Source organism: Rosa rugosa, chromosome 2 (genome assembly GCF_958449725.1).
Source record: "Rosa rugosa chromosome 2, drRosRugo1.1, whole genome shotgun sequence".
NCBI lineage: Eukaryota > Viridiplantae > Streptophyta > Magnoliopsida > Rosales > Rosaceae > Rosa > Rosa rugosa.
This window is the reverse complement of record NC_084821.1, coordinates 9,079,514-9,140,461: the sequence shown is the minus strand read 5'-3', so window position 1 is coordinate 9,140,461 and position 60,948 is coordinate 9,079,514. Positions and strand designations below refer to the sequence as shown.

The 60,948-nt window shown below is 38.9% G+C and overlaps 7 protein-coding genes and 1 long non-coding RNA gene across 16 annotated transcripts; 3 read left to right on the top strand and 5 right to left on the bottom strand.

Moving 5' to 3' along the window:
• Positions 1-7,266: 7,266 nt before the first annotated feature.
• Positions 7,267-8,944, top strand: LOC133732989 (uncharacterized). The gene is made up of 2 exons (XM_062160585.1): positions 7,267-7,668; positions 7,982-8,944. Exons 1-2 carry the CDS (start codon positions 7,345-7,347, stop codon positions 8,900-8,902), a joined length of 1,245 nt encoding a protein of 414 aa, XP_062016569.1. The 5' UTR covers positions 7,267-7,344; the 3' UTR covers positions 8,903-8,944.
• A 276-nt stretch (positions 8,945-9,220) lies between these two features.
• On the bottom strand, positions 9,221-10,558 carry LOC133730291 (uncharacterized). The gene has a single exon (XM_062157913.1). It carries the CDS (start codon positions 10,556-10,558, stop codon positions 9,221-9,223), a length of 1,338 nt encoding a protein of 445 aa, XP_062013897.1.
• Positions 10,559-11,997: 1,439 nt separating this feature from the next.
• LOC133732065 (uncharacterized) lies at positions 11,998-15,534 on the bottom strand. Of its 6 annotated transcripts, none has more exons than XR_009856920.1 (11): positions 15,142-15,534; positions 14,829-15,008; positions 14,671-14,714; positions 14,267-14,437; positions 13,920-14,126; positions 13,709-13,757; positions 13,508-13,604; positions 12,838-12,904; positions 12,663-12,732; positions 12,457-12,555; positions 11,998-12,345 (listed from the first exon to the last, which is right to left on the bottom strand). It is a non-coding gene; the product is annotated as an uncharacterized LOC133732065 (long non-coding RNA). The 6 variants fall into 6 exon arrangements; XR_009856918.1 differs by having other exon boundaries at positions 13,920-14,123; XR_009856919.1 differs by having other exon boundaries at positions 13,508-13,592; positions 13,920-14,123.
• A 3,836-nt stretch (positions 15,535-19,370) lies between these two features.
• Positions 19,371-21,214, bottom strand: LOC133733271 (peroxidase RIP1-like). The gene is made up of 3 exons (XM_062160914.1): positions 20,904-21,214; positions 20,346-20,540; positions 19,371-20,198 (listed from the first exon to the last, which is right to left on the bottom strand). The coding sequence occupies exons 1-3, from the start codon at positions 21,123-21,125 to the stop codon at positions 19,638-19,640; spliced, it is 978 nt and encodes a 325-aa protein (XP_062016898.1). The 5' UTR covers positions 21,126-21,214; the 3' UTR covers positions 19,371-19,637.
• An 18,118-nt stretch (positions 21,215-39,332) lies between these two features.
• On the top strand, positions 39,333-40,752 carry LOC133732670 (peroxidase RIP1-like). The gene is made up of 3 exons (XM_062160250.1): positions 39,333-39,585; positions 39,701-39,895; positions 40,012-40,752. The coding sequence occupies exons 1-3, from the start codon at positions 39,373-39,375 to the stop codon at positions 40,564-40,566; spliced, it is 963 nt and encodes a 320-aa protein (XP_062016234.1). The 5' UTR covers positions 39,333-39,372; the 3' UTR covers positions 40,567-40,752.
• Positions 40,753-42,183: 1,431 nt separating this feature from the next.
• On the bottom strand, positions 42,184-43,006 carry LOC133732694 (biogenesis of lysosome-related organelles complex 1 subunit 1). The gene is made up of 3 exons (XM_062160274.1): positions 42,821-43,006; positions 42,504-42,709; positions 42,184-42,430 (listed from the first exon to the last, which is right to left on the bottom strand). Exons 1-3 carry the CDS (start codon positions 42,972-42,974, stop codon positions 42,341-42,343), a joined length of 450 nt encoding a protein of 149 aa, XP_062016258.1. The 5' UTR covers positions 42,975-43,006; the 3' UTR covers positions 42,184-42,340.
• A 3,407-nt stretch (positions 43,007-46,413) lies between these two features.
• Positions 46,414-49,088, top strand: LOC133733951 (peroxidase 4-like). Its single transcript, XM_062161610.1, has 4 exons — positions 46,414-46,753; positions 47,541-47,732; positions 47,881-48,049; positions 48,459-49,088. The coding sequence occupies exons 1-4, from the start codon at positions 46,451-46,453 to the stop codon at positions 48,848-48,850; spliced, it is 1,056 nt and encodes a 351-aa protein (XP_062017594.1). The 5' UTR covers positions 46,414-46,450; the 3' UTR covers positions 48,851-49,088.
• Positions 49,089-53,808: 4,720 nt separating this feature from the next.
• LOC133732477 (LOB domain-containing protein 15) lies at positions 53,809-55,101 on the bottom strand. 4 transcript variants are annotated; one of them, XM_062160034.1, is made up of 3 exons: positions 54,954-55,101; positions 54,475-54,784; positions 53,809-54,270 (listed from the first exon to the last, which is right to left on the bottom strand). In XM_062160034.1, exons 1-3 carry the CDS (start codon positions 54,965-54,967, stop codon positions 53,836-53,838), a joined length of 759 nt encoding a protein of 252 aa, XP_062016018.1. In that variant the 5' UTR covers positions 54,968-55,101; the 3' UTR covers positions 53,809-53,835. The 4 variants fall into 4 exon arrangements, 3 of the variants coding, with proteins under 3 accessions (XP_062016018.1, XP_062016019.1, XP_062016020.1); XM_062160035.1 differs by having other exon boundaries at positions 54,475-54,775; positions 54,954-55,099; XM_062160036.1 differs by having other exon boundaries at positions 54,475-54,772; positions 54,954-55,071.
• Positions 55,102-60,948: the final 5,847 nt, after the last annotated feature.

Genomic DNA, 60,948 nt, shown 5'->3' with positions numbered 1-60,948 from the left:
TTTTGGGTCCACTGGTTCTACTGGTGCTGGTGGATCCATCGACATCAATTTTGGGCCAGCTGGTGGATCCATTGACATCAATTTTGGGTCCACTAGTTCTACTGATGATGGTAGATCCATTGATCTCAACTTTGGTTCCACCTATTCTACTGGTAATGAAGGATTTCTTGATTTAAATTTTGTTTCATATTCTTCCTCACACTTCAACACTAATACCAGTACAACTCTTTTGGCACAACAGGAGGACAAACATCCCTGCAACAACGAGGAGGAGATCACCAGGAGGTTCAAACTCTTCCTTTGTTCCCCGTGCATGGCGAGGACGTCTTTGGTAACCTGAAGGCTACTTCCGAGGAAGGTAGCGCTTTTGGTTACTATTCTGGTGGCTCAGGCGGTTACCACAGTGGCTCAAACGTTTCTCTTGAGCTCAGCCTCAACCCATCCGGAGCTGCTGACTAGGCTTAGCATAGCATAGTCCTTGTTTTCCTTTTTTTTTTTGTAATATAAAATCAATAAGATGGTGTGCATGTTTTCTTTTCTTTTTGTTTAACCATCAACAACACCAAGGATCGAACCTTGGTCACCCAATACTATTTTCAAAACCATAAACAACTCTACTGCACACATCTTTCATAATTGGCATCCCCCTATGAGGAGCTTAGAGTATTAACTCTATTGCCCCAGCACTAATTAAAGTGGTAAAAGACTCATCCTAAAATTAATAAGATTGAATGTATGTTGATACTTTTCCAAAATCACAACAAACACTCGAAATAATTTCGAACACAACAAGATAGTATTGCACACACAAACAAAGTTGTAAAAGACTTCGCTGTTAAATAACGAAAGATGCATCATGCAACATACCACATAGAACAACACTTTACAAAAAGAATTCACACGCAAAAGTCTACTATAGACATCAAGCACAGCCTGTCACAACACACCAAGAGATTAGGTCCTCTAGTATCACACTTCGCCTTAGTAAGAAAAGTCTTAAGGCTGATAAGGCATCTCTATTCCCTACACCTTGCTAAAGTTAGCATCCATTCGTCTCCTAAACCCATGGTCTTGAGAACTCTATCTCATAACCTCTCACACTCCTATCATCTTTGAGTTGTGAGATCAATTCTCTTTCCAACTACTTCTAAATCCTCAACATTTTTCACCATTTCAACCTAAGAATAGAATTCATCACATCAACCACTAGTGGAACAGACAGCTCAACCTCGGATGCCTACACCTCATCCACAACTGTCTCCATAGAAAGATCCTGTTCCTACATCAGACTAGACCTCTACCTAAGGGTCTACCTCAATCCTTAGTTATGCTTCCCAATTTGTCCATTACTTCGGAAGCATAGCAAAAATTGTTTAAAACTTGTATAACACTCAAACATAGCATCAGTCAATACAAGTACCTAATAACCAATATACTAACACACCAAGGGTATTTCATAACTCCTAATACGACCAAATGTCCTAGATGACTTCTAACACTCTCACATACCAATGACTTGATCAATACTGAAGAGCACACGATGGGGATCCGCTGCAGACGGGCCATCACTCGGAAAGTATTGACAAATCATTAAGTATGCACCTCACGCTCTGATACCAATCTGTCACACCCCGAATTCTGAATTTAAGTAATTCATATTCGAAGCATGAACCTCAAATACCCTGTTTATAATCTCAGAATTTCTTTCTCAAAATCAACTGCACATTACACCTTTGATATTACATAAACCAAATCCTCAAGCTACTTATTACAGCACACTCTCACCAAATCAAATAGTAAAACTCAAATGAGTATAATTCTCCTCACAAAACAATTGCTGTAAATCTAATACTAATACTCTAAACCGCACGATCACTGCCCTGATTCTCCTGACCTGTAAGACTACCCGCTACACAATTTGAATAGTGTACCGGGAGTTGCAACAACACAAAACCCGGTGAGCTTTTGACAGCCCGTATGAGCAAACAAGAAAGAACTGTTGATTTATTCAATTATATTTATTATAACTCAAGTAAACAATCGACGCACTCACAATGTAATTCCAAAAATCAAAGAAACATATATAAGCATATTTATTCTCGATACTTCTTTTAAAACTCAGCATTTGACTGATCACCACCAACGAATATTGCAACATTAATATGTGAAATAACATTAAAGCAAAGCATGCTTGATTCTCTTTCCACTAACACCTTCACATATTAACAACATATCACAAATAGATATTTGATCAAAATAATATAAGTACACTTTTCTTTTTAGTGAATTTTCGGATTAACTGGTAACAATTCATAAATACAAGTGCTAGGGTCCAACGTACTATACCCAAAGCACAAGTAAGCCAGGTTGACTGGTAACAAATCATAAATCCACGTACTAGGGTCCAACGTACTATACCCAAAGTACGGGAAAGCCGCAGCATACTAGGGTCCAACGTACTATACCCAAGTATGTATACTCAAAGTAAGCAACCTTCCTAAGAGTATAATAGTGCACTATCTGTAGGGACTAGGGCCCAAGGCTAACTTCCACATAACACCAAAACACATTTACCAGTAATTCACTTAAGCACGGGGTAGTAGATAACACCCGGCTTCACAATTGTACTTCTCAGACATAATCAAAATCACAAAATACAATCTTTATGATTTATAGATCGTATATATGTATATGTACACCCACATAAAGAGACATATTATTTCAAGACAAATCTTTATTTCTTAAAATAATTTCCACATATTCACAATTGGGCATATAAAATAGCTTTCACACCACATGATCAACATTTCATTATTCAACAATTAAATGCGAGATTAATAGCTTGAATAATATCCAATTCATTCTCAATTATTTCATCACACCAATCACACGTCAACCAATATATATATTCCACGTAAATATATATATATATATATATATGTAATCATCCGCTCAGGGATGACCACTAATACCAACTATAGTTCAAGCATAAAAACCGTGAAATTCATTTGTATAATAAAATCATTTTACTTACCTATGGACCGTAGTTGATCAAGTCCATATGATTTAAAACAAATATTTATTCCACAAATATTTTCACACAATTGCGACAAAAATAAAGTAATTAAATTTATTCAGTTCGTAATATGAACCACGTGAGATTTACTCACCTCTAATCCAGCTGCGTCTTCTTAACAGCTAAAACAACAATTTTCCCGAATTGTCCGCCAAATCAATCCGTCGATAACCTAATCCAATAATGATCTTAACTTAGCCAACAACTCATAAATGTAATTAAACGACGATCCAACGCTCAGATTCAAATTAAACGATGATCCAACGGTCGGATCTGAATTTAATGATGATCCAACGGTCGGATCCTCACGGATCGCCTTTAGGATCATCCTCCAAAATTATCACGAAGATCCAACGGTCAGATCTTCCTGAATCGCCTTTACTTACATCTCCACAAAATTATACGAAAATCCGACGGTCGGATTCTCACGAATCGCCTTCCGAATTACTATTTCTCAATTATACGAAGATCCAACGGTCGGATCTTCGCCCGTGACCTCACAAAGTCACCGGGACAGTCATACGATCAACATATTAAAATTTGAAGTAAAACCGATGGTCTGATCTTCGCAGATCGTAAACCGAAGATAAAACGTAAAAACCGTAAATAGTAACGTAAAAATGTAAATCCACTATTTATCAACTTTTTCTAACATGACCAAGTTATATATCAAAACGCTCGTATGGATGCATAGATCATCGCCTAGATAATGAAAACTCGAAATATGGTCTGATACGCCGCCACAAGCGGTGGTCAGTGGGCGGTCAACGCGGCGGTCAACGCCGGTCAACCACCTCCGATGGCAAAGTGACCAACTACAAACTGGTTCAAAATGAAAGGGTGATCGACTTCCATACCTGGAGCTAAGTCTGGTTTGGCCTAGATCGTCCTAGATCAAGCTTTGAAGTTCGATTAATCCGGAGCGTCTGATCTGATTCCAGATTGAATCAGAGCCGTCGAAAAAGTCAAACCTTGATCAAGCGCTCTACACCCAAAATCGTCATGCAAGGCTTATATGGGGATGATCAGGAGGAAGAGGAGATCACGAAAATGGGGAGGATCGGCCCGTGCAACGCCGGCACGGCCAAGATCCGGTCGGGTCGAATGCTAGGCTCTGGGGGGCTTCGATCCACGTCTGGGGGCAGCGTTGATGCAAGGTGATGGCACCAGGCGACTGGACGGCTCACGGCGAAGCCAGGGATGGCCGGGTCGTGGCCGGAGGACGCCGGAGGAGGGAGATGGGTCCGGGTCGGGTCAGTCGGGTCGGCTGCGTAGGGAGGAGAGAGAACGGAGAGTTTCAGGGACCAAAATGCAATTTTGAGAAACTTTCGTCCTTCCGAAATAAATCAGATTTTCCACCTATTTATAGAAAAATCCCAATTTTTAAATATTCATAACTTATTCATACGAACTCCGAATATTGCGTTCCACATATGCACGCGATCGTATCGATGAGCTCTACAACTTTCATGAAGGAAGTTTTCCCAAATTCCGTACGTATAAAAAGTCAACTTTCTCGGCCCCCCTAAAAAACGTTCGTTTTCGAAAATAAAATCGTTCGAACTAATTCCACAACTTCTCCAAGCTTCGTACTCGCTCCTACTACCGTGAAATCATTTCTAAAAATCCATGGAATTTAATTTGGATTTTCGGGGTATTACAACACTAGTTCCCTGGTCACCGCCCGACCAGCACCTAGCGATTTTTAGAACCTTGTAAGTACCACCTTTAGAACTTAATCACTCAAATGAGAACCTTCTTTACTCTAACGAGAATCTTATTTACCTTAATGAGAACTTTAGTCTAGTTACTTACTCTACTCTAACGAGGACCTTATTTATCTTAGAGAAAAATGCACCAACAGTCCCTCAACTCTTGTGCACCGGTCAGTTTGATACCCAGACTCGCAAAGCTATCAATGTGATACCTGAAGTCTTATATTGCTACCAACGACATACTTCCGTCAAAAATCGGTGACGCCTCCGTTAAAAAACTGACGTGGCAAACACATGTAGAAAAATAAAGAGAGAAATGACTTATCTGCCCTTGAAATTATTTATTTATTTAGATAAATTTTTTTTCTCTCTCTCTCTTTTTTTTTTTTTGAAATGACTATCACGGTATCACCCACTCCTATTCTATCACTTATCGTTTCCTACCTCATTCTCGGAGTCTTTTCATTCTTCAAGGTTCAAGGTAGAGAAAGTGAGTTTATACGAAAGGACGAGGGAATTGGTTTGATTCAGTTCGTAATCATTGTTGTTTATTGGATAATTGACAACTTTGTGGACTTCAACCCCAGATTCAACAATTGAAACCAAACTTGATGTCGAGCACTGCAGCAAGAAAACGCACAGGTAATCATGGAATTGGGATGGCCTTCACCCTCTTCGACAATTGTTGAATCTGCAATTAAGCTTTAGTCAATGTGATTTGTACCTTCGTTGAAGAAAATGTTAACGTGATTCTAAGGTAAGGATCCCAGGAATTGATGTTATCAACTGTCTGATTAAGTACGACTTGCCCAGATTTCCAATCAAGCAAGCTTGATATATACTGGATAACAGAAATGAAATCGATCTGAATGTCTTTGCTGGTCTCTAAATCTGATCTGAAGTTTGCGGCTTCCTTTGGTTTCAAGTGAAATCGGAGATGGGTTTGATTGAATATAGGTGAATCGATCGGGAGCAAGAAGCTTACCCAGAATACCAAGACTTCTCAGTTCTTCCTTTCTTTTGACTTCCCAGAATACCAAGCTTACCCAATCGACTCAACCAACTGACCTGTAAACTAGGTACCAGCGAACTGAGTCCTGGCCATGGAAGCCGAGTCCTCGACCTCCTAGCCCGAGTTAGCCGAAAAGGCTTAGAACCCAGTAATAGCCTTGAGATCTTAGTTCTGGGAGTGGTCTCCAAAGTAGGTAGAGCCCTGGTCGTAGATTTGGATCAGCAACGAGTCCTGGGTCTCCGTTTGGCTATCGCCATAGCGTACCATGGGGTTGCCGAGAAAGTGAATCGGAGTCCTCCGGCAAGCTGGGCACAGATGACGGCGTTTTGTTGAAATGAAGGGCCGATTTCGGTTCTACTTTCGGGTCTCCAAGAAGACTTCAGCCCATTTATTCCTTTTTTATCCTCTATTGATATTTCTATCAATAAAAAATAAAAACAACAAATAAAAAATTTGATTAGTTCTGCCATTTGGGTAAAAAGACATGTTTGTCTTTTTTTTTTCCTTTCACGTGCTTGCCACGGCACCTTTTTAACAGAACCGTCACTGAAATTTGACGGAGGTATGTCGTTGATGGCAATATAAGACTCTAGTTATCACATTGATAGCTTTGTGAGTCTGGGTATCAAACTGGCCGGTGCAAAAGAATTGAGGAACTGTTGGTGCATTTTTCTCTTTATCTTAATAAGGACTACTTTTTAGTTACCATATGAGTCCTCAAAATGGTAATATGGGTTGTCAAAGTAGTAGATATTATATAAAATAGGACATGTATGAGAAATGTTAACGTACCATAGTTTTACCCAGTATAAGGATTTGGATCAAGTCTAACCATTGTCAATTGGTTTTGGTTGTGTGAAGCCCGAATTACTTCACTCTGTTGCTTAATCACTCAAATGAGAACATTATTGTTTACTCTAACAAGAATCTTATTTACCTTAATGAGGACTTTAGTCTAGTTACTTACTCCACTCTAAGGGCAAGTTCACCGGGCATCCTATTGCCCGGGCACCACGTCAAAAGCAGGAAAAAACTTGACCCAGCTCACTATTCACCTTTCCACCGGGCTTGGGGCAAAACAACAGTGGGAGGCCCAGGTCACGAACTCGGGTAGGAGGGTGACCGAGCCCGTGACCCAGGATGCTAGCGTGGCCCAAAAAACTGACGCTCGGGGAGACGCGCCGCGGGGGGAAAGTGAAGCGCCGTTTTTTTGTCGTCTTCTGGCGTGCTGCGGCGACGTGGCGTGTAGCCGTTGGGCTACTTTGCAGATTTGAATGCAATGGTCCACAGATCTGGACCGTTGCTTATGAAACTGAAATGCATCTGACGGCTGACATTCCAAAATCGATTTGCAGGGGTTAAAAAAAAAAAAAAAAATACCGTTAGATTTCAACGGTAACAAAAAAAAATATAACTACAATTTCCTATAAATACCTCACCTCCTATTTTACTTCTCACACCAAAAAAATCATCTTTCTTCCTCAAAATTTTTTGTTCCTTCTCCTCATAGCTTTCATACTCTACAATTTTTTGATTCCAATATGAGTGTACGAGGCAATACGATTGTCCAACCCGTAGGAAATCCAAGTATTGACGGGACACGTTGGCAGACTATTGAAGACATTCAATTGTGCAAGTCTTGGAAGGCTGTTAGCCAAGATCCGGCAATCGGTACGGATCGAAGAAAAGATGATCTATGGATAGAGGTACGCCAACACTATGCCGAACATTGGGATGGATATGTCCGAACATTGCAAGCTTTTCAAGGGAGGTGGAAAACCTTGAAAGTCGAACTTTATGCTTGGCATTGTGCGTTAAGGCAAGCGAAATTGTGGTACAAGAGTGGTGCGAATATGATTGATGAGGTATGAATTTGTAGTGTAACACGAATATTAATTTTATGATTCTTTTAGTGTATATTAAAATTTAATTAGTTGATACATCTTACTTTAAATTATTAGTTGAAATATTTTGTTGATAATTATACTTTAAATTATTAGTTGATATATTAAAATTTAGTTGATAATTATACTTCAAATTAGTACTTCATAATCATACTTTAGACTTCATTTTATTTAAATTATACATTATAGTCACCTTATATTTAAATAGTTGATACATTGTACCTCGTTTATATTTGTACTAATAGATTGATACTTTTTTTTTTAAATTAAATAGGTACGTCAAGCACAAGATTTGTGGAGAGCTGCGATGACCAAATCGAAAGGAAAACCAAAAAAAGGTGATTTCATTAGTTTAGAATGTTACGAGATTGTTAAGGGGTTTCAACAATTTGATGACATTCCAAACCATTCCTCTTCGGCTGGAGGAACCTCCAGGGGAGGAACTGAACCGATGCACACACAACAATCCGTTCCTGATTCTCATGTCCAGTTGGACATAGATGCAGATGAGGTAAACGCCGATGCAACTCCCAATCCTTCGGTGAGGCCTCAAGGAAAGAAGGCTGCCAAAGAAGCTCTTCGGAAAGGAAAGAAAGCATCTAATGATTCCAGTCCTCTGACAGCCGCTGTGGAGACTATAGCAACCAACCAAACATCAATGCTGTCTGCCAAGGAGAAACGTGATGAGGAATATGCTCGACATCTCCGTGACCAACAACAACGAGATTATATACGCTTGCAATTGGATATTCAAGATCAACAATTCAAAAATCAAGAGAGGGAAGAGCGTATTATGGAGATGGACACAAGTAAGATGACGCCAACCAAAAAGAATTACTGGCAAAGAAAACAAAAAAAAATTGCGGAGAAAGAAGCTGAAGATGCAACCCGTGGATCTGGCTTCCCACAACCACCATTCACCGGTGGATATTATCCACAACCTCCTTTCCCCGGTGGCTATCCACAACCTCCTTTCCCCGGTGGCTATCCACAACCTCCTTTCCCCGGTGCATATCCACAACCTCCTTTCCCCGGTGGGTATTATCCACAATCTCCTTTCCCCGGTGGCTTCCCACAACCACCATTCACCGGTGGTGTCCCTTCCCCACCTTTCTCTTCGGGTGAATCCACCAACCCCAACCATATGGATGACCCCACAAACACAAATTGGATTCCTAATGAAGATGAGGATTAGGAAAATTAGGGAGTTATATATTTTAAATAATTGTATTGTTATGATTTCAATGCTTGGTTTTTCACTTATGTAATATTAGATTGATGAAATGAAAATTTATTTGTCCATTGCCAATACAAATGAAAAGCTAAATGAAACCACACAAACATAATTAAAAACATAAAAACTAAAGTAGAAACCACACAAACATAATTAAAAACATAAAAACTAAAGTAGAAACCACACAAACATAATTAAAAACATAAAAACTAAAGTAGAAACCACACAAACATAATTAAAAACATAAAAACTAATAGAAAACACACACAAATAGCAGATCTAGATACTCCTATTGCCTTGAAATTCCCAAAAGTGTTGAATGATGTCTTCCTGAAGGTTGGAGTGACTGTGCTCAGATCTAATTTGTTGGTAGCGGTCCATGAATCCGTTCATATGATGAGCATCTCTACCAACAGGATCAAAGTCTCTACCGGTTGGTCCCTCCCATACCTCAGCAATCCTGGGCCTCATATTGTTATCCTCCTCATCATCGGACTCCAACTCATCATCGCTGTCTTCAGGTCGTTCATTTTCGACAATCATGTTGTGTAATATAATACACGTCAACATAATGTATCGAAGGTCCTCTTTATGCCACCCACGAGCAGCTCCTCTAACAATGCCAAACCGTGACTGTAATATACCAAAACATCTCTCTACATCTTTCCTATACCCCTCTTGAGCCTTTGCAAACTCGATTTCCTTGGGGCGTGTAGGATTTCGAACAGTTTTCAAGAAAGTCGCCCATCGAGGATAAATACCGTCGGCGAGATAGTACCCTAGATTGTGAGCTCTGTTGTTAACTTGGAATTGGATCAGAGGTGCTCTACCGGCGGTAAGCTCATCAAACAACGGAGACTTTGCCAAGACGTTCAGGTCGTTGCATGCCCCGGGCATTCCAAAGAATGCGTGCCAAATCCAGGTGTCGTAAGATGCGACTGCTTCCAGGATGATAGTGGGGATCTGTTTCCTACCACTATATTGTCCAGCCCAACCTGTCGGACAATTCTTCCATTGCCAATGCATACAGTCGATGCTCCCAATCATTCCTGGAAAACCTCTCTTCTCAGCTTTGGCAAGAAGTCGTCTGAGGTCGGCTGCAGTAGGAGCGCGGAGGTATTCTGCTGAGTAAAGATCAACAATTCCTCGTGTAAAGTGCTGAAGGGCTGCGACGGAGGTGGATTTCGCCATCCGACAATACTCAGCACATTGATCTGCCCCTGCACCGTAAGCAAGCATTCGCAAGGCAGCTGTCATCTTCTGCTCCGGAAGCAGTCCGACTTTGCCGGTAGCATCTGACCTTTGAACAAAGTAACGATCATACTGGCAAAGGTCAGTAGATATACGCATGAAGAGATTGAGACTCATCCTGTAACGTGTTCGGAAATCCGGATCTTTGAACACTGGCCGGTCGACAAAGTAGTCGGCCAACATACCTTTGCCCCTTTCTTCTCTAAATCGTTCCTCATTTGGTGCACGACCCGGATGAGAACCGCGCCCTCGGTGTTGGTTTCCAGATTCTTCTGCGACTGCAGCCATGACAATGGCGTTGGTGGCCATCATCTCTTCATCATCTTCATCCTGAGACCGTCGAATTTGATCCCACAAATTGTTCATTGCAACGAGGGAAATTTAGGAAATATGTAATGCTAGAGATATGAAAAGAGTGAAGGTTTGTTAAGCTCGGATGGTGTGTGTATGTAGTGAAAACATCATGTCTATTTATTGAAATTTTTCACACATAAAAGTGTCGGTGGGTTATCACTCACTCATTTCAAAAAATTTGTCGTTGGTGTGCATGTGATGAAAGTGTCGGTGGATTTTTAAATATTTTCACACTTTTCAAAAACTTGTCGGTGGTGTCGGTGGACAAAATTGTCGGTGGAGTTAAAAAAAATTTCACACTTTTCAAAAACCCCAACGGTGGTGTACATGATAAAAGTGTCGGTGGAGTTTTAAATATTTTCACACTTTTCTATAAACTTGTCGGTGGTGTCGGTGGACAAAATTGTCGGTGGAGTTAAAAAAAATTTCACACTTCTCAAAAACCCCAACGGTGGTGTACATGATAAAAGTGTCGGTGGAGTTTTAAATATTTTCACACTTTTCTAAAAACTTGTCGGTGGTGTCGGTGGACAAAATTGTCGGTGGAGTTAAAAAAAATTTCACACTTTTCAAAAACTTTGTCGGTGGTGTACATGATAAAAGTGTCGGTGGAGTTTTAAATATTTTCACACTTTTCAAAAACTTATTCGGTGGTGTATATGGGATAAAAGTGTCGGTGGAGTTAAAAAAAAAAAAAAAAAAAAAGAGTGTCGGTGGACATATAATTTGTCTACCAATAAAAATTTCTTTGATTGCATTTTCAAATTGTTTATCAATACTATTTATTTACATCATACATTTCTCATTTTCCAAAAAAAAATTAATAAAATATTCGATGAACAGTAACTGACTGGTGACCCTGACCCAACGGGTGGAAGCAAAGATCCAGTGGCAGTGAATAGTTTCCTGCCCTGGTGACCTGGTGACCGTGACCTGGTGACCCAACGGGTGAACTTGCTCTAACGAGGACATTATTTATCTTAATAAGGACTATTTTTTAGTTATCACACTAGTACAAAAATTGAATCAGACGACGGCTAAAAACTGTCGTCTGATACGGAGCTGACTGTCGTATATCTCGCTGCCGTCTGATGAAACATGATTTGGAGAACTGTCGTCTGAAGAACTCGGCATCCATGTTGACAGCATGTCGACAAGCTGTCGATAGCTTGTCGACATCATTAACTGTCGTGTGAACGTCACTCAGACGACGTGCAACTTAAGAACCCGTTGTGTGAAGGTGATTCAGAAGTCTTTTTTTTGTTAAAACTGTTGTGTGAAGGTGATTCAGAAGTCATTTTTTTGTTAAAACTGTTGTGTGACTGTTATTCACACAACTAAAACATTGATTGCATCTGTGATCTGTATTACTCTCACACAACAGTTTTTATTGTATGGCTGTTGTGAACATTGTGTACGTACAGCAGAAGATGAAATCAAAAATCACCAAATGAACAGTAATTACCAATATATATCTAATATTGTTATAATCCACATAATTGTACTGAAATGTATTAGACAATATTGCCAAAAAGGAGCACTATACTACTCCAACACCAAAATATGGAGCACATCTATACTAGCTACTCCACTAGCAAAATAAGTGAAGAAATGCACTTTAGATTGTCACTTTGGAGCACAAAAATACATTTCTAGCCTATTTCACTTCACAGCTTCTAGGGCTTGAGCAACTGCATACTTTACAGCTTGAGGATGTTTTTCAACACATAACTCGCAAGCTCATTACGCACTTCATCAATTTCCACTTGACCATAAACATGATTGGCTCTCCTAGCCCACTGTAATAGTTTGAAAATAACAATGAAAGAAATGCCATCTGATAAACTAAAACAAAACTATCTTGAAAAACTAACAGCAAACATCCAAATTAAGAAGTTTCATGCAATTACCTTATCTGCAAATGACAAGTTTGTATCATGGATGATATCCCTCATATATCTCATCACAAAATAGCCGCACTGTTTGTCGTTTGGCTGTTATGGAATACCCTAAAAAATAGACAGCGCGCACCATCAATCAAAACCATACATATACTACTATAATTATTGACTAATTCATTATTCAAAAGGAAATAACTATGTCGAACACTACTTACTGCCATGTTCTTCCATTGAACAGAGCTCCGTCCTTTCTTGTTGCGTTCCCCTTTAAACATTGATATAGCACTGTATAAAAGCATACCAACATAAGAACCAACAATATATAAGCTCTCTGCTGACCAACAATAGAAAGGACTAACAATATATAAACAATCATTAAGCAATACTTACGTGTCAACAATATCTTTCCATTCTTTGCACTTGTTGTCATTTACTTTGCTCTTTGTGCCATGAGAATCTGTAATATCAACACAGAAAAACCAAAGTTAGCTTAATAAGCTAATATCCAGTATGCAAGATAGATAAGAAATTGCACATATAGTCAACAGAACATGCAAGTAGACAACAATAAGGCATTAAACCTCAACCAATAGTAATAGATAGCTAGTCCTCTATCTAAGGTAATACAAAACTGATGCTATATAAAACATGAAGCAGCAATAAACCAAATTTCTTCCAAGTATAAAAGAAATTTATACTATTCTGGTCCTAAGCATATATATACGCAAACACAAACACCTATATTATATAGCAACATAAACTAAACTAGCTTACAGGAAAGAAAATATAAACTAAACTAAAAGAGAGATGCCGCTTCACATCTTCCACTGTGAATGATGATCCTTCCAGTCATCCAGTTATCAGTCAGGCCAAAAACCCCCAACAGTTAGTACCATCCAACCCATTTTCATACAAACCCAGAATGGCCTAGACTGTCAGTACATGAGATAGTGTACGGTGTAAAGAGCACACGGCTCTCAAGGAATAACAAAAGGAAGCAACATATATAACGACATAGTAATAGAGTGAATCTCCTATATGATCAGGTGAATGAGAATACCTTCATCCAACCTCTTCACCAGTTCTAGGTAGGTTTCTCCTAAAGTAGTAATTTGCTGCTCACTAGTCTTTTCTGCATCAGGATACTTTGACAGAATCTTCATAAATCAGGCAATCAGGAAGAGAAGAAATAGAATTATGCATTGTGCACGTGTGGTCATGAATATATGTGACAACCATAAATAATTGAAGACCCACGTACCTGCTTCAGCTGAAAGGATATCATGTTATTTAATTTGTCCCAATCATGCCTGTAAGATGTACATAACAAGAAAGTTAACAACCAAGCAAAAACAAATATTTCTTTTCCATACATCTTAGCTGGAGCAACAAATTAAAGACACATGCATGCACCTAGAATAATGCATCAGTATGACAAACAAAAAGGAGGGAAACTTCACGGAACAACATACCATTCTGCAAAAATGCTTGAGCATTAAAATTAAGCCAATCTCCATGGAAAAGCTCTTTCCAAGGCAAGAATGGTCTGAATTCATACAACATGTAATTCCAATAACAGGGTGTATGGAGCTGAAATCCTAAGGGTGGTCCTGTATTTCCGTACATGGTTAACGTTTCCCCTTTCTGCATGATTTATGAGTGATTGCCTCATACGTCTGCTGTGCACATTCAAAACATGAAGCATTGTAATTTTCATTAGTTAGACTACACATGTTGTTCTCATGAAATCTTTCTCAACTACAATTTTCTGAGGGCAAACAAACAAAATATAGCAAAAGCTGCAAAACAATAAACACACCTTAGCAGGGGAACTGTCAATGAAGCCAAACACAAAAATTAAGGTCCAATTGGCAGAGTCTAGCAAGTCATGGTGGATTCGGGAGGCACCAACCTGTTATCCTTCCACTGCAAGGAGAGGGAGGTACTCGCTGCTCTATGAAACCAACAACGAACGTCAAGGCTAACAAACCTGAAATAAGAGTACTTTCACAGTTCAAAACCACCTAGTCACAAAATCTAATCCAGTCTATTCAAGCATTGCAATCCCAAAACTAAACCCCAATTCCTCAATTATTCCAATAGTTTACAATCCACCAATATCATTAACAAACACAATACAGACATTACAATTTCCATGCTATATATGAATTTAACCTTAGGATCATGATCAACGATCACCAGACCCCGAAATCAACAAATTACCTCTAGTACCATTAGCCATTTCTCTCTTGCTTTCCCGAAAGTCTCTGTAACAAAAATTAAGAATCACATGCACAATTCAGATCCAATTAGCAAACAAAGTGCTTGAAATTCAACTCAAATTCAAAAGAATTAGATTGGGGAAGAGCTAGGGCACTGACCTTTGGCATTGGGTTGGAGAAGATGTTCATGGGGAAGAACAAGTCAAAACTACCAGAATTTAAACTCGAGGAGAGGTCGAACGAAGGGCCTGAACTCGTCGGATCCGCGGCTCGGGAGGCTTATGATGATTGAGGAAACCCAGAAACCCATCCACAAATTTGGGTCCTCATCATAAAACACTAGGCGCAGTTAACCCCATGATAATTACAAGAAAAAGATCAGAACTTGAGAGAACTCAACGGAAAACAGGACGTAATAATCAAAACTCATTTACAGAATCGGAGAGAATCAACAGAAAGAAAGTTTTAATACCTGAAATCGCATTCAATGTGGGAAAAAAATGGAGGCGCGCGAACAATTCGGTCTTGCATATGTGTATTCACTTCACCAACACGCTCGGCCGGCTTTGTCAGCTCCGAGTTCTGAGTTTTCGCTCCTGGTTCTGAGTCTTACCAGATTTCTCCAACAGCTTCGCTCCAAGGGAATCGAGTCGAGCTGAATAAAATCGATCTCAGTTCAACGTCTCAATCCCGTTCGCGGTCTACCATCACACTATTGGTTTGGGAGAGTGACATTTTGGCCAGAGAGTGAGCTAGCTAGGGTTTTGGTTTTGGGTCATCTATTGAGAGAGAGGCGAGTCGAGAAAGGGCTTTGGCCTGTTTCGATCGGGTCTGTCGAGAGAGAGAGAGAAGGTTTCGGTATTTGTGTCAGTCTACTTACTTTAGTTCTTTTTTGTCCTTTTTTTTTTTTGCTTAAGTGTAGGGTTTCAACCGGGTTCAATGAGAGCCTATCAATTTAGACAAGGACTCACACAACAGATTTGTCTAAGAATGTGGTATGAATGCACCCGTCTAAATTTGAGATTAGTCTCCTATTAATTTGGCTTCTCTTTTTGGGGAGCTGGAGGAAACATCATGGTGGGAAATCTCCCTCCTTTCTGTCAATCGTATAAATCATACCACAGTTTTATTGTTTCTTGTTGTATGATTAGCATCTGTTGGGCAAAATTTTTGACTTTAAGATGGGATTTGGCACCACTAACATGGTGGGAAAGTTGCCGCTCAATTTTTTTAAGATCATACAACAGTTCTGTCCTGAAAGGTCGTCTGAATTTGATTCATAATTTCATATCAGACGATAGGTTTTACAAAAACGACGTCCAAAAAAAAAAAATCAATCAGACGGCAGAAAACTGTAATGTGTCGTCTGAGAGGTGTCGTCTGATGCAATTTTTGTAGTAGTGTCATATGAGTCCTCAAAGTGGTAATATAAGTTCTCAAAGTAGTAGATATTACATAAAATAAGACATGTATGAGAAATGTTAACGTACCATAGCTTTACCCAATATAAGGATATGGATCAAGTTTAACCATTGTCAATTGGTTTTGGTTGTGTGAAGCCCGAATTACTTCACTCTGTTGCTTTATTTATTATTATGATTACATACTTGTTACTCCTCAAACTTTTGCCTAAAAAACAGTTTAGTCCCTCGCCTTTTAAATTGAACGGGATAATCCTTATTCTATCTAATTCTCACACAATAGGTCTAAAATGACTATTATATATACTGCTCATTTCATCTTTTTTTAATTTTTCTCTCTTTTTATATTCTCTCTCTCTCTCTCTCTCTCTCTCTCTCTCTCCCTCTCTCTCTCTCTCTCTCCCTCTCTCTCTCTCTCTCTCCCTCTCTCCCCTAAAGCTCCAAGGCAAGTACTACTCCATAATCCTCGGTCGCAACTCCAAGAATCAACGGTGGATGTCGACCTTTTCAGCCTCGGCGGCGACATGAACATCTTCTGCCACCACGCGCGCATCTTCTATGACCTCACCTACTGCCGCTTTGAGCTAGAGGTCCTCGAGAAGCGTTGTTGCCTCTTGGAGGGAGTACTCCACCTCCCTGAAAACCTTCCAGTCAAGCTCGATTCACAGGATCTGCTTCAGATTAGGGATAAAGAGTTTTACTTTTTGTTGCTGGTGAGGAGTACTCTGGGTGGACCAACTGAGCAGAGGCATTATGCGGTGGCGGTCAGGGGCAGTGGTGGTAGTGGAAAGAAGAGGAGGGAAGGGTAACCAAGTCGGGTTTTTCGGCTTTAGGTTAGTGTTTGTTCCTGTCTAGTTTTTTGTAGAGGTGATAATGTGATGGATTGATGTTGGTATAGCAATTGAAATTGGGATACAGTTTGTTTTTTGAATCATATGATGGCTGAGGAGTCGCGGGAGTGGTGGCTGACAAAGGATTGGGAGTGGGGAGGGGAGTCGACGGGGCTGAGGACGGGGGTGGACTAAAAAGATGTGGTGGCCTTCTCGTCATTGTGGGAGTCGCGGGAGGGGCTTTGGACGTAGTAGACTGGGCAACAAGGGAATCAGGGACGATTGTCTGCACTAATGGCGGAGTACGCCTACACCAACACAAAGAGAGAAAGAGAGTAAATATATATAAGGATTAAATTCAGTTTACCCCCCTGAGGTTTAGGGGTAACTTCATGTTAGTCCTTCTGGTCTCAATTTAATCATAAACACCCTTGGACTATTGAATTTCAATCACCCGTGTCCAATTTGTCAAGTTCCGTCCAAATTAGACGTTAACTTTGACGACCGACCCACTTTAAGGGCTAAAAGAGTCATTTCAAGACAAAAAAATCTCACCCAAAACAAAAAAAACCTCCCCCGTCTTCCTTGAATCCTTGATCCTCCTCTCCCTAATCTGATACAGAAGCCCATTTTCCATTTTCCCAGCACCCACATAACAAAATCAAAGAAACCCCATTTTTTCTCTACTTGTGTCACTCTTGTCAATCTCTCTCTTTCTCTTAGTCACTTGGGGTTTATACGAGAGCCTCTGCACATCTAAATCTGATATAAGATCGATGGAGAGTTCTGAACCCGATCGTCATTCGCAAGCGCACGGGTAACAATGTCCAACGCGTCGTTGAGACCTCAGACGGAAATGTCTGTATCTTCGCTCTCGCTTCCTCCTCCTCCAACCACGACCATGACGATGGAGACAACAGCAGCTCTAGAAAACGCATGAGGCAAGACCGTGGCTGCAACGCCGTGAGTGCCCGTCAGGTCTGTTGTGAAATCCTATGACGCTGGGATCTGAATACTGGGGAGTTGGAGAAACACACAAGGGGCATCGGCATGAAATTTTTGATGAAGATGGGCTATAATGGAGGTCGACTTGGCAAAAACGAGAGAGGTATTGTGAGCCCAATTGAAGTCTGGGTCGGGTGCCTGCAGTTAGTTCAGATTTGGAGTCTGGTTCGTTGATGCTGGGATTGATGGTGGATGTAGGAATTTGGTACGGGATCAATCGTAGTGGCCATTTCCAGTACCACAATCCAGTTTGTAGAATTCTGTCATGGAGCAAGATGGGATCTCTCTTGTTAAACCGAGTCTGTAGAATTCTGATTTCCTTATGGATTGTTGTTGGTGGTCTGATGACTCTTATCAACAAGGTCTGACGTTGGTCGTCGCCGATCATGTCTTCCACATTTCGCTGAACCACAACAAGAAGAGGAGCAGACTGTGGTTGGTGTTTGTGTAAACGAAATTACTGGGTTGAAATTAGGGATGTTCTGTGTGTTTGCTGGTGGAGTATACTGAGCTTAAACCCATGCCCCAATTTTCGCTGGAACTGCTAGTGGTGTTTAATTTTTTAAACCCACACCCTATCGCAGAACTGCTAGGCTATTTCTGATTCAGGGGAGTCAAGAGGGCAACAAACCAAAATGACGTCTTACTCCTAAAGTGTACCCCTAAAGGCCTAAAGTGGGTGTTTTTTTTGTTATCTTTTTTTGTGTCGTGAAATAACTATTTTAGCCCTTAAAATGGGTCCCATCATCACAGTTAACGTCTTATTTGGAAGGAGTTTGACAAATTGGACACGGTTGAGTGAAATTTAAAAGCTCAGGGGTGTTTCTGATTAAATTGAGACCAGATGGACTAACATGAAGTTACCCCCAAACCTCAAGGGGGTAAACTGAATTTAATCCTATATATAAATAATAATAAAAAGAAATTAAAAAAAGAGAAGAAAAAAAAGAGGAGATGAGGGTATAATAGTCATTTTAGACCTATTGTGAACTTGTTCGACTATCCAATTTAATTTAAAAGGCGAGGGACTAAACTGTTTTTCAGGCAAAAGTTTGAGGAGTAACAAGTATTTAATCATGAGACAAGCTATGGTACCTACCATTATGAGAACAAAAATTTGAACAAAAATTTACAAATATTTGAACCAAAATTACAACATTGAGAACAAAATTTATCATATTCATTTACACTATTTACAACATTGAGAACAAAAATTACAACATTGACAACGAATTTGTTCAAAACTTGTAAAAGTGTCGTAAGAGGTGTAATTACCATTATTAGAACAAAAGATTACACAAAGTAGGACTCAAATTACAATTTTGAGAACAAATTTGTTCTCACTTTGTAAGTGTGGGTATGGGATACATACCAGCACACTAGAATTTCCCTTTAATCATTATTATTTTAAAAACTGGCAAGGGCTCCTATATTATTATTAATATTTAGATAGTACAATGAGGGGGACATGGAGCCTGAACCTCGTGTGAAATACAACCATTCTCTATAAGGACATCCTGAATAATATCAGGATTGTCATCAACTCTCCGCTGCTTTGATTAAATGCATGCAATTTATATGTTTTATTCATTACACTTGTAAATTAACTCATAATTTTAGATACCCAAGGGATCATATGGATTTAATATACAAGAGTCGGCTTCAGTTTCCAGGGTATATCTTAGCTTATAGGATTTGTATATCTAGTATAGCTAGTTGATTTTCCTGCAGTTGAGTCTAATCTCACCATCAGATCCAGTGAGAGGCTTCATGTTACCCATCTTGATCATGGAAGCTCCAAAATCAACTGCAAAGTCATTCGGGTTGTTAGCGTAATGCTGCACCAGGTTATCACTGTCACTACCATCGCCTTTAAAGAGCTCCTGGTCAGAGTGGAGTAGACCCTTTTTCTCTAGCAAAGCCTTGAAGTAAACAGTGTCGAATTTCGCTGTAGTTGAGTCCAGAGGTGCCATGTTGTTGTCCCCACCGTTTGCCGGACAACCCTGTTTTAGGGAGGCTGCAAAGTCAGGGTCTATGTTGGTTTCGTTGTAAATCCTTGCCCGGAAGGTGGTGCACTTAGCTAGTCCGATGGTATGGCCCGCCGAGAGAAGGACTAGGTCTTGTAGGTCTAAACCATGGGATTGAAAGTTGGAAAGCAGTTGAGGGAAGTTGAAAACCGGAGGAGGAAGGTTTCTGTTGGCATCATTTATGCTTGTAGTTGTTGCATCTCTTCTACCCAATAATACTTCATAGGAATAGGACGGGCCTCCCAACTAATTAACAGAAACACATATTAACATAAGAACGGAAATGTTTTATGACATGTTATGTTGTGAGACTCTCAATTTAGATATAGTATCCATCTGATCGAGTTTAATGTAATCATTTTAAAGATCGATCGGAAGATTTTGCATACTTACAATCTCAACGGAGTCACGAGCTGCAACAGCTAAGATGTCTGCACATGAGACCACATTTCCACGGCAAACGCTATTGAGGTTTGCTTTAATATCATCGACTACGCCAAAACCTCTAATGGAGTTCAGATTTGGAAGTGCCGTCTTCTCCCCAGTGAAGTTAGCAGTGTCATCCAGCAACACTGATCCATCACACCCCTGCAATTACAACCACTAAGATCATCAAGAGTTCATACTAATCAATGCGTCACATGCATTAATTTGCGAATATTAGTGTACATGCATAGGTTTCAAATTAAAACAAAATTCAACCAACGGTTTGATATCTTGTAGCTCAAATAAATAAAGTTTAAGTTGCGAGAGAATATGCTAATAACAATATTTTAGTAAGCTAAGCTAATTATTCAGACCCAAAAAAAAAAAAGGTAAGCTAATTATTAGCTCAAAATAAAGTTTAAATTGTTAAAGAATATGCTAACAATGTATAGTAATGCTCTTTCAGTCGCGAAATAACGAAAAACTGTGCAATAACCCCTGAACATATGTGAACCTTAAACTTACATTCACAAAGCAATCATGGAAGTGAAGTCGTAGTAGCGATGCTCCAATGCGTGCCTCGCGATTAATCGCTGATTTGACAACTGATCTGATAATCGGCAATGCCTGAGGACATGCTTTCATATATACATCGGTATCAAGTTGTGCTGTAGTACACGTAGGGATCATCACAATAGCTACTGCAGCAACAATAACGACCCAAACAGAGACGGATTGACCAGCCATAGTTGGTGTAAACTAGCTACTAGAGATATAACTGACTCTGAATTGGATACAACAAGATGAAGAGGTGTTTATATAGAGATCAGGTGATCATAAAATACTGTTATTTTCCCCATGTTTGTATTATAATTGTCATATTATTCATTTATTCAGAAGGTTCATTGTTTAATTATGAATAATAACCAGTTCTATAATATATAGTAGCTGGTTCACTAATTCAATTATTTGTACACGTTTACACTCCAGAGATCGTGGACTTCCTCCAACCTTTTGATCAAACACACACATATTCATATAATCTTAAGACTTTTATTGAAAAAGAGTTATTCCTTCATCGTTATAGTATTGTGGTCTGTTACTAGGTAACGTCTTAGATATAAATTAAAAATTCATTATAGAATGAACTAGGCGGTTTTAGATTCGGAATAAATAAGGGCTAGCCTACACTTTTGTCTCTTAACTAGGTACACCCCAAAGAGAAGGAAAAACTATAAAGGTCCTTTCTCTATACTGCTTAGTTCCTGCCTGAAAAGTATGTTATTAGTTTATATGTTTGTTAGTGCCTACCTCCGGCGACGACTCTGTTAGTTTATATGTTTGTTAGTGCCCACCTCCGGCGGCGACTCTGTGATACAACTGCTATAAACTTAATTGACTTTAGTATTAGTTATTCAATCGTTTCAATTTCCCCCAAAAGTCAAGATATTTGGATTTCATTTTCACTGTCGCTCACTTTTATTGCTAGAAATGGGCTAATACAAGCATCCCTAGCTAGCTCTGCCTTCACTATATAAATTATCGAAATAAAGAGTATAGAGAGGAGGATAATAGGTGCAGTCCTAGCTAGTCGATCAATGAATTTCGTAAAACTATCTGTTAACATATTCGTTTCTATATGTAATGAATTAAATCCGAAATCATTAATCATGTCTAGTTATGTATTTTTATTGATGCTGCATGATAGTTTCTATGTCATGTTTCATACAATTAGTAATAAGTATCTATCACAAATTGAATTCAGGTGAATGAACGCGGGATTGTAAGGGATAGAATTCTAACTAGTGAGGAATACTCCAGATCGAGTTGCATTTTAAAAATCCAGGCCAAGATCCATTTGAACATCGATATGATTGGATCGACTTAAAAACATTAGCTTCCAACCGATGAACAGTACCCCTGAATTTATATAATTAATTGCATGTAATTCCTTGATAGCTCCTTGTAAACCGTTGACATTTAAACTAAAAGAGATACATGATTGCATTGTCAAAACACATCTTCGATCTCTCTTAGTGTGGTCATATACATCTCCTTGATATCTCATAATATATTTCAAAATTGACTTGGCAATTTTATTTTATTTTGTCAATATGGACTCGGCAAATTTTATCATATTAATTCGACCGACAAATGCACGTCCTTAGGTTGATTGCTAGAGTGATAAATCTTTCTTTTTTCTAATGATTTAGCTACTCCCTTCCACAATCAACGGGTGATAATTAATTTTTTTGTAAGCATTTGTCGCATAAAACCAATTAATTTTGCATGGTGCATCTGTTAAATCAATGAATCCTATTTTAAACTGTTGGAATAGGTGAAAGTTTCATATAAAATAAAAAATAAAAATAAAAAAAGAAGAAAATATGCAGAAGCTAAGAGAGAAAAGGTATATTCTTATTGGTCTAGTAATTCGTTACAAAGAGAGAGGAGTTTACAACCTCCTAGTAGTGCAGATGAGAAATTCTTACGTAAGGGACCCATGTCATGTGTCAGGTAAGGCTGTCCAATCAAAACTCAAAAATTAGGTGGGACTGAGCTTCTAAAATTTTGAAACTACCTTTCATTTATTAAATGATATACTCAAAACACCCCATGCATGTGTGTGATTGGTCAGCCCTATGAATACGTGGTACGAGTGCTTACGTAAGAACAACAGCTATAGGTCACTACCTAACTAACATGCAATGATGCAATTAATTATCTGATCTATTAACAGCTAATTATCTGACTTAATCAACAAGCAATTAACAAGTTAATCAATTATGTTTAACAATAGGTCCATTTTATATTTACAGCTACCAATGATCTTACTGCATACGGCATATACAACAAGAAGTTATTTTATCTTCATTAGTCCATGAGACCAGATCATCACCTACTATGTAGGAAAATATCATATAAACTGAAAGCACGTACACGCACCTTCATGTTCATCAGTAATCAGCAATCGAACTTCTGCACAATTATCAAAAGCCTAGGCATGCATGCATGGCTACTCTTCAATCTTTCCTCCTGCATGCGTGTACGTAGTTGGCATTGTTACAATAGCTACTTCTGCACAATTAACTGCTAATTTCTACAACAAAGTGTTTCTTCAAGCACTTCAATTCCAGCCATCAGAAGAATTGTTACCCAGGCCATCTTTCGTGAACCTCAGAATGGAAGCCCCTTTACTTCGCTTTAAACTCTGTGACTGCTTTGTTAAACGGGAGCTTATTTCTCATGCATATGCATTCTACTTGTAATAATGAAAAATTATTTCTTGATCATCACACCCAAAACTATTTTGGCACAACGCTAGTGTTCTGTCATGCGGGGAATTCAAGCCAAATATGTGGACTACTTATATTGAGTGACATGCAACATGTGTAACCGGATCATTTGATTCGCATACAATAACTCACTATGATACCATAATTAAATAACTTTGAGCATTACAACCAAAATCAATTAACAATGAGTGGAGATGTTGAAATTCTTCTAAATTCTTATGCAATGTCTCAATTTTTCAATGTACAACAATACTCCACATTCTCAATCTTTCATCCTTCCCTTAATAACTTAGTTGGAGTTCAATATAACATGTCATCGAGAAAAGCGTAGTATATATAACTGAGAAGTTCCATATTCCCTCTGATCCAGTGAACAAAACGTTGAATAATCAACTTATCTACTGTGGGATATGTATTTGATCCGTACAATATTCCTAACAACATGATTTTTTTTTTCCCAGTAATACAAGGTTGCAATATATGCATCAATTATGCTCAACAAAACTTCCAGCTAGCTTCACCAGTGACAAGATACCGTCCCCAAGCGAATTCTCTTAGGGATTCGAATCATTCAATATCAGTTCCACCGTAGAGGAATGATCAAAAGAGGACCTCCTTAAACTTAAAAAGTGAAGATGTTATAGAGGAATGATCAAGAGAGGACCTCTTTAAACTTAAAAAGTGAGGATGTTTTTATTTTTAGCATGTATTTTAATAATTTAAACCATTCATTCTCTAGTTACCTGCACACATACCAATCCTACAAAACATTGGCCAAATAGAAAACATTTAACCATTTGATTAGTATAATGTTTGTTTTAGTTTTATCTAACGGTTTATATTTATTTACACAATTTTGAGTGACCAAATGATTATGGATTTGGTTGATTTTTTGTAGACACATTTATTTACACATTCATAACTCTATCTAACGGTTTATTTACATTTATAAAATGAAGTTCATAACCCTAAACCCAAACAAAGAGTAGTTGCTGCAAAGAACTGACCACACTGGACTTCAAACTGGAAATCTATACTGACACACTGATGAAGCCAACTAGGCCCCGACTCCAAACAAAGTAAAGGTTGACTAACTTTCAATGCCTCTTTTGCCAAAAGATGGGCAACCTTGTTGCCTTCTTGTTTCACAAAGTGGCTACTACAAATAGATAAAAACTGGAATAAAAACTTAACTTCGTCAATTAAATGACCCTCAGAACTAAAGTCCTCCGAACTATCTTGCAATGCATTGATGATTGAGAGGACATCACCTTCAACTTCAAGATTAGTGAAACCAACATGAACCGCAAATCTGAGACCGTGCAATAATGCCAATGCTTCTACGGATCTTGGGGAGAGGTTACCAACTTGTGGGACTGCCATATCACCTTTCAATGCTCCATTTTTATCTCTGAAAACAACCCCCAGACCGCAAACTCCATTTTTTTGCATCATAAGCCCCATCAAAGTTCAGTTTGATGTGCCCCGGCTGTGGAGGTTTCCAATTGACCTGGATATGTACTTAGTTGTATTCAACTTGTGTTTCGAAACTCCCAAACTCACAAACTCATTCTGCCACTCCGTAGCTAAACATGCAACCTCTACTGGCTCCAAACTCTCTTCACTGTACCTGTTTAGATTTCTGTTTCTCCAAAGCCACCAAGCTGTGAAGCAAAAAGTTTCTAATTCAGTTCCAATTGCTGTGGAACATATGTGATGCACCAAGTCAAGGAAAGTTGGCTCCTGCCACACTCTACATACTCCATTCAAAAAAGTCTTTTTCCACGAACATATTTGTTATATGTTTTTGAACAATATTACATATCAAGATAGAATATATTGTTAATATGGTAAATTTTATTTTTAAAAATGACACATGTCTACATTTAAGTGGATAACCTATTAATCAGTTCAATAGGTTTTCACTACATTAATTTACTAAAAAAAAAAAGGGGGGGGTATGGCATACATCAAGGTACCTTAGACGAAAGGAAAAAGTGGTTTTTGTTTAAGGAAAACTGAAATTGAGAGAGAATTGTTGTGTACTTTCATTGATAATAGGGGCCTCTTTATATAGAGGATTACAATGCATAGAATCTGAATTGTACAAGGAAAGGTAATCATACATTGAATGGATATCTCTAAGATTCTCCGAGATTATCTCTAATTAAAACCATATTACCACTAGGTCAAGTAACCTAGAGTTTGGGCCAGACACATATTCTGGATTTAATTGAACACTTGTTAGCCAAATAACCTTCCTCAAGTATAAGAGGTACAAGTAATAGTATAGGGATTTAAGAAAGGTTGTCGAACCCACGAGGATTGGATTCCTTTCACTAGCTAGGGTGTGAACCTAAGGAGAGCTAGAATATGCAATTGTACAATCACAAACCTAAATTCACAAGGAAATCTAGGCTCATGGTGACTATGTGCAAGATGGAGTAGTAGTGATTTGATTTTGGTTTTTGAAGATAGTTTTGAATTGAAAACAACTAGATGCTCAAATGTAAACTAAATTACTCTAAACTAAACTAGTGATCAAATGGATGAAAGTTAGGATTTAGATTGTCTACCACTAACCTCCCTTGCAAGTATTGATGCATTTCTATATGAATGATGCTAAATTAATTAACCAATTTCTCTCATTGTATCCCTCTCGGGTATGACAAGGGACATGCTTCTTTTGTGATATCAAGCAACCCCTCTCGGGTGTAGTACTTAACTACTTAAGTCATGCATTTAAATCCGGTTAGGTATCTAGTGCATTACCCTAAGTGCATAAAGTTTGGAGATGAAGAAATCATGCAAACCAACCAAGTTTATCTCTAAGTGATTGTAATTCAAAACCCCTACATGCACACCTAGTATGTTTTCATGCTTTAACATTCAAAGGTTACCAATCTCTAAACATTATATCATGACATAGCAAACACACATACTCAAAGTGGTAAAGTCTAAGCATATGCATTCAACTCTTGAACTAGCATGTAAGCATGTTAAAGAAAATTGCATAACATCATATTATAGCATCAATCCATACAAGATTGGATAGGGCTTTCAACCCTAGCCCCAACAAAGTAACTACTCACTCATATTCATAGAAATTAACACCAAATCTAAAATACATCAAGGAAAATTAAGGAGTTTAAGGAAAGAGTGAACTAGTTGAAGCTTGACAAATTGATAGCTAGCTCCTCCTTGTCCTCCTTGATTGCTCCTTGGATTCTTCTTGATGGTGGAATGGATGGATGATGGACTTCTTGTTGATGGTGGATGAATGGAATGGAGATGAAGATATGATGCTTCTTTGGCTAATTTTGAGTGGTAGTGATGGAGTTTATGGTGGTGGAAGATGGAGCAGATGGAGTAGTAAGGGGAGTATGGATATTATGGGTTTGGATTTTGAGAGGTGGAGATGGAGGTTTTGTTGTGGAGATAGAGAGAAAAAAAGATGTAATGGGTGGAATAGGTGATGGTTTAAGAGTGTAATGAAGGGATGCTTATATAGAGAAGAGAGAGATGAGTAAAATGATGAATGGAAGCAAAGATAGCAGCTCAAGCATTGTAAGAAGCATGGAGGTGGAGTATGATGATACGCTCAACTTAATCTTGCAATGATGTAGTCGTCAGTAGTAAAGGATAAGCAAGGATCGTTCGATGCCAGAGATTGAGGGTAACTATATTAATCACACAAAAGAAAACAAAACTAATACTAAAGAAAACGTCACACAACAGAAAGAAAAGAGAAAGAAAGATGGAGGGACAGAGAGGATGATTGAAGAGGGCGTTGCAATCCTGAAACGAACTGAACTGGGGGCTTTTGGTTTTTTAAACAAAATAAACATAAAACAAAGAAAAGAACACGATTTTGAATTTAGGGTTTTGAAAGATAATGATGAAGTTGTTAGGACCTCGGAAATCCACCACCAAAACATGCTTGAGACGAATATTTATCATCCTAGCTTCAATTACTAAGTCGTGAAAAAGGTTTCAATCAAAAACAAATCATGAACGCATGCATAAGTTCTTATTACTTCCCTAGATTACTTAAGCAAGATGAACACACCATTACTAAGCCTTTAGAAGAAACAATCAAGGTATAGAACACTATCCTATCAACAATTTATTCTAAGCATTAATCACATGTGGAAGTTTGATTGAAACAAGTATGCAAAACTAGTGTGGAACGCCTACCTAGCATGCAATCCTTTTTATTCGGTTCCACCTATTGTCCTATAGGTTTTACTACCATTGAAACAAGCATTATTAACCGTTTAGGAGATTAAAATACCTATTTCTTGCCCCACTCACATGATCATAATATTTTATGTGCGCATTCATAAAACATAAACATGCAAGAGTTATCTGTAAACCAAAACCAAATAAACAATTTCACAACAAAGCAATCACAAAATTAGGAATCAAAATATTGTCAAAAACATGTCTTAGGGGCTTCAAACCTCACCCCTAACAAAAGTGAATTAGCCACACATTGTCTTAAAATTCACAACTAAACACATATGAGTTTGAATTACAAAGGAGTAAAAACCGTAAAAGGAAGAAGATGAGAGCCACGAATTCACTTTTAGGCAGCCTTGGACGCAAGAACTCCTTCAAGATGGTACACGGCAAGGCTTGGTGATGATGGATGATGGTGTGCACGGTTTTTGCTTCTTGAAGTTGAGGAATTTAGGACTTTGTGAACTAGGGTTTTTAGGGCAAAAGATGGTGCAGTAGATGGGGGTTTTGCAACATGTTCAGAGTCTCTATATGTATGGAATACACAGCCCAAGTTTCCTTTTCCAATTTTGCTTCGAAAGTCTCCCCTAGTTGCTTAAGGATTTCTCCTTAGTAATTTTCCCAAAATCTTGAGGAATCATTCTAGAACTCTCCTTGTAATTTTCAGCATCAACAACCTTCCAAAAATGCTCCCAAAATCCGTCCATAGAAGATTTCTGCCAAACTGTCCTGTTTTGACTGGGACTCAATTTCTATCTCTGAAGCTTATTTCTTGGACAAGGAACGACTTCGTTTTTCCATGTTTTTGGATGGTTCCTGACTCCAACGTGTTTTATGACATCATATCTTATAGAATGATTAATAAAATTCTGGAAAAACTCCAAGTAAATCTCCGGAAAAGATCTCCCAAAAAGCTTCGTGAAAAGCTGATAGTTTCTGCCTTATTGGGAAGCCTACTTCGAGCTTGAATTCCTGCTACCTCGTTGATGGTTTCAACCGGTTCTTTAACTATTGTTAAATTATAACATCATCTATTCAAGGATCGCTGGCCCTTTCTTGAAACACAAAGCTGGAATGATGCAAGAATTGCTCCTCAAAACCGTTCCCAGAAAGCTGATTCTGCAACTGCAGTTTTCTGCTTTGCAGCAACTGTTTTGCACAACGATTTCCGTGGACTTCCCTTGTAGTTTCCGGCTAAAAGAGTGATTCAACTTGGTCCTTTTCATCAGTAATTCACGGTCCCTGGCTTCTTTGCTCCCTTTAAGCTCCTATTTCTCTTGAATCACTCCACGAACTACCTAAAAAGAAAACAAAGTTAAAACTGACTTTTTAAAGGAAATAGCTAAGAAAAGTGTAAAGGATTCCACAGTATATTTGTCGCATTTTACGCTCCTATCATATGAGAGTGGTAATAGATCCTAAAAATAAGGGAAAAATGTATGGAAGAGATGGAGTAAAAAGAAGAAAGTAATGATGAGCTATTAAAGAGAGTAGAGTAGAAAAATATGGCTAAGGGAGAAGAAAGGAGCAGCTAGCTCTCTTTATTATGCATGGGAAGCATGAAAATGAAGAGTGTTGGGATGGTTTTGGGTCATGTACATACCTCCAACAATATGGAGTATTTGCTATCTCACCAAGCATAAGTAACACCCTCTTTGGGACACCCACAAGCCATGGTGAGGCCCAACCGCTACTTGCATCTTGTAGCCCTATGTTCAAGCTACGCTACGGTATCCGGAAGTCGCAAATCCGTCACCGGGAAGCCACCTTTCCGGCCTTGCCAAGTTGCCTCCACACTAGGCATTTCTATACTAGAATAGTTGTTTGCTTGTCCCACATCGAAAAACCATGTAAAGGAAGAGCACTCCTTCACCTATAAAAGGAATGCCTTCTCCCACTTAAACACCATTCATTCCACAACACTCCATTACATCTCTTGTAATCTTGTTAGGCCGCAAGGCTCGACACACTAGTACACATTCAAGTGGACGTAGTCTCCCGCTAAGGCGGGAGGTGAACCACTATACTTCGCTTGTGTCGCTCTCTCTCTCTTTACTTATCGTTAATTAGATCCCCACGGATCCAAGCATTAACATTGGCGCCGTCTGTGGGAAGCCAACACAATGGCTTCGTCACGTACCATGAACTTCGGTAAACATCAAATTATGGCTCGGTCAACGCCCGGCGCGGTCGGTCAACGCCCGGCGGAGTCGGTCAACGCCCGGCGGAAGCGGTCAACTCCCATCAGGGGCCGGTCAACGTCTGGTCAACGCTGACCAAGCTCCCTCCTCCAGCCACATCCTCCGCTGGCTCAGGCAGACCTCCGCTCCGCAACTCCGCCCAACTTGCAGCTCCGCCAGCCGCAACTCCGAGGCTCCGCCCAACCTGCAGCTCCAGGGCTCCGCCCAGCTTCGCCGCTGGGAGTTCCTCCGCCCAACTTGCATCTCCGCCGAACTGGTGATCCGCCGAACTGTAGCTCCGTCCACCTTCGACCGAGCTCGTGGTCTCCATCAGGCTCCGCTCCGCTAGACTTCAGCTCCGCTGAACTTCAGCTTCGGCCGGACACCAGCGCTCTCCTCCGCCGAACTGGTCCTCAGCCGAACCGGTGCTCCGCCGAACTGGTCCTCCGCTTAACTCAGCGTCACCGCCACACTTTGAGCATCCGCCAAACTTTCGGACCACCACCAGCGGTAGAAGCTCCATCTTCGCCGGCTATCCTCCGCCCAACTCCTCCGCTCCGCCACTGCTACACTGCTGATTGGGCTGCACCGCTGGGCACCCTCCAACTGCAGCTCCGCCCTCCTAGCTTCGGTCCTCCCATGGAAAACGCCGCTGGGCACCGAGTCAACAATCCACTCCAAGTCAATACTTGGGTGCATGGTCAACGCTGAACTCAACAGCTCCAAGTCAACGCTGCACTCCCACTTTTTGGTACATCCTCCGCTGCATTCCCTGGGCGGTATACCTACTGTATGCAAGGAAAATCAATTTTTACCTTCAATCATTCCACTTCCACTACGAGTTGATGCACGTCCTCGACACCCCGCATCCGCCAGATAAGTGTTTTCCTCTTATCTTTATGCTCTTACACTTTGAGCTATTGCCGATGCCATGACTATACATGTCTCCATAACCCTTAAGCATGCTCACAACATGTTATTAGCAACTTTCCTACAAGTACATGCTATACACACATGCCATGCTTCTATTTTAATTGCAACTCAATTAAATAAACGTGTGACATTCATCTAGAAGCTTGTGACACTTACGACTTAGTTAAAACATGCTCGGATAAACGACTTGCTCGGGTTACGACTTGCTTGGGTATCGAGTATGGCCACGACTTGCGCTTGGGCCACGCCTCGCATGCTCGCACAGCGCCTACACACTCAACTACACCCAACTTGCTCCAACAACCCAACTTGCTCGATCATGTCCAACATGTTTTACTTAAGCCTCAAGTTCACAAACGCTTCATACAATGTCACGGGACTACTCCTACAATTTTATATGGACACCCATTACACTTGCCACTATCTATTGTGCGTATTAATGGCCATAAGATCCACGTATACAACTACCAATATTTTACATGTTCATACACATTAATGGAATATTGAATTTTTCTACCATTTGTTGCCCACTACAAATCGAATTCTTTTCGCATTCCATTAATACGAGAGGTAACCAATACAACAAGCAATCTACATATGTGCGTTTTTTTGTCTCATTGTGCAGGATTAAACGAGTCCCTTCTTGCTTACGGAGTTCGGGGACTTGTAGGGGCTCCGTGCCGCCCGGTTACTTATGCTTGATGACTTCGTGGTTATAACTCCCCAACCAAGAAGCTCCTCTTACTTGGGGACTTCGGGGACTTGTACATACCTCCAACAATATGGAGTATTTGCTATCTCACCAAGCATAAGTAACACCCTCTTTGGGACACCCACAAGCCATGGTGAGGCCCAACCGCTACTTGCATCTTGTAGCCCTATGTTCAAGCTATGCTACGGTATCCGGAAGTCGCAAATCCGTCGCCGGGAAGCCACCTTTCCGGCCTTGCCAAGTTGCCTCCACACTAGGCATTTCTATACTAGAATAGTTGTTTGCTTGTCCCACATCGAAAAACCATGTAAAGGAAGAGCACTCATTCACCTATAAAAGGAATGCATCCTCCCACTTAAACACCATTCATTCCACAACACTCCATTACATCTCTTGTAATCTTGTTAGGCCGCAAGGCTCGACACACTAGTACACATTCAAGTGGACGTAGTCTCCCGCTAAGGCAGGAGGTGAACCACTATACTTCGCTTGTGTCGCTCTCTATCTCTTTACTTATCGTTAATTAGATCCCCACGGATCCAAGCATTAACAGGTCACCAAAGTCAATGTGACAACCAAAGGAGAGAATGTGCATGGGGATGCCTATTATCTAAAGGATAATATGATTGACTAATCTTGCCATAATCTTGTAAGATTATTTTAGGGCTCTCCTTGATCATTTAAGCATCGTAGACCTTCCAAAAATACACAAGAAATCCGCCCAAATAAGGTTCTAGGCCAAACTGCCATGTTTTGACTTTGTTTTCTGTTTCTGAAGCTTCCTTCAATTGAATCTCCACCGAGACTTCAGAATTGGTCTTCGACTTCTTCATACCAAATGTTCCTTGATAAGTGTAGATCATCCTGGTAAAATTTCAGAGCTTAGTTCACTGTGGTTTGGCCTGAAATTCTGCCGGAATCAGTACAGGTCCGGTTTTGCCGTTTTTGGTCTTTTAGTCAGAAACTTGGACCGATCTTTTGAAGGTCTTACACTCTGAACTAGCTCTTGAACTCTTCATAAGAAATTATTCTTAGGATGTCTATAATGGATATGGAAAGTTTCAACTGATTTGGAGTTCTTTTGATCAGGCTGTCGCCCCTCCTTTCTTGTCTATCTCACTTTCTCCTGGTCGGAGAAGGAAAATGTGCTAAGGTTGACTTTTTCATGAATTTCCATGATTCTCCATCATTTCCTAACATGATAAGTAACACATAATAAATATATATAAATAAACACAGAGGTTAAGTAAAAGTACAAGATTAGGGGAATAATGGAATTGGATTAGTCAACATTAAGTAGAACTTTAGAACAAGTAATTTCTATGTTTTAGGGCACAACTATGTATATGAATTATGATCCAATAACGCTCCCCCTTGTGTCGCCCAAACGTGGTGCTCCTCTCGTTGCCTCATTAAAAATCTTACCAACTAACAAAAACCTTGTGGGACAAAAATAACCTCGGTCAAAGGGGAAAAAGAGCACAACACACCCTTCACATTTCAAGACCATACGTGTAGATATCTCCCCCTGATGTCTGCATCTCCCCCTGATGACTACAGTCATGGGAGTTCGGATAACTTCCCCAAACGATGCTACCAACATGTTTCTCGAAAGTGGAATTTAGGCAGTGACTTAGTGAGCAACTCTGCCACACTGTCCTCAGATCGAACCTAGTTCACTTTGATATTGAGGAAAGTCTGTTGTTGCTGATTATCCTTGGCACGACACGTGACCAGCGTGTTTGCGTGTCAACCAACATCATGAAATATTTAACCGTCCGCAAGTTGGTTGAATCAGTCCACAGAATCCCCATGGATTCTATGTAAGAACATAATGAGTATTTTCATATCCTTTGTATAGGACGGTCTTAGTCCTAATTTCCTTAAGGAACAGGCTTTGTAAAACGAGCGAGAGGCCTTAGAAGCAACCAATGAGGATTTTGGTTAGGCATGTGCGTCTGAAATGCTATTTGAAGCAAAGTTGGTGATTACAACATCACCTGGGGCACCATCACCATGATTGACGCCATCCATGGTGTTATGGATAGGGACTGTGTCAGCCCTAGGCTGGTGGTGGACGGCGGCGGTCATACTTAGTCCAGGAATCAACCTTTGATTCGTGCTTCATTTCGCTCAAAAAAATGGATGTCCGTGTGAAGTCTTTAGTAGACGGATCATCATATCATTACTAGGATGACCTATCCTGTCATGACAAAGCCAATATGTGTCGAAATCCAAGAGATCATCTCTCATAACTTTATTGGATTTAATAGCCTGAATAGTGACATATAGTCCACTAGAGAGACACATAAACTTCTCTAAGATGTGCCTTTGTTCGCAATCATTAGAGGTATTGCAAAGGAACTCATTTCCGTTCTCTACATGCGTTTTCACATGGAATCCGTTTGGCTATTCATAGGTGCGATTTGCCCTAGGACGTAGAGAGTTTCTGTGACAGTAATCAAGGTGTCATTTGGCAAGGGGAACTTGGGCTATTCCACGTCCTTGAATTAATACTGATGGCCCAGCCATCGTAGTCACAAAGTAATATGCTCAGAATCAAAATGACTCATAATGAAAAGAACTTGAAATTTTATTCATAAGCCAACGGAGTACATCATTGTCTCTTAACCATTAGGAGAATCTAATCCAAATGCTAGCTAATGCAAAACAAAGGTAGTCGTTTGACTTCTTTCGGTAACTCTAAAATAAATATGACCAGGTGAGTAGAGAGATGTCGGTGGAGCAAAGCTCGCTTAAGTACCACTTATCTCAAAACCTTCCTAGACATCATACTCATTTTGGATGAGCCTATGTGAAGAAAAACTATACCAATGACATTTACTACAAAGTATATGGCAATTGCCTATTACATCTCGTGGAAAAATAAAGACTTAAACAGAATTGGCGATCTATTGATCCCAGCCAGATTTGTAGTCTTCAACCCTTCACTCTAGATCATCATCTTGATCTTCTTGTTCCACATAGTGAGCTTCTCTTGCTTCACAATATGCTTTGTAGGCGGTGACAATTTCTTCACCAGATCTACAAATGTGTGCCCAATGACCGGATACTCCACATCAAGAACATGCATCTCTTTGCTCAGACTCCATTGATTGAGGCGCTTTGAAAGCGTCATAAGGATGAATCTTAGTGTTGGTGGCGCCACCAACATGGCCAGAGGCGTTGCCTCCCTCTCTTTTTCCACGTTAACCTCTTCGGTTCCATGTTCGCCTATTTTGGAGGTTACCTTCCCAAGTAGAGCGATTATATGGATCAGAATGTCCATAAGTATCCCTAAGGTTACGGTTTCGCTCATGGTGCCCTCTCTTAGGGGCACGACTATAATTGGACTCCGGAATATGCTCTGTTTCCACGGATCTCGAATTATAGTTCGTCACAAGGATATTGTCATGCTTTTCAGTGACATTCATAACTCCAATGAGCTCATGAAACCTTGTGATCCCTCCTCCGATAACATCGATTCGATAGTTCTTAGCAACCATCAATGCATAGACAGGGAAGGTAGAGAGTCTTCTCAATCAACATCGCATCTGTGATCTCTTTACCATAGAATTCCATTAAGGATTTAATACGAAGTGCTTCTGAGTTGTAGTCAAGAACTGACTTGAAATCACAAAAGCGGAGGCGATGCCATCTCACTTCTAGGTCAGGAAGCAGGGAGTCACGGACGTTGCCAAATCTTTCTTCGAGTGAGACCCACAGCCTTCTAGGGTCTTCTTCATTCATACACTCGTACTGGAGTAAATAATCCATATGACTAGTCATTAGGATGATGGCTTTCGCCTTATTTGCCTCCAAGGCTGCTCTATTTACTTCCAAAGCTTGAGCTTGCTCAACAGTTAGCACGTCCTGGCTAGGCTCGAGAATCGTATCCAGAATTCCATCGGCCTTGAGATGCTGGCGGACATCACGAACCCACCTGTGATATCCAGAGCCAGTTGTTCCCAATGGAGCAAAGTCCAATTTGTTCAGGTTACTCATCTTGAAAGAGAACAAGAAAAAGGGTTAGTTTCGGAGCGGAAAAAGCTACCATGAAAACATATAAAATTTCTGAGCGTAGTCGCTTCCAAGAAATTAGGAATTTCCAAGCGTAGTCGCTTCCAAGAAATTCGATTCCAAGAGGGGTTGGATTAGATCGAAACAATGATGTTTGGGGTCGATCGTTTCTTCTCAACAAACTCTAAGTTTGGAGGACTCTACATGCTCCAAGCTTGGAGTGAGCATGAACCCCCACAGTTCGGCTTAATTAGGTCTCCCCTATGATGAAGAAAGGGGGGTAGAAGAAGGGAGGTTGCAAGTCCCCGAGAAAAAGAAGAGAAAAACAATAAAAACTTCAAAAACGGGAACTAAAGGAACCTTTAAAACATACCTTGAAAAGTGTAGAAAATTGCCGGAATTTGGTCGCCGGAAGTGGTCGCCGGAATTTGGTCGCCGGAAGTCGTCGCTGGAATTTGGTCACCAGTTTTGGTCGCTTTTTCTCTGGTTCCCGGTTTCTGTCTTTAGGACACCCACGGTGACGAAATATTCCGGCAGAATTCGGACTAGAAGGAATCGAATCGGGCAGGAAACTTCTTTTTCTTCTTGGGGCCGGTTTGGTGCTTTTCCGGCCGGTTCCGGTGACGCCGCCAGCGGTTCTGGGCTCCTGGGATCGAGAGCTTCAAGATGTGCAGCGGGGGCCGAAAGGGTTTCAAGGCTTTGTATTCGAATTTAGGGTTTTGGCTATTAGATTTTAGGGTTAGGGCGTCGTGCTAATAACGTGTTTAAGGAAAACTGAAATTGGGAGAGAATTGCTGTGTACTTTCATTGATAATAGGGGTCTCTTTATATAGAGAATTACAATGCATAGAATCTGAATTGTATAAGGAAAGGTAATCATACATTGAATGGATATCTGTAAGATTCTCCGAGATTATCTCTAATTAAAACCCTATTACCACTAGGTCAAGTAACATAGAGTTTGGGCCAGACACATATTCTGGATTTACTTGAACAGTTTTCTCTTTTGAAAAGGAATTAACAAAATTTCAACAAGTTGTGAAAGGAAAGAAAAAAGGATACTGTGGGTTTTTCTTTTGAGCTGTTGTAGGGCAAGCCACTGTTTGTAGTTTCCCTCATATACGATGAATAACCAAACATCTTGCATCGAAAATTAAAATCACACCATTTTTTTTTTTTTGATCGAATGAACTAAACTTTATTAATAATACTTTGTCAAAGCAAATAGAGTAGCCAATAGTGCACTCTTTGCTAATTGGTGCTTGTTAGAATACATGTATTTTGTAGAGTTTTCTGATATTATTTCACGACACGCTATAGATGCTTATTGTAATCAAAAGTTTAGGCTTAATGTCCCCCCCTCTTGTATTTGGCAGTTTCATTAATCAGGCTGGAGGGTAGCCGCACCAAGCCCTCATTTCAAAATAATAATAATAATAATAATAATACTTGTTCAATAAAAACCATATCAAGAGATATTTAAACGAGTTGGAAATTGTTTGTGTGATTCATATCAATTGATGCGAAATTTTCTTGCTTAATTTGTGCACAATTATAAAAAGTTGAATTATTCGTACTTAACGAATTTTTTTTTTATCAGCGATTAGAAAGATATTATAAGATTGGATTCACATTAATTGCTCAAATAAAGTACAGTTGAAATTTTCTGGGGAAAAAAAAAAGTAAGGGAGTTATACCTCAAAGTTCTTGTCAAGTATTTCCACCCAAAAAATAAAGTAATAATATATTATGTGAATGTGATTATGAGTCGAAGGGTCACCTAAGCTAGCCACCAAAATCTCATGGCAGCCTAGATACATCTGTTAATATTCACCATTAAGTCCATTCTTATTAGCACTTGCATGTGTTTTTGCAGATTCGCAACAGTTCAGCATCCCTAGCTAAAAATTTATTCAAATGTACGTTCTAATTTCTATGGACAGATATATAACCAACTAATTGCTTGAAATCAAATACTGAACCGCGGGAATATGTTAAGGAAAGTCAAATATATTTCATTAAGTTATATATTCTCATTGTAGTGTGGAATGAAGAAAAAGACGCACGTAGATAAGGTCTCTCATAGCTAGCTAGTTTTTACATATGGCAAAGTTTCTAAACCATAAATCTCTAGCCTGCAAAGTTTGTCCCAAAATCTCAGATTAAGCAAAGCTAGATGAGAATATATTATACACCAATTATTGCATGCATTTGACGTACTTTTAGAAGTTGACAAATGAGTAGGCACAACTGAAGTAGAATACTGTTGTTTGCAATCCAAGTCAAAGATGTCCCATAAAATGAGATGCTAATTAGTATTGAATACCCTAATTCTTTTATTTTTCAATGCAAAGAGGTATTTGATTTTTCCTATTTGGTTTGCTGCCAAGCTGTTCTTTGCTGGCCAGAACCATAAAACTAATTAGATCTTAACTTTAGCCCTTGCACTCAGGCAAGAAGCAGCAACAGGAAAAGCAAATCTTAAACGAAAAAACGTTTGATATACTTAATATGAAGGGGTTACTTATTGCTGGAGATCATATAATGAATCGCTGGGAAGTCAAATATCTTCAACACTGGCAGTCTGGCACCGTGGTGAGGAATGAAGAGAAAGACGGACGCAGAAAAGGCCAGTCTCTCATAGGTGTGGACACGTGGCAAGTACCTAAACATCAAAGAGGTTGCTTAGCCCAAATTAAGCCAATTGATTGACTTCCAATGTGTGTGCATACATTTCCAAGAAGTTGACCGATCAGGTACAACAACTCATGCATGATGCGCATAAAAGTGTGGCTCTTATCCATCAATCTCACCTAATGTCATAATACTTACCAACAAGAGTGAGAAATAAATTACAGTATATAAGTGGGTTGTTTACTACTAGTTAAATCATGTTTTTTTTTTTTGGTATGAAAATTCCACACCTAGGAGCACATGTGGCCAATTTAAAGAGAATTTATGTCTTTTGCGAACTAATAATGGATCATATAAACATATTTTTCGTCGATATTTAATCTGTATGGACTATTAAGACATTTAGGGAAAAAAAAAACAAAAGGAATGATTCAACTAGATTATTGAACTTCAACTTGGAATCTACACAAAAGTTAATCTACATTCCATTTCCTTAATTACATATTAATGCGGATACATATACGCACGAAAGTTATTGCTTTGAAACCAATATCTACTTATTATATTTAACTTGTAAACATCACGAGGTTTAACTTCTGATGAAAATTTTAGTCTTTGTGCATGGAACAAAATAAGCAATTTTGGTCATATCAATGGATTTAATGTTTCTTTTTTTTTGGATGATCAATGGATTTAATGCTTGAACCAAGTAAAGTGGAATAAGTCGATGCATGCATATTATATACTCTAATTATCTTAATACACCACACGGGAAATTAATCGTCACTTGGAAGTTGGAACTGGTCTATACATATATTAACAGGCTCTATTTTGATCATTTCACAAAATCAAACCAGCTAATTATTTTATATGAACAGATACTGATTAAAATTAACAAGTTGGCAAGTTTCCGTCTATATAAACTCAAACTCGTGGATGTTCAATACTCATTCACCAGCAATACAAAAGAACTTGCCATGGCTTCTCTTCGATCTTTCCTAGTCTGTATTATAGTTTTAGCTGCCATTGTTATAACACCATCGTCTGCACAACTAAGTGCTGGCTTCTACAACAAAGTGTGTCCTCAGGCACTTCCAGCCATCAGAAAAATTGTCCGTCAAGCTGTCAGAAATGAACCGCGTATGGGAGCTTCTCTACTGCGTTTGCACTTCCACGATTGCTTTGTTAACGTAAGTTTAACTCGGAATGAACACTTTATTGTAACAAATTAATTCGATCCACAGTTCCTAACACTATATTATCATGACATGCATATTCATGTTTATATACTGTTGACTACTGCAGGGTTGCGATGGATCAGTTCTGCTAGATGACACTTCGACGTTCACTGGTGAGAAGACAGCCGGACCAAATGCCGGCTCAATCAGAGGATTCCAGGTGATTGACCAGATCAAAGCAGCTGTCGACAAAGCTTGTAAGGGTAGTGTTGTCTCATGCGCTGATATATTAGCCGTTGCAGCTCGTGATTCTGTATACCTTGTGAGTGCAAGCATTTTCACCTCTTGATACCATGCACACTATCATTTCTATTAAGAGAGATTGAACTGAATCCCAGAAATGGAAAGCTTAATGATATTTGTGTGTGTGCATTTCAGCTAGGAGGTCCTGAGTACAATGTCCAACTGGGCAGAAGAGATGCAACAACAGCAAGCACAAATGATGCGAACAGGAACCTGCCTCCCCCATTTTTCAGCTTCTCACAGCTTCTATCTAACTTCCAATCTCATGGTCTTGACCTCAAAGACTTAGTACTCCTCTCAGCTGCTCACACCATTGGACTTGCTCGCTGCACTACCTTCAGAGATAGAATTTACAATGACACCAACATAAACGCCAAATTTGCAGCTTCTGCTAAACGAAACTGCCCGTCAAATGGTGGAGATAACAACTTACAGCCACTCGATGCAACCACGAAGAAATTCGACACAGTGTATTTTAGTTCCTTGTTGAAATCAAAGGGTCTCCTTCACTCTGATCAAGAGTTGTTCAAGGGCGATGGGAGTGACAGTGATAAGCTGGTGCAACACTACAGCGTGAGCCCATCTGATTTTTGGAAGGACTTTTCTGCTTCAATGATCAAGATGGGTAATATAAAGCCTCTTACTGGAAATGCTGGTGAAGTGAGACTCAACTGTAGGAAGATCAATTGATAACAAAAACATATCCGCAGACAACAAACTATTTTGAGGATCTCTCATCTTGGTGTTCATGATTGTGTACTCTTGTTATGTACCCAAAAGGCAAACTATCTTGATTCTAGTTCAATAATAAAATTGTAAAAGCTCTCTTTGAAATTCCAAGTACACTATGAATGTGAATACCATTTTCTCTCTTCATTATTTTTTTTCCATTTTGAATCTAAAAGCCTACATTAAATTCTCATCAGCTTAATTATATGATGGGTTTAAGGCACACCGTATGGGATTTAGAAAATGAAATAGAGAGTTGAGCTTGAAAAGAAGTAAATCTCATGCTACAACATATATGAAATTCGTGTATATCTAGCAAAGCAAAGATTTCAAAGGTATAAAGCTGTTGCACATTGTTACTCGCATTTATACAAAATGAAGTTTATAGATCATTAGAAACTAAGATGTCCTTACAAACTAACACTTTGTTGAATTCCTGCAAGTCTTCAAAACAACACTAAGATGTCCTCACATATAACTGGCTTATATGACGTCTCTTTCATAAATAACATGATCTGTTATGGACTTATTGTGAATGTGACTTGTATATACACTTGTTCGCTGCCAAAATTTTCTCCCAGGAAACGCTTGGCTAGTTTTATCGGTCAGAAAAGCCTAGCAGAAAATTCCAATTTTATGAAAGAACTAAATTTTCTCCAGAAGTTGACTAATGATTGTGGTTAAAATCCCTATGATCTATTTAATTACAGGTCCATTTTTATATCCACCGTTACCTTAGCTTGCAAGGCTTCAGAAACTTGAAAACACTTGACATTTTCTTAAATGGCAAACACCTCCAACTGATTGAACATGATCCAGCTTGACTAGGTTAATTTAATCAGTAAGACTCTGGTGCTTGCGCCAACTTTTAATTAATGTCTATTTTCGGGGAAGAAGACAAAGATGAATAGTTTATACAGAATCCCACTTCTTGTTCCTCACACAATCTGCAAAAGAAGATTTCTCACTATGACCATATCCAAGAGGCCAGGGCAACATTCTAATTAGAAAATGGTAGGTGGACTCCTACATTATAATTAGACTAGAACATAATGAAACAGGTCAACAACACCGTTTATAGACCAAGTCTTACTGGGGAGTCGATGGTGAATTCAGATGGAAGATTACTGCATTAGAACCGAAATCCAAATCCCATTCAAAATTTGCAGACGTGGGAAACTTCTTTCCTTGGTTCTTGGTTATTTCAACCTAATTCCGATCCTTAGAAGTTGACATTGAAATTGGACACAAACAAAAGACAGCTACTCCATGGTATAATGTACAATATGAGTTTCTGATATATTTATACATTTGACATTTTCCTTCTACTTCCTTTTCATATGACATGTTGAAAGCTACAATGCATTTAACATCTAGTTGAGATTTCGATAGGCTAGCAACTCCCATGTCAACTGTGATTCAGATGAAGTAGGTAATAACAACTTGAATTGTTATACATATCCCTAATTTAGAGTATAATACCAACGAGGGTCGGTAGGAATGATGGAACCCCCTCAGGGACTTTTTGCTAGAACTCAACATCTCCTAAACATTGTAGGATTCAGAAATAAGCCCCAATTGGATCGTAGGAATTGATACAATTTCACTTCCATTATAATCGTTCGTACATGGATTGAAAATGCATCTAGTTCAAGGATTGAAAATGATTTACAAAATACAGAGAAGATGATCAGAAATTACATGGCTGAAACAACTTGCTCACACTCTTTAAGTCTCAAGCTTGGTGAATATTGTGTATAGCTGCAGTGATGCTCTTACAATCAAACTCCATGATCTTCATCCAATTCTCAAAGTCCCCAATTTCCTGTTACACAAACCAAACCACATCACAACAAAATCGGGAAAAAAAAAATAAATAAAAAATTAAAAGTCTCTACCTTGATGGCAGTGTTCATAGAATGAGTGACGGTGAGCCACTGATCCGTTTGCTTGGTGAATCGGGTAATGGTGGCCGCCAAAGCCCGAATCTCAAGCTCGATTCGCTTCTCGTTTACGAACGACTCTTGGACGCCGCCGTTCACCGCCTCCACCATCAGCTCCGCCGCACGCGCCGCCTTCTTGATCGCGTCCTTCTTCGCCCTATCTGCTTCAATTCAATCAAAAACTCTAATTAATTAACACTAACTGGAACCCTAATTTCAGTGACCGACCAATTTGGGAAATTTCAATTTGGGGGAATTGACTAGTGACCAACCTGTGCGTTCGCGAAGCTTGAGGGAGTTGTGGTGGTGGTCCTGGACCAATTGGAGCAGAGCGTCTTCTATGCTACCTGGTTCCGGCTCCGGCAGGAATGACGACGTCGACGGCACGCCGCCATGGGCGAGTGGAAGAGAAGATTGTGTGTACATAGCTCAGTCGAGTCTGGACCAAACGGTCCCGTCGGAAACACTTTAATCCATTTCGTTTATGGGCCGACCCAATTGTTAGGCAGGCCCGTTTATTGGGGATGGGTTTAGATGGGAAATGATTCGTTGCGGCCCATTGATTAGGCAGAGGTCTCAATAATTTATAATTGGAGAAGAAGTTATCTTTGACTTGTGTTGGATTAAATTAAAGCAGTCGAAAGGGATTTTCTGATAGGGAAGGCGGCTAGCAGCTAGCTGTATGAAAAGTCTAAAGATGATTGCTTGAAGTCGAAGCTCTGGTAGGTTGGTTAGTTAGGGTTTAGCCCCACTCCACCAATAATTATACTAGTCAAAACCATGCAAAAGTTTATTATATTTTTTAACGATGGACGAGATCCGAACTCTTTTATCAATATATCATTCAAGAGGAGGATATATAGATGCCATTTTGAAGCTATGTGTTTGAAATTGAGCATCAAACTTCAATAGCTATGATTGTAATACACACTATGAACATGTTAGAACATAAAGCATATTCAATTATGTTCTTCGTTTTTAAGTTTTTAGTTTAAGACTAGACTATTAGCAGCACTTTGTTCTCCATCGACTCTTACAGAGGAGCTCTTTGTGAATGTCGTAATTAGTCTAACCACATTTGTTCTTGATTCAATCAGACTTGTTATGATCCACTAAATAAATATGATCAACTAGATATAAACTATAAACCATAATGCAAAGTTTACTTGTTAATCTGTTATGAAAAGTGCGTGCGTAAACTGTTAAACAAGACTAACATAATTGTTTTTTTATATAAAAAAATAAAAGAGGTTGAGGTATTTGTAAGAGCATAATTAAAGCATGCTCTTTCAAGTTTTATTTTTTCCATTTGAGTAGATAATATTATGCCGGCTAACTCATATCATACAATAACTTATTCCCTCATATCATATAAGAAAAGAGCGAATATTGATTCATTGCACCTTCTTGAGTCATAAATCGTGACTCATCGCGGAAATGACCAAAGTTCGATTATAAAGCATCTTTCGAAAACTTTCAAGTTTCAAATTAGTGTGACTGCATATTTTACAACACGTACACTAATTATAAACCTAGCAACATATATAGATCTCTATACAATATTCTATGCATAATTAAACATTCATAAGTTGGTCAGTTGCTGGACTAGCCTCATCTTTATACTGTTTGAAGTGACTACGAGCAACCTTTGAACGTTCTTTTGAATTTTGACTGATGTACTATGATGCACGTGTTTTTAAGCTTGGAATTACTATTTACTAAAGCAACCCTTCAAGAACACGGCTCTTATGTAAGAGTTTTTAAACTACAAAACACCGCTAATGTGTGATGTCGGATTATATCCAAATCTATCTCGAGTATTCACTCAGCAGGAGGCGGAGTTGACTCAAACACATGTACCTCCCGGATTTAGAGCCATGATCTGGATGTTATGCCAACGGCCTGTACCACTTGTGTTGGCACTTTGTCGATTTATGAGTCTCCATTGTTGCAATTGGATAGAGTCTTTTTCCAGTGTTATGGTGTGATGGAGAGTATGTAGCTCCTTTTTCGTCTCATTGGACGATAGAAGTTAAATTACGAGTTGGCAATAGTGGCTCCTGCTCACTTTCGACTTGTAACAATTAAGACTATATGAATGAAATGCCTTCATTGGATCAAAGAAAAACTTCCGCGCCTGCAGTACTAGACTACTAGCTTTTGACAGGTTTGTTTTTATGCACAATATGAAGTTTGAGTGAACTGTGACTGTCTCATCTCAATGAATGAGCTCGATTGCATTTGGATAGAAAAACTACTCGAGAAAGATCGATTACGTGAGAGTCCAGCAAGATCAATCTGCAGTACTGTTTCTGATTTTTATTTTGCGTGGCACGCCTAACTTTCAATTGTTGATGGATTTGAAATAAAGATTGATCGATCCCAGCTACCTAACTACAGCTATATACAGGATGCTTAATTGGAACCATTGCAACTCCTATCCAATCAAACCTAGCTATTAATAACGGTATTACGTACTTGTACTATGTAATAATAATATTACGTTCGCGTCCTTTCAAAAAAAGAAAAAATATTACGTTCGCGTCAATGAAGATTTTTGGGATCCATATGATTAATTACCGCAAATGGCAATTGCATTGTAAATATTTTCACACTCGATCGAAAGTTGAAACTGATAAAATGTCCATTTCAAACCCTGGCTTATCATAGCTCATAGCTGGAACCACCAACTATTTACCTATAGTACTCGCCAATAATTGGTATATATATCACACCTATAGTAGCCAGCAATATCATCTAAATAGTAATGCCAAATGTTTAACTTGTATTCAATATTTACAATGTTAATTTTAACAAAAATTTTTGAATATGCATGCACAAATTTCATATCTTTAGGTCTTATATTTACTGTGTACTTATTCTCATTATAGTATGAAAATGTACGTAATAAATGAACAAAGGTTAAATTTTCTTTTCTTGAGGGAATGTCTTCATTAAACCAATAAAACCCTAAATCTTCCTAGTCCCAATAGAAAGTTCTAGCTAGCTAGTATTGCCCATTCTTTTGAACAGATAGGTTAGGTTGTGATTTGTGAAGGTATATGTTAATCTAGTTTAATGATCCATTAATTCATTTTCTAGAAGAGAGCTTTTGTTTCTTAGTTTCTCTATAAATATTGCTGGTTTTACCATTCTAAAGGAGCTATAGTATAGGGAAAGCACATACACAACTTGAAGTGAGAAAGGTCTTCACAGTTACTTTAGTCATATTCGCATTAAAGCAGATGCCTTGGAAGTTTCTGTATAGAATGGGGCAGCCTGGCAATTCTCAATTTTCTTTCCCCAGTTTCCCTTATCATCGAGAATTATTGACAATTCTAGCTATGCTGAATCGTTCATCTCATTGTGAGACTTTTACAACATCGTTTTCCATATTAATAATTTGATTTCACGTTCTATCCACTGTTTTGGATCTAGGGCTAGCATGTTCGAATTCGTATTTCGACAAAAAAAAAAAACAAACTCAAACGAATCTGTTGTCGAAAAAGTAAGATATTGAATTGATCTTTCCATTTCCCTTGCAGGACCTCCATCCAAAACCCTAGAAAGTTTCGCAGACAAAACTGAGTGGACCCTGAATAATTTGACAAATTGGAGCATGTAATTAATTTGACAGTGTGACTGTCCTACTAGTTCATTTAACCTAGCTAAACGTTTCGGGGCATGCCCTATATTCTTCCTTATTCAATCAATCAATTTCTTGGTTCTACTTTTACTTAAAAACTATACGTAGAAAATAGAAATCAATATTGACATGCAATTGTACCCAAAAAAAAAAAAAAGAATCAATGACATGCAATGCAATGTAATACTAGTCTTTCGGATTAGGTCACCTGCCAGTGCCAACCCCTCCATCCATCTCTGTCCTTCTTCCCCTATATATGCTTCTATTCCACCAACATATTTTCCAACTAAACACACTCTTTCCACTACCGTTATTGGTTTTGAAAACAATGGCTTCATCTACAAGATTTTCTTTCTGTTCCGTACTGGTCATTGTCACTTTGGGTGTTCTTGCTGGTTTCACAGGGAGATCTTCTGCTCAACTCTCAACGAATTTCTATTCGGGAAGCTGCCCTAAGGTTTTCAGCACTGTCAAGTCCGTTGTACAGTCCGCGATCTCCAAGGAAAATCGCATGGGGGCTTCTCTCCTTCGCCTTCACTTCCATGACTGCTTCGTCAATGTAATTTCTACCAAATTTCTCTCTAGTTAACTATATATCTGTTGATTTAGACGTCTTCAAAATGGTAGTGGATATTAAGTCATTGGTTTCTTATAACGAAAATGAAATATATCAGGCATGTTTGATTAATGTCACGTTAAATATAATCCTTAATTTTTTTTTTTTAGACCAAAAATAGATCCCTAATTAAAATTGACAATTAACTAATTTAATTTAGTCATGCACTTATTTGTTATATGTTTATAACATGGACGGAAATAATGTTAAATATATCACAGAAACTGTCTCACTTTAGCTCTTCTTATCTAATCATGGTGTCACATCTACAATAATTTAGGGTCATCATGAACAAAATTTTACCTTTTGTGCCAAAAAAAAGTACACTCGATCGGTGTAAATAGTTTGGTACTTTTGTATTTGCGATCCAACCTACTGACGTCCGATTAAATACTATTTATGAGCCAAGGGCTAATGTGCCTTGAAATGGCATGTTGTAACATTTACAATAATCTCGAATAGGCTGATTAGAAGCATTCAGCTTCAAGACATATGCATGTATTGGTATATGGAAAAAGGTACTAAAGTTGTTTGAAAATCAAGAAAGCCTAAAAGCTCAGCATTGTCAACATCATCTTTAGCTTTTTCTTGGAAAAATAATAACACCAACCTCATGCATGTAGACTTTTCAAGCTTCATGCATGAACAAATTGTAATTGATATGTTTGTTTACTTATTTGTTAAAGTAATTAATAATTAAGATTATGCTTAATATATATATTGATAACAGGGTTGTGATGGGTCTGTACTCCTAGACGACACTTCTTCTTTCACTGGTGAGAAGACAGCAGGTCCCAACAATAATTCAATTAGGGGATTTGAAGTCATTGATAAGATAAAAACCCAGGTCGAAAAAGCATGCCCCGGCGTCGTTTCGTGTGCTGATATCCTTACCATCGCTGCTCGAGACTCCGTTGTGATTGTGAGTTAATCTTCCACAAAAACACATGAGGAAATTAATTAGATGCTAATTTATTAGACTTAATAATATCCAACATATATAATAATTAAGGATCTGAGTTCTCTTAATTAACACTAGATTAAACTTAGTTTGCTTCAAATTGCTGCAGCTTGGAGGGCCAAGCTGGAATGTTAAACTTGGAAGAAGAGATGCCAAGACTACAAGCCTTGCTGCTGCCAATAGTGGTGTCATCCCTCCTCCCACATCTACCCTAAGCAACCTCATCACTAGGTTCCAAGCTGTAGGCCTCTCTACAAGAGACATGGTTGCTTTATCTGGTAAATCATCTGTCAGCATATCTCCTCTTTCGGAGAAACTTTGTCTCTTGTAACAATCTAATATGTTATGGTTTGAATAATTTGACATGTTATATTATTTATGTTCTCAAAATAAAACAAAACATGCATGTCATTTTGTTAGACTATCATAAATTTGAACTTGATTAAACTTTTGTTTGACATTGTTTGTGTTTGGTAGCGCTTTAATTTATTAGAAGTGCTGAAGCAGATAGAAATCTTTTGTTAAAATTCAAGTGCTTTGTGTTTTTTACCTAGTCTAAATACGTTGTTGCAATCTAAAATATATGGAATTAAGTATTAGGTACCAAGCAAGTCCTAGAAATGCTTCTGTCAATATATGATATTCCAAACTATTAATAGCGCAATTGCTTTTACATGATTATTCCAGGAGCTCACACAATTGGGAAAGCAAGGTGTTCAAGTTTCAGAGCACGCATATACAACGAAACCAACATCGATGCTTCATTTGCAAAGACCAGGCAGAACAGTTGCCCATCAACCACTGGCTCAGGAGACAACAACCTTGCACCTCTAGACACTCAAACTCCAAATAGCTTCGACCCTAAATACTTCCAGAACCTCATCAACAAGAAGGGTCTCCTCCACTCTGATCAAATACTGTTCAATGGTGGATCCACAGACTCATTGGTTAAAACATACAGCGCCAGTGCAAGTACGTTCAATTCTGACTTTGCTAAGGCAATGATCAAGATGGGAGATAATAAACCACTCACTGGGTCTCAGGGTGAGATTAGAAAAAACTGTAGGAAGCGCAATTAATCGTGGACATGGAGATGGAGAATTAATTATAAGCTAAAGCTGTGATTGATTAATTAGCCCGCAAGTTAATTGGCATATGGTTCTCATGACTTCGAACTTAATTATGAGATGGAGTGTGTTTGTGAAATGAAGTTTTTTTTTTTTTTGGTCTGAGTTTGTGAAATGAAGTTTAGCTATAGCTAATCTTTTTGATCATTTTAGAGAATAAAAATATCATGAGATACAACCTATTGTAGAATTTTCTACGGCAAGCACAAGCACATGTACATGTGGCACAGTGACAGTGAATTTGCTTCCTAGTAATTGTGTGCAAAACCTTCTCATTGATTTGGCATACCATCACATGCACCCAAAAAAAAAAAAAATATTTCGTCGGACAAGAACTTGACACACTTCAATTAAAGTTCGTAAGATAGTAATGCATGTAGATGTAGATGTAGATGCAGATCAATATAATTCATGATATGACATGATAACGCTAGAATCAGTCTCTAGCTATCTTAGCAGCTTTTATTGTCTCTCTAACTCTAGCTAGATGAAGGCCATGAAATTACCCGAGCTTCCTACCTTTTTTTATTTGGCTGAAAAGATACTTCATTTAACAAGAAAAAGAGAACACAGCAGCAGCTGCTCCAACAAACAAAGGAACAGCACAAAACAGGCAGAATAGCCAGAAAATGACAAGTCCCCATGAGGACAGGGGAGACCATCATACAACAAAACTTTAACAAGAGAGGAAGGCGGATGTGAAACCCAGTTCACAGGGCACTTCCCACTGATAACAAGACCAGCAACTAAGTCAGCTGCTTGGTTTGTCTTCCTGCTGGTCCAATGTCTTCCCAATCATGGTCCTTACGAGCTTCCTACCTTTGAGCATGAGTTTATATTATTGTTGATATCACTTTTTACTGTTCTAGCTAGCATTGATTTCTCATATCTGGACAAAGTTTGAACTGAGAATCACTTTTGTACGCTTATATCTGGGAAACAAAACAAAGCTTGGTAATCATCACAGACTAATGAAAAGAGCCATCATTTCCTTTGATAAAAATAGGTTGAGCTGGGCCTATCTTTTTAATGGATCTGATTACCACACGTACCCAACTCCGTGAATGATGCGGCTCCTAGAATTCTGTTTGTGTGTTTCATGTCTATGTTTAGACTTTTAGAGTAGTAGATAAGCCCATGTGAAATCTTTAGTGTAAACTGTATACTTCCCAAGTCTTGAGGAATCAATTCTGAATTTTTGAATGACTTCTGCAACATGATTTTATTAAGGACATTACATGGCAAACCAGGTCTGGTTAGCTTAGGCTGACCATAGCCACTAAGGGGCGAGCACGTGTCCATTTCAGAAAAAAAAACAAAAAAAAAAACAAATTTTATTGCTATTGAAACACCAAACGGAGAAGACGAGTTCCATTTAACGTCTAACACTCTACCAGATCTAAATCCAAGCCTCCCTTTCTCTTCCAAATTAGGTTTCCTTCTGCATTCTTCAGTCAAATTCATAGGGATTCGCAGCGATTGGTATCGGATTCGAATATACGCGTATTGGATTTCTTCAGTACCCATAGGCATTCGACGATGGGTACTGGATTTCAATTACTGTTGTTCGGTTTACGGTGTCCATCACCGGCGACGAGGAAAAGCTCTCCGCAGTGGGTCGTCGGGGAGGTACACAGATTTTGCATAATGGAAATTGGAAACTGATCGATGAGGAAGAATTCGAAGAATCAAATAAGTTGGGGGGGGCGGGGAAGGGGACACGTGTTGAAGGAAGGGGGAAGACACGATATGGTTGGTGGAAGGCAAAGTCTTACCCTTTTATTAATTTTTATATGCACCTACGAGTAGCTAGCTTCTCATATGATCGATATGCGTAGGTCTTTCCGTTCCTTCATCTGGCTTATGTTTTTTCTATTATGTATTATGAAATGTTCATGCAGTGAGGGTTGATCAACTGAGTATTCAACTTTCTTAGAGTCGTGTATAAGGAAGGAACTGCATTTTAGATGTATGCTTCTTTGTCAGTTTGTTGAGCAAAACTGAATTAAGTAAAACAAACAGCTATGTATTAATCAATATAGTATGTTTATGGTATCTAGGAAACCTCGTGGGAGATTAATCAGTGCTACAAAGATAAATGCAGCATCTTAGTCAGAGCTTACGTTTATTTTAGTCCCAGCTAGTTGAAGAAAATGTTAATGTAATTATTAAATATGTGATGACGAAAATGATTGAAGTTATTTAATTCGCTTGAAATTCTCTTCTTCTTTTTTATTTATTTTTATTCTTACTCTCATGTTGGAAATAAAGTAGGTCAGATTTATAGACATTTCTTAATGGAGAGATTTTGATGTGCATAATTCCAATCAGGATAAGCTTAGATGCGAGTACTCAAGCAACCTAGATGCCAATCCAGATCCCACTACTCCATAGGCTCCTCAAGAAAACTAGATGTCATGAATACCAAATTTACATTACATCAAATGCGTATCTTGTTAGATATATTAGAATGATAATATAAAATAGAATACTAAATATTATTTCATTTAATCAGTAATTATGTTTCACAATCTAATAGAGAAATTTCACCCGTCGAATAATTATGAGACCTAGTAGTACTCTGCTAGGGTTGAGCGGCCGCCGCCCTTGGGCGAGGTTTTGCAGCACCTTCCCCGGCCCCTTGTTCAATGGGGATCTATTCCTTCACCTTCTGTGGTGTCGGCTCTTTGGAGTGGGGACTCTCTTCTCCCCTCCTTCTCATTTTATCCAATGACGCTCCTGTGCGTTGAGGTGGAGGCAGCGTGCGCATCACCGGCTCGATCGGTGTTGAGGATGATAGCCTATCTATCATCGCAGATGGCGGCTCACTGCGGTAGTTCGTCGAGGCCTCAGCGGGCGCGTCTCAAACTTGGTGAGGTAGGTCGGGTTGGTTTGTGCTTGGAAGTTCGGGGCATGCCCAGACCGGATCGATCAGGCGGTGTTGTCACCGAATCGGTACATGGTGAGGCTGATCCCGTTCGGCATGATAGGTTGGAACGATGGTTGAGTCTTCTTCGACGAGGGTTGGAGGGGTTATATTCGGGCCGTCTCTGGCAGAATTTGCAGATCGAATCGACGTTGAAGAGCTTCCCATGTCTGTTGCGCAGCTTCCTTCTCTGGAATGCTCTCTTCCATCAAGCTTTGGTGGAGCCCCTGGTGGTTTCAGGCGGGGATAACGGCGCGGCGGCTCGGATCAATGGTGTTTGGATGCGGAGGAGTTCGGGTGCCCAGAGAGGAGCTGATGCTAGGGTGCCCATGAGCTTGGGTGCCCCAATCAGATTCAAATGGTCTTGGGCTTTTGTCAAGGCTGCTTTGGCAGACTTGTCTTTGGTCTTAGGCCGGATTTGGATCCGTATTTGGGATCCTGGTCGCTCACAAATCCGGATCTTGGATCCGAGACAGCTACTCATATTGATTTGGTATTGGTTCTGGTTCTTAGGAGTTCGTTTGCTAATTTTTGAGTTTCTGACACCCTCGGTTACTTTCGAACTCCTGGTGGGCGAATCACCTCTCTTAGGTGATCATATCACCGGTTACGATTACGGTTACGGTTACTATTACATTTACACTGCTCTTGTGACATATGCAGTGCTGCGGTGTCGTTCGACATCAAGTCACATCCTAGTTACCTTTCATTCTAGATGCGTCTGTGCATCTTATTATCCTTTATTGTTTTTTCTTTATTATAGATGTTTTTGTGCATCTCGTTATGCTTTATTGTTTTCTTTTGATGCTTTTGCATCGCTCCATGTAACCCTCTGTTATCACTTAATATAGTTTGTCGTCTTTCCTTTAAAAAAAAAAAATGTTTCACAATCTAATAATATAATATGTTAAATTTTTCATATAATTTAAACTCCACACGCTAAGAAGACTTGCTTGATTAATAGTTTAATACTTGATATAGAACGTGTAGGCATTAATCATTGTCATTGACTGTACATAAATATATGTTGTTTTCTATGAGGATAATTAATTTTTCAAGTGGGAAACATATTTTTGTCTCCTGTTATAATTAATTTTCAATGTGAAACTTCAAGGCATGTATCACCAAATTAAACTGCATCAGCAATATTGCACTCAAAAAGATAATGTTGTGTAACACACCTACTGGCCAGCACTAAACATTATCTAGAAGTGGAATGTGAAAAGCATGCATATCATCCCCAAAATGCATACAAAAATGAGAGTAAAAATGAAACTTCTATCCATGGGGGAAAAAAAACGAGAGTAGTTCAAATTAGTGATTAAGTTTCAAACCTTGGGATTCACAACCACCACCCCTTTTGTCTCCCTCAAAGTAGTTTTTTCTAAGGTTTCAGGTCCTTTGTTTTCAGTTGCACAGACTAACATGTACCACTTAATCCTAATTAAAGTCTAGGTCAATCTATCCCACACGTGCAATGGACAATTTTGCCAGATCGTGTATATCTGTAAACCCTAGTGGAAATTGGAATACCAAAACAAAAGTTTGATATGTAGTACCCATTATACCACTAAGATTTCACAGTCTTCCAAAATTTGCGATCACATGAACTCCTGGGTACAGAAGAGCGAAAAACATTCACACAAACCCTAATGTATGGTGAGCTTAATTAAGATTGCATTTAGATAAATTAAAAACGTTGGAAGAGAATAGTATATGAGAAACGAGATTAAGAAACCAAATTATTTCTAGTAAATAAACTAAAAAAAAAAATCCTTGTAAATAAGGCATTTGAAAGAGCTTAAAACTTGGAGTCATAACAGGTTGGGGATTTAAGAAATTGCTGTTAGATACTCCAAGTTTATGCTTCTTTATGATATCTGATATCAATTATAATTTGGAAAGGGGAAGTATTGCAACTCCCATATTTCTAGTCTATCAAACATGATTATTCTTGAAGCAGGGGAAAATTAACAAACAAATAGCTAGGCTAATGAGGCTATCATGCATTTTAATCAAAATACGGGAGATTGTCGCTTGACAAGGAACTATAACCCGTTGTGTTTGTCGAGGGTGTATATAAAGAAGAAGTTGAAGTTGAAGAAGACGAAGAAAAGATAACGGAAGATGGAGGAGCAGCCGGTGGTGATGTCAAAATTGATTGCGGTGGTGCAGCAATAGACACCATCCCAGAAGAAACTAAAGCAGCAGCAGCATGATGAGGATGAATATGATCTCTAGAAGAAACGATCTGACTAGGTGCTTCTTTATACTTGTAGCTTAACATTTCGGTCCTAACAGCATGAAGTTCTGTTTGTAAAGATTGAATTTTTTGCTGCAAGGTTGAAATTACACCCACGCATCCGTACACCGGGTCTCTCAATCTCAGGTTTGCTTCATAAACCAGACTATTTGCAGCATCAGCTCTTTGGTTCTCTGACACCTCCTACAAATATGCATAAACCATATATTAATATTCCAAAACAAATTTCCTGAACAAAATTAATTTCAAGCAAATGAGGTTTGCTATTTTGACTCAGTTGTCACCTTTGCACCCTTTTTTTACAGATTGATCTATGCAGATGACGATTACGGAAGCGTAAATAGCAGAACCAAGAAACATTCGGGGGCAGAAAGTAGATTATTGTACCATTAGCAACTTGGAGACATTGCTTGCACCAAAGACTTTGTGGACAGCTGAAAATTTGTGGGGTTCATGTGGGGAGAAATAGGGAGAGAAAGGGCATTCTTCAGCACATTTTCTTCTCAAGAGCTTACATGCAGCACAAGGTGTGATTGTGTTCAAAGTCGTCATCCCTGGAAGTTGACTCATTTGGTCGTTCTGTCGACTCATCATTACCATTTGATCAGCTGCAGATGTGAAATGAATGTCACTTTCTCTCCCGATGATCTTCTCTCCTATAATCTCATTCAATCTTATGATCTCCCTGCTATAAAGACTGAGCCAAATTTTAGGTGGAAATTAAATTTCATATATATATAAACTTAAGAATTCAAATAAAGACTTTCAAAATCAAACAATAATCAAGAAGAAGAGAAAGAAAGAAATTGAAAGGGGGAGAAGAAAAAAGCTTTGATTGTCGAATCTTCAGAACAATAGCTAGGTACCTGTCTCTGGACATGTATTGAGCTTGGCTGCAAAGACAGAAGAGGAAGAGAAGAAAGAAAGATTGAGAAAGAGAGAAATAGTGCTTATAAGGCAAGGTAAGGAAAGTAGGTCAATGTTTATTATTGGAAACAAACAAAAGGAGTATGAGAAAATGGTTGAAGAATCTGATATTATATTATCCAAGTCGGTGATATAGAGAGCATCCAAGGATTTGGTCATGGTTTCTTTTATACTATATTGTTGTCGTGAGTGTAAAGTCTCGCTTCAAACGAGCATTTTCATATGCTTTATTACCATTGTTTTATATTTATGGAGCACACTAATGAGAGACTTAGAGTGATGATTACTAGGTCGCCAGAATTTTCAAAAACATGTTAAATTATTTATGTTTTTTTTTTTTCCTTTGCTGGTTAAAACACTTTATGTTCATCTCAAAAGTACATAGAAACATAGCAGAAGAAAAGATAACTCCATAACTAAATCTTAATTAGCCACTCATAACCAAGCTCCATTTCCTAGCCGAGTAATGTGTGAGGAGACTATATGTTTAAGAGCAATTCATGATACCAAGAGTAAAAATGATACCTTGGAAACGAGATAGGATAGAAGTTTACGTCAAATCCCAGAGAGATTAACAACTGGAAAAATATACGTACAGACGATCTCGTACGTGAAATTACAAGTCTTAGCTACCGCTTATATAACATACATTGTTGGTGAAGTAAATCTTACGGCCATAAATAAAAAAGTAAATCACATGAAATAAATGGCAAAGTAAATCCAACGACCAAAAAGTAAAGAGAAGTTTTAAATACACACTTCTAATTACTTAATACACACTCCTTACTCAAGTTTAATTTCTCATTCTAACATTTTACTAAATACACAACTCAAATTACCTAAAATATCCTTAAACTTAAAAACCATGAAATACACTATTATTTAACATTTGATTAGTATATATAATTGACCATATTAATTACTTGTGTTAGTTATTGGAAAATCCATAAGGATTCATTATTGTTCCCTTCAAAGTTCAAATAGATGCTTAGAAATAGGTTTTATATTATTTGAGTTCTCATCCACTAAACATCCTTTTGATCAAGTATAAAATTTTGAGTCGAACATTCAACCAAAATTGTATCAGTAGTTTCTCCACAATTGTGGAACTACGAAGTTGTCATTGGATGGTCAAACACATTAATAATCACTTAGATATTTTATATTAGAAACACATTAATAAACACATTACAAAGTTTTATACCTGTGATATTTTATATTAGATAATAAATTGTCTAATAATCACTTTTAGATAAAAAATAAAAAGAACTAAAAAGTGGGAGTAAAGCGATATGTTTTAAAAACATTTAATGCTATTGATTTCGAAATTCTAAATTACATGGTATCTCCACCCCATTTAATTACAATTCATTTAAGGAAAATTTAAATTAGATGGTTTCTAACTTTATTATTGTTTTAAATGAGGATGCCATGTATAGAAATTATAGAATAATATAAGGAACATATGATTATTATTATTTTTTTTCTTTTAATACATAGATGTCTATTTTGGTCATTTAACCTACCTATAAAATCTGATTTGAAATATAAAATAATAGGGATGTGTATTAAGTAGTTTGGGGTGTGTATTTAAAATTTCTCAAAAGTAAATTGTATGATAAAAATAGAAAAGTATATCACCGAAAATGTAAATCTAATGACACAATCAATAAATACGTATCCTGACATAAACGAAGAAAAAAATAAAGGACAAAATACTGTTTACTCCATATACTTATAAGGTCTCGACGTTTCAGTCCCTGACATTTTAATTTCACATAAAAACTCCGTGGACTCTCTAATTTCACCTAATTGGTCATTGCCGTCAATTTTCCGTCAAAATCTCCATTATCTTGCTGACGTGGCATCCCTTTCACGCTAAAGTGACTATTTTACTCTCACTTAATCTTTTTTTTTTTTTTTTCTCTCTTTTTTTTTCCCTCTTTTCTTTATACCGAATTTCTGACATTCGCAACTCTTGGGAGGTTCTTTCTCTCTCAGACTCCCAAACCCTTCCTTCCCCCTTCTTAGATCTCACAGCCTCCGATAAGCTCAGATCGCACGCCGGCGGTCGCTTCCGTGCTTTGCCGCTCCGTCTTCTCTTTCAGATTTTGATCGACGAGTTATAGCTGATTTATGAGATACATAATCATGTTTACCTCTTCTTCTTCTTCCCCTCTCTCTCGTCTCCATCATCATCTTCACTGCAACCTTCGCGGCGCCGCCACCTTCGTCGCTCTGCCTCCATCGTGGTCGTCCTCCCTTCCCTCCTCCGATTCTCCACCGCCTTCCCATCGCCGACGCTCTTGGGATTCCAAAACGATCTCTCAGAATTGGGCAGGAGCTTCAAGACCGGCCTCTCGTTTCTCTCTGTCACCAAAATCTCCAAATTGGTTTCGAACTTGATGCCAGTTTGAAATGGAGCTTCGGAAGACGTGGGTGGCGGTTCCGTGCCAAGACTTACTGATGAGATTCTCGGCTTCGTCGCTCCGATTTCGAAGCTTCCAGATTGTTGGACCGAGTTTTCTATACCACTCGACCACCATGGTAAAATTTCTCATCAACACTTTGTATTTGTGTAGTTGAAGACTGTATAGTTCATCTTTCAAGTTGATTGAGAAGTCGGAATGGAAGCTAAGCAGAGGGAACCTGAAGCAGAAGCACTAGAAGGAGGCCGGTAGCTGACATTATGGGTAGCAGAGAGGACTATGGCAAAACCCCCAAAATTGATATTCAGTGCAAGATACTTTAAATTTCAATTCTTTGTGGTTTTCAAGTATATGTGTTGGTAGTTGAAGTTTGAATCAGGGATTTAATTGAATATGAATAAGTTCTTGTGGGATTGATGCTACATCAATATGAATGTGTTTGTTTTCTCTGATGTGTTAGTTTGCTTGTTTTGTTCAAATTTCGTCCCATAAAAGAGATTGGGTTCATGTTAGTTGTGGATAGTTGTTAAATGGTAATTGGGATGCGAACTGATGGTACTATGAGCTTTGCTTTTTCTTCCCGTTGGTTTCACCTTCTAGGTAGATGAGTTTTGCATGAACAAGCAAGAGCAGGGACACGGAAGAAGGGAAGGCTGAAGAGCAGGGACACGGTGGAAGAAGAAGAGGTAAAAAGAAAAGAGAAAGAGAGAAAAAAAAATTAAACATTTTTTTTTCCATTGAGGGTAAAATAGATATTTTGGTGTGAAAGGTATGCCATGTCAGCAAATAACTGAACTTTTGATGGAAAGTTGATGGCAATGACCAATTGGGTGAAATTGGAGAGCTTAGGGAGTTTTTAGATGAAATTGAAATGTCAGGGACTGAAACGTCGAGACCCTATAAGTAAAGAGAGTAAACAGTATTTTGTCCAAAAATAAATAACTCGGTAAATAAGAAAGTAAATCTAATCCATTTTTAAAGAGGAAATGTCAGTAATTTGATACCCAAGAGGAGTCGTATGACAACTTAGCAACCCACCAACCCACCAACTAATGCCATTAGAATAGTAAAAGTACCTAAATACCCCTTCAGTGTATAGTTTTTTTCTTTTGTTCTTTTTAATATGAATGTGAGGTTGAGCCTCATAGCTTGACTGAAATCTTATTCCACAGAAAACAAAGAGAAAAAAAAAAATCAGTAAAGCTAGCATCATGAGTTAAGTCAATTAACATTAAAGAGTCCAATAAGATCATAGTCTCAAAAGAAAACCCAGGAGAGTTTTCTCTTAAATACTGTAGCCATCGCAAACTGCAAGCCCTACCTCCTAAATCATGCCTTCCATTGATTTCGTCACCGCGTGCTTTGCCGGCTTGCCGCATTTCTTGCCCTAGCAAAGGATAGTAGAGCACTCGATCTCAGCAAAATCGGTGGAGGACCTGTTCGAAAGTCTTCCAATCCTATCTTCTTGGAAAGTCATTGACATGCCGTCTCATTGATCCTACCGCTTTCAAGACCCATTTTCTCAGAACAGAACATGGGTGGTGGAGCAACTTTTCAAGGTTCAGAAGAGGGCTGATGACCTCTTCCTCTTCTCTTTTGATAGCATTCACGACAAGAATAAGGTTCTGAAATGAGGGGCTTGGAGTTTTGATATAGGTCTAGTTAGTTTGGAGGATTGCAATTATCACACCTCTGTCCAGATGAAGCATGTAAGATTATAAGTTATGGTCTATGAAATCCTTCCAACCTTTGAGGAGCCTGAGATTTTCACACTGATTGGGAAACGTTTAGGAGGTTTCTTAGATTATGACAAGACCATGTTTAGAAAGAGAGTGATTTGTATTTTTTTTCTGCCATGATATCTCTTAACCTATTCTATTGGATCAAAGAGTTTTTCTTACTGGAGGTATTGAGCTTATTCTGAAATTTAGGTATGAGCATCTGGTTGGTAGATGCCCGCAATGCGGTTTGATAACACATGCATGTGTGAATTGCATGGCCCCTCAGATGGCGGTGCAGCCGGCTAGTGAATTACGACTTTCGAGGAGGACTACTTCTCTTCAGCTTGGAGGCTCTTCATTTGTTTTTTCTGGTCAAGTCCCACACAGCCTTTCATCTTCTTTGTTTGCACATGCAGATGCTCTTTACTTGTAATGGGAAGATATCTATTTCAATTCGGTGTTTGAAAAAAAGGGAGGATGACACTGCTCTTGCAGTGTTGGAGGAGACAGTAACATCGATGGAGGAGGCAGCAACAGTTCCAATTGAAAAGGCAGCATCGCCGTCTTCATAAAGAGACCGCAATGGTGGACGTACTCCATCACCCAAGAAATTAAAGTCCATACTGGGAGTAGGGTGTTGCCATACTATGAAAGCTGAGGCACTATGACTTGACCAAGGGTTGCTTCTGAAAAGAAAGGTTGGGAGACCTCTTGCTAGTAAGAATAAGAAGGGTAGAGTCTCAAAGAAACAAGGTGCTATACCTCTGCGTCTCACATATCCTTCTCCTGATGGTGTTACGGATTGTCTTAGCTCTAAGGGCAAGAAAATTTTCTAATTTTCTTTGTTTTAATTTGCCTATTGATTGGACATTATTAACCATATGATTACTTGATTCTTTGCTTTTTCAATTGTACAACAATTGAGTTCTCTAACTGATTGAGAATGTTGTTTAGAAAGTTAGGTTAGTCAGGTTTTAGTCTTTTGATAGGCTTGTTTGTTAGAATCAATGTTCTAAAACTCGGCTGCCCAGGCCGCGCCTAGGCCCTGGGCGGTGCCTCTCTGCCGCGAGTAATGACAAATCGGGGCATCTGGGCGTTCTGATTTTCGGCGGGTGCCTAGGCGGCTTAGGTGGGCGGCCTAGGCGGATTAGGCGGTAGGCGTTTGGCTCTGCGCTGGGCGGATATATATATTTTTTCCTCGCGATACAAGTCCCAAAACGGGATCTCACTCATCTCAGTCCCACTTCACTCTTCCTTCGTCGCTGTCTCACTTCGTCGCCGCTCTCCTCCGCCCTACTCTACTCCGTGCGCGACTCTCCTCCGCATGACTTTCCCGTCTGAAGGCCTCTCTCTCTCTCGCTCTGTGCGGCTTCTCTCTCTTCTTCGTTCCCAACGACGCCCCTCCACTCCTTCAGCCTCCAGCCCTCCACCGCTCCCACGGGTTCTCCACGTAAGTTCTATTCTTCCATTCTTCTTGTTCTGAACATCTGATAATTGCTTGAAGCCTTGAATTGGAAAATTGGAATTGGTCTTTGTTTGAGTTCTTATTACTGATAGATTGATAATCAATCTTCTTCTTCTTCTAAATTGATATTTGATAAATTGCTTGGTTCTGTTGCTTATGGATCAATCTGGGTTAACATTCTGTGCCTACTATGTGATGAAATTTAGGCGTTTTAGTTTTTGACTTTTTGTTGTTGGGTTGTTCAGTTGCGTTTTCAGTTGAGAAGGCCATCATTTTATCCATAGGGAATATAGCAGCAATACATAAAAACCCACCACAG

Bases quoted from the DNA above. Each gene is read 5' to 3' on its own strand.
- LOC133732989 (XM_062160585.1), top strand. From the start codon at position 7,345: ATGAGTGTACGAGGCAATACGATTGTCCAACCCGTAGGAAATCCAAGT. The intron at 7,669-7,981 runs GTATGAATTTGT...TAAATTAAATAG, and splicing joins GTGCGAATATGATTGATGAG to GTACGTCAAGCACAAGATTT.
- LOC133733951 (XM_062161610.1), top strand. From the start codon at position 46,451: ATGCTTCTATTCCACCAACATATTTTCCAACTAAACACACTCTTTCCA. The intron at 46,754-47,540 runs GTAATTTCTACC...TATTGATAACAG, and splicing joins TCCATGACTGCTTCGTCAAT to GGTTGTGATGGGTCTGTACT. The intron at 48,050-48,458 runs GTAAATCATCTG...TGATTATTCCAG, and splicing joins AGACATGGTTGCTTTATCTG to GAGCTCACACAATTGGGAAA.
- LOC133730291 (XM_062157913.1), bottom strand. From the start codon at position 10,558: ATGAACAATTTGTGGGATCAAATTCGACGGTCTCAGGATGAAGATGAT.
- LOC133732477 (XM_062160034.1), bottom strand. The intron at 54,271-54,474 runs GTACAATAATCT...GCATATTTGTAG, and splicing joins ATGTCTCCAAGTTGCTAATG to GAGGTGTCAGAGAACCAAAG.
- LOC133733271 (XM_062160914.1), bottom strand. From the start codon at position 21,125: ATGGCTGGTCAATCCGTCTCTGTTTGGGTCGTTATTGTTGCTGCAGTA. The intron at 20,541-20,903 runs GTAAGTTTAAGG...TTGTAATTGCAG, and splicing joins TCCATGATTGCTTTGTGAAT to GGGTGTGATGGATCAGTGTT. The intron at 20,199-20,345 runs GTAAGTATGCAA...TCTGTTAATTAG, and splicing joins CTCGTGACTCCGTTGAGATT to TTGGGAGGCCCGTCCTATTC.
- LOC133732670 (XM_062160250.1), top strand. From the start codon at position 39,373: ATGGCTTCTCTTCGATCTTTCCTAGTCTGTATTATAGTTTTAGCTGCC. The intron at 39,586-39,700 runs GTAAGTTTAACT...TGACTACTGCAG, and splicing joins TCCACGATTGCTTTGTTAAC to GGTTGCGATGGATCAGTTCT. The intron at 39,896-40,011 runs GTGAGTGCAAGC...TGTGCATTTCAG, and splicing joins CTCGTGATTCTGTATACCTT to CTAGGAGGTCCTGAGTACAA.
- LOC133732694 (XM_062160274.1), bottom strand. From the start codon at position 42,974: ATGTACACACAATCTTCTCTTCCACTCGCCCATGGCGGCGTGCCGTCG. The intron at 42,710-42,820 runs GTTGGTCACTAG...GAATTGAAGCAG, and splicing joins CAAGCTTCGCGAACGCACAG to ATAGGGCGAAGAAGGACGCG. The intron at 42,431-42,503 runs GTAGAGACTTTT...TTTGTGTAACAG, and splicing joins CTATGAACACTGCCATCAAG to GAAATTGGGGACTTTGAGAA.